At 34.0% G+C, this 72,089-nt stretch overlaps 5 protein-coding genes across 6 annotated transcripts; 3 read left to right on the forward strand and 2 right to left on the reverse strand.

Annotated features, from left to right (window-relative positions):
* Window positions 1–2,520: 2,520 nt before the first annotated feature.
* Window positions 2,521–7,380, forward strand: LOC111462294. Its single transcript, XM_023105845.1, has 6 exons — window positions 2,521–3,269; window positions 3,687–3,898; window positions 5,039–5,327; window positions 5,439–5,524; window positions 5,614–5,705; window positions 6,497–7,380. Exons 1-6 carry the CDS (start codon window positions 2,946–2,948, stop codon window positions 6,727–6,729), a joined length of 1,236 nt encoding a protein of 411 aa, XP_022961613.1. The 5' UTR covers window positions 2,521–2,945; the 3' UTR covers window positions 6,730–7,380.
* A 4,944-nt stretch (window positions 7,381–12,324) lies between these two features.
* On the forward strand, window positions 12,325–15,136 carry LOC111462278 (receptor protein kinase-like protein ZAR1). The gene is made up of 2 exons (XM_023105844.1): window positions 12,325–13,861; window positions 14,182–15,136. The coding sequence occupies exons 1-2, from the start codon at window positions 12,451–12,453 to the stop codon at window positions 14,856–14,858; spliced, it is 2,088 nt and encodes a 695-aa protein (XP_022961612.1). The 5' UTR covers window positions 12,325–12,450; the 3' UTR covers window positions 14,859–15,136.
* Window positions 15,137–16,318: 1,182 nt separating this feature from the next.
* On the reverse strand, window positions 16,319–23,571 carry LOC111429673. The gene is made up of 9 exons (XM_023065618.1): window positions 23,220–23,571; window positions 23,001–23,078; window positions 21,945–22,661; window positions 21,679–21,781; window positions 20,659–20,759; window positions 20,321–20,495; window positions 17,237–17,407; window positions 17,065–17,165; window positions 16,319–16,920 (listed from the first exon to the last, which is right to left on the reverse strand). The coding sequence occupies exons 1-9, from the start codon at window positions 23,487–23,489 to the stop codon at window positions 16,861–16,863; spliced, it is 1,776 nt and encodes a 591-aa protein (XP_022921386.1). The 5' UTR covers window positions 23,490–23,571; the 3' UTR covers window positions 16,319–16,860.
* A 3,888-nt stretch (window positions 23,572–27,459) lies between these two features.
* On the forward strand, window positions 27,460–27,864 carry LOC111460357. Its single transcript, XM_023103599.1, has one exon. It carries the CDS (start codon window positions 27,460–27,462, stop codon window positions 27,862–27,864), a length of 405 nt encoding a protein of 134 aa, XP_022959367.1.
* A 193-nt stretch (window positions 27,865–28,057) lies between these two features.
* LOC111456349 (two-component response regulator ORR26-like) lies at window positions 28,058–31,187 on the reverse strand. 2 transcript variants are annotated; one of them, XM_023098186.1, is made up of 5 exons: window positions 31,062–31,187; window positions 29,787–29,936; window positions 29,159–29,710; window positions 28,999–29,072; window positions 28,058–28,921 (listed from the first exon to the last, which is right to left on the reverse strand). In XM_023098186.1, the coding sequence occupies exons 2-5, from the start codon at window positions 29,899–29,901 to the stop codon at window positions 28,166–28,168; spliced, it is 1,497 nt and encodes a 498-aa protein (XP_022953954.1). In that variant the 5' UTR covers window positions 29,902–29,936; window positions 31,062–31,187; the 3' UTR covers window positions 28,058–28,165. The 2 variants fall into 2 exon arrangements, with proteins under 2 accessions (XP_022953954.1, XP_022953944.1); XM_023098176.1 differs by lacking the exon at window positions 31,062–31,187 and adding an exon at window positions 30,510–30,974.
* Between the last annotated feature and the right edge of the window lie 40,902 nt (window positions 31,188–72,089).

Here is a 72,089-nt window from a genome sequence, read left to right on the forward strand (position 1 = left end):
CGGCTTGGACCGCACGTGCTGAATGTTGAGCCGCGCGTCATGGTAACTAAGCCACACCTGGGTTTGCGCCACACATGCATTGGGCAAGTTTGGCGTGTGTGTGCTGAGGCTTCAACGTGGGCTGTGTTGACTCCTTGGGGCGACAGTTGGTGGGTTGAGTTGGGCTGTGTTGACTCCTTGGACCCATGTCTTTAAGGGAACAGATATAATTTTGATTAAATATATAATAAATTAAAGTTTTTATATAATAATAAAAAAGAAGTTGCAATATGAATTAATATTTAAATATGTGGTCAAATGTGAAAAGGTATAATTAGAAATGTAATTGGTAAAATCAATGTAAATGGGTTGTCCGAAAATGTAATTCCAAATATGGATAAAAAAAATGAGTTAAGAGACAAAAACATTAAAAGCTAAAATGCCACATCATTCTTAATTATACATTTGTACAAACAACTCAACAACTTCATCACCAACTTATTACTCTCCATTTTTAGAATGATAAATCATACATAATTGTATTTCTTTAATACAAAATTAATTTATAACATAATATATATATATATATATATATATATATATTTTGAGAAATGATCGTTTAACCGGCAAGGTAAGGGCTACTACATGGGGATTTGTCTCGATCTAAAAGGGAATTTCCCGTTCAGACGAAAAATTGGTAAGAGAGTTGAGAGAAATTTCTTCTAGTAAATGGAGCTAGAGACCGAGACTATATTATATATATATCTTTTTTTTTCTTAAAAAAAAAATCTAAATTCTATTTATGCATATAAATAAAAATATACTTTTAAAGAGACTGCAACGACCCTAATTTCCAAAAGGAACTAGAGTCGCTACTATATACATGATATAATCTTTTTATACAGAAACATTCATTTAAAATAATTTCACAAAATGATGTCATGAACTAATACAATTAAGATAGGGTTTTAAAGTAAAACAAAGGAAATATTTGAAGTAAATTAAAATAAAACAAATGAGAATATTGGAAGAGCACTGACCTATACTAACATAAAGTCTACGAAAAATGAATGCAACTATCCTATATAGGTTCTATGGTCTTTGATGTGATGTTGCTGTCAACCGTACAGTGGTGTCTTATGTTTACTTGAAATATAAAAGTAGCATGTGACTTGAGTATTTTTAGAAATACATAGTGAGTGACTCCGCTGTTGAAGTTAGAAATGCAAACATATGCAACATGAATGAAACCTATCATTTAAAGCGTATTCTCTTAAGTGGCCTTCCAGTTCGGGTAATCGGACGTGTATTTACTACTCTACACATGACCCATATATGCAAATATGGACCCAATAGGCTGTTCGCACACTCCATGGGCCTCGTACTAGTTGGGCTAGCATCTCTGATGCTGTTGTTAGACTCCCAAAAGGAATAACGATTGTCGTAGCATCATGTTAAACATGATGATCATTTTCCTTTTCATAACGTACACGTCTCTACTCGTCATAAGAAAAAATATCCCAATGCATGTGAACGTACATTATGCATGAGGTCCCAACATTTTTCATAGTAAATAAATCATGTAAGGCAACTTCTCTTTATTCATTTCATTTATAACATAGCCTTCAAAACATGTCTCGAGAGCTGTACGTCATAAATCGTCTTTAATTGTCGGTTCTAGTATCGAGCGAAAGGTGTAACCTATGGATTAAGTCAACCCTACTCCACTAGTAAAAATATTCACTAGTAAAAATAGGTAGCAGAGGGGAAGAAGCACTACACCTAGGAATCAACAACACGAAAACTTTGTTATAAATTATCCCTTTTCCTTATCGGGATCGGAACTTAGAAAAATGGTTGGGACAACAAACATCCATCTCGTTTGTATTTTGGATACCTGTATAACCATCGAAGACTGTTGAAGTGACTAATTCCTTAATCTCAAAATATTTCGTCGCATGTCATACATGTTACAGCATATCATGACACTTCGTAGCTTATCATAGTTCGTCAAAACATAATGTGACATTCATTTATATTATAATGTTACCGAGCATACGTAGGTATATCATGTAACAATCCATATCATATCATTACAACATGTCATATTGTACTATACACCATGTCGTACCACATATCATGTCATGCAACATATCATATCACAAACACAAAACACATATCAAACACATGACACATGTGGGGCATGTGTCATCATGCATAACAAAAATCTTCTAATCATATCGATAGTAAGATCGCTTGCTTGTTTGGCCTTAGCCGACATTCTATCTTATTTTCGAAACTGGCTTGACTAGTCCCTCAAAATTGGTAAGGACCCACGCGAACATGTTGCATATAAAACTCCTACGGCTCCTAATCATAATTTTAATAGGACGCCCATTTTGACTGCTTGAAGACGGTTGGGGGTAGGCCATAATATTATCCATTAAATATAAATATATTAAACGTATGTATTTTTCAAATAAATAAAATAAATAACAAAAAATAAAATGATATTAAAATCAATTTAGTGGTTATTTTCTTCCTTGGAAAAACCAGCGTACTGCTTCGCCTCCATCTCTTTCCTTTTTTCTTCCATTGCTCTCTTTTCTTCTCTCTGTTTCGACGACGCCATTGAAACCCTCGTTCTGTGTTTTAGATCCATTGCGTCTCAATCTGTTTAAGGTTTTTGCATTCGAACTTATCTTCTTCGATTCGATTTGCCTGGATTTTTTGGCGAACCACAGGAGGGCTCTGTTTTCGTCTCTCTCACATTTTGGAACCCGATTGCCTGTTTGATTCTATCTCGCAATCAATCGTTACTCTTCTGTGCTTCGGGATTTTGGTTCCAATCTGATTGGTTTTTAGCGAGATTGTTACTTTGTGCATTTCCTTGACTTTTATTGTGGATTTTAGGACTGCGGATTGCGATTTTCCGGAGCTGTTTTTCGTTTGGTTTTCGAAATATAATGTTAGGTGCTGGATTGCAGTTTGGTCGTGGTTGTGGTGATGATAGGTTTTACAATTCGACGAAAGCTCGTAGGGTGAATCAGGGACGTCAAAATGATCAGCTCCGTAGAGCTCAGAGCGACGTTTCTGCAGGTCAATCTCCTGTGGTTAAACCGACCACGGTGTCCTCGGTGACTAGAGAAACCGAGAGCGGAGATGCGTGTGAAGAGCTCCCCAAATCTATTTCGATGTCGGCCTTTGAGCCAGTGGTATCGTCGCTGAGTAATCTGCAGCGGTTTTTGCAGTCTATCGCGCCATCTGTACCTGCACAGTACCTCTCAAAGGTTTGAATCGATTGGAAGTTTCTCTTCCATTGGCTAATATTTTGTTTTCTTTAGTGTGAAAAAGTCGATTCTCAAATGTTTTAAGTCTTTACCTTTTGTGGCTCTCGGTATGGCCCTCCTAATTCTGATAAGCGGATTGATGTTTGAGTTTTTGGTTCAATTCTGAACCGTATAACAAATAAGGGATTATGCGAAGAAGAAAGCTAGTTTGGTTGTGGGAATTGCTTCGAGGGATAATATACAGATTGCAGTTGAAATTTTAATGTCTTTCCTTTTTCTATCGCCTCAAGTTTATCAAGGATCAGCGAATGAGGGTTTATTTTTTTTTCATAGCTAGTATCAACTTTAAAGTCTCAATTAATGATCCCAATAGTTTACTGTTCCTCTGATATTGTCTTCATTTGTTTTTCATTGCAGACAACGGTAAAGGGTTGGAGAACCTGTGACGGAGAATTTCAACCATACTTTGTCCTAGGTGATTTGTGGGAGTCTTTTAAGGAATGGAGTGCTTATGGTGCAGGTGTGCCTCTTGTACTAAACGACAGTGACAGTGTTATCCAGTATTATGTACCATATTTATCCGGTATACAGATATATGGTGAATCCTTGAAGTCCTCTGCAAAGTTAAGGTATTCTCGTTAACTGGAAATAAATTTTGTCTATACAATTCTTTGCATTTTTTTTTCTAAATTATTTCTGATAAGCTGTTTGTATGAATTTATTGGTGAAATATAGCCAAATGTTCAAGTGAGGGTCAATTTCTGTGGATGTCTTTTTTGTTTTTTCATATCATGCATACTTATATTCTTGATTCAATCATTAGAAAGATTATCGAACTGTTCAAGAATTTTTCTTGGGCAAAAGAACTGTAGGAGTTGATAGCTAATATTTGGTTCGACGATGTTATAAATTGTAATAAGTTCGTCAATATGTGTTATGTAACACTTGAGAATTCAATCTAAAAGTCTTGTTGAAGAATAAGACCTTTAGTTATAAATTATCCAAGAATCTCAAAAACGATAAGGAATCGAGCCAAGGGAAAATTTTGGAACGGATTACTTTGATGGTCAAGATCAAGAGTACAAAAAAACTCGTTTCTAAACTCATGATTCAAATCACTCCACAAAATAGCTTAATCAAGGCTACTTGAATGACTCTGGCATGCAAATCAAAACATAAGAAATTTCAAGTAACAAACTTATGACCTAAAATGCATAATAGGTTACTTTCATTTTAATATCCAAAATCTTCATATTAAAGCAACAAGATGAATGACTATTTATAACCTTGAAAGTAAACCTCAGAGTAACTTAGGGTCAATTGAAAGGTTGTAACTCTCATGTTCATCAATGATCACTAGCTAATGGTAACTTATAACCTTAAAAATAATTCTCTAATAATAATAATAATAATAATAAATCTTCTTAAATCCGAGAATTAATATTTTTATAAGCTAACCGAAAGTTTGTAACCTATCTAAGAATAATTGAAAGGTCACTTGATGCAGTTTGAAGTAGATTGCCTTATTCCGTATCATGCAACCTGGTGAAGGGGTAAAGACCAAGCATTATTTTATTGACAGATTATGATAAATTCTCTCTGGTTTGATGTAAAAATTAACCAAATAAAGCCTTGCGTAAGTTCAATGAACCAATTTGAAGGATAACGTATTTTAATTCACTAAATAAGTGTTTAAAGTTTAACATTGAGTTGGTACTCAGTATACTGAATACTTGGTATTTTAGCATGGACTTTTCTATGTGATGTAGGCAACCAGGTGAGGACAGTGATAGTGATTTCAGAGATTCTAGTAGTGATGGTAGTAGTGATTCAGAAGCTGAACGAGCTCTAAAATACATGGAGAAACAACTCAATCATCACAACTTATCTTCTGAGATTTCTCGTAGAATGGATAGGATATCTTTGCGGGACCAGCTAATTGGACTTCAAGAAGACTGTTCTAGTGACGAGGCTGAATCTCCTAATCCTCAAGGCCAGCTACTATTTGAGCATCTTGAACGGGATTTGCCTTATAGTCGTGAACCTTTAGCAGATAAGGCATGTAAATGCTTAAACAGAACCCCTCCCCTATTGAAATCAGAAGAAAATAAAATACATAAATCCTTGCCTTTTATCCCTCATAACCTTACTGTAGTATATTTTCTCCAGATATCAGATCTTGCCTTCCAGTTCCCTGAGCTCAGGACATTACGAAGTTGTGATCTATTGCCTTCCAGCTGGTTTTCTGTGGCATGGTACTGTCAAGCCTTGAAGCTAATTGGATTAATTGGACACTTTTTTACTTGCATGAATCACTTATTGTGTTTTGGTGGTTCATTCTTAGGTATCCAATTTACAGGATTCCAACTGGACCAACATTAAAGGATCTGGATGCCTGCTTCCTCACCTTTCATTATTTGTCTACGCCAATGGGAGGTAGTCTATTTCTGTCTCTGCTTCTTAAATGTCTAATTTTTTTGTGTGGAGGTGTAGTTCATTTAATTTCCTTGTTTTCTTTTGCGCTTCATAATGTTTTTACCTGTCTTTATGTATATAGAAGACTTTTTCTGTCTCCCTGCTCTTCTGTCTTAACTGAGGTTGATGGCAGCTTCAAACAGTACTTTGACAATGCTTGGAATTAGGGATTCTTTGTGTAGCAACGCTCTATTATGTTTCACAACTTCATTTTCATATTTTTCTTCACTGAAACCATCTTAAGGAATACAACTTCCACTGCTAAGTTTATTGTCTGTATTTGTTATTTACTCAAACTTTATTGGAGATTGGTCGACGATTTTGTGTTAAAATGGTTTTCATTCATAAATTTGTGCTCTTCATGCAAGTATTCATGGATGACTTGGTATCTTAAGAACAAAATACCAATGGTTTATATTTTACCAAGTTATATATAGAAGATTTAGCCCGCACATTGCAACTGTTTTGATACAGACCAGCGTACACTAATCCAATAAGTTCTGACTTTTGTCTATGGCTTCGCTGTTATTTTGTTGCGTATGCATTTGAAATAAGCTGGTAATAAACTGGTAATTGTCTCCTCATGGTTGTAACTTTAAAACAAGTTCTAGTGCTCCATGCCACTCTGCGAATTTACAAATATAATTGCATCTGGGCAAGTTGTATCCAGATTGTTGATAATATGATGGGCCTCTTCACATCTTACATCTTAAATTTTTTTGGTACCGATTCTTCATTTATTTTAATTTCAGGGGGACGCAGTGTACAAGGTCCTGTACTAACGTATCCCAGTGAGATAGATGGTATCCCTAAGATGTCACTGCCAGTTTTTGGTCTAGCTTCATACAAGTTTAGAGGGTCTTTATGGACTCCAAATGGCAGATTCGAGTGGCAATTGGCAAAGTCACTTTTGCAGGATGCTGAGGATTGGTTGAGACAACGCCAAGTAAACCACCCCGACTTCCTCTTCTTCAGGCGACGGTGAAGTTCTGGTAACTTCTACGAGATCTAAAGGTGGAAATCAAGATATCATAGTATTCAGTACCATGTCGTGATTTGTGGGCACTGTTCTAATTTTGGAAAATGGGAAGGAAAAAGGAAAAGGAAAAAAAAAAAAGAAAAAGGAAAAAGGAAAAAGGAAAAAGGAAAAGACCAATTTGGGATGGAATTGGAAGTGGGGGAGGATGGTGGATGTTGAATTAAACAAGGCTCAATCGAAGGTCAAAATTGGAAGAAGCAATAAAGGAAAAGCAAAAATACTGTTGGATGAAGTTGTTGCAAACCATCGCTCAGAGTCGGACGGACGAACTTGGTGCTTTTGCTGCATAGTAGCAGGTTTTATCCTTTCTTTTTACTCTTTAAGTTACTGAAAGTTTCATCTTAATAAGTTATTAACCGTAGGTGAAATGCAAGAAAAAAGAAACAGGCCTTTTTTACTGTCCTGAGGATGTTTAGAATGTAAAGTATGGAGAGGGGATTTTTGATAGGAAGGTTATGTTAGGAGTAAGCTATGGATCCCCCTCCCAATGTATTTGGATGCTTGTTATGTGCCTTAGTTACAATCGAAAATTGTATAATTTGTTACGAAGAGCTTCGTTATCAATGAACCATTAATTCAAGCTCCATCGTTTTATTCCTTCGTTATCAATGAATGTTTATGCAGGTTTGATGCATTGTTTTGGTGTTTCAAACTTGTTGTATCGAATGGCTGAATGGATCAGTAGCAGTAATATCTGGTATCATATATTTGCTTGCTGTCCATGCTCTTTGCGTTTTGGATTCTTTTTCATCAAGTTTGAAACTAGTGTTGGGTTGTGTGTTTGTTTCATGAGCTTCAACTTTTCAACTTTTCAACTTTATTTCTTGATTAAGAAGATATGATGTTATATAAAATTGTTCTGGTGAGCCACAGTTATTCTAGAAGGGAAAAATGTTTCATGAATGCACTATTGATATTGAAATGCTTTTAACTTCGGTCTACAAAATTACTTGGTTGTATTATATTTTTGGATTTTTGATGTAAAGCTGCCCAAGGGACAAGGGAAAAGGTCCTTTGCGGGTGAGTATAAGAATTTATTCAAATTTATTCAAACTGAATTTGAATGAACGATTTGGGGAATCATGTTTTGTTTTTTAGAAATTGATTGTTTCAGGTAGGAAAGTGTTGTTATTTTTACAATTCACTCAAATCAAAAGTTGGTAAGTTCATAGAATCAGTGTTTAGAAGTAGAGTAACTCAACATCCAAGACATATATGATATGAAACCACTTCATAGACCAGCCAATGCCAGGCATCAATTCAAAAACAACTAAAATGAAAGAAAAGAGAGTATGCACTAAAATCCTTTTGTGGAAAAATTCAATGTGGCAACCAATCGGGATGAAGATTCTTCTCTAAATTATGAGAAGCAAATCTTTGTAGAACTAAAAAAGGATTTTGGCTTTAGGAGGGATAGCTTAGAGTTGAGTTTTGGTTATATATATAATATCCACACTTGGAAGAATAAAAGGTAAGATTTATGAGATTTTGGCTTCAATTTTTCCTCAGATTAGTAAGATTTTGATGGACTAAGGTTTTGAGTTTTTAATAGGTTAATCTAGGAATGTTTTGTCACGTTTTGTAAGTAAGGAAATTTGAGGAAGAATTAGGCTAGAAGTAGGAGTTTCGACTGTGGTTTCTATCAAGTGCCACTGTGTTGAATTCTTCCTAGGTTGATTATTAATTATGAGAAAATTTGTTTGATTATTAATTATGAGAAAATTTATTTTAAAAAGATGGATTAAAACTCTATAATTATGGTTAAAACTCTATGGTGTAAGAACAAGTTAAATTAAGATTTGTAGGAAAAGTTGTGCGAATGAGGGTGAGCCCGATCAGTTGTTAGGAAGAATTGAAAAAAACTAATGGAAAATCTAAAAATATCGACCTTTAAAAAATACTCAAACTTTCAAATGTAATAATTTAAAAAGTATCCATAGACATTTTTATCACAATCAGAAAAATTTTAATTTTTTTTAATAAAAAATAAAGATGTTAATGCTATTTTTAAAATATTATAGTTATTTTTTAATATATTTAAATTTTTTTTAAAAAAGTTAAAGGTATCAATAATTTTTTTTAGTTGGGAAGGGTCAAAATACTCACCATTTTTTTACTCAAAATTAAAGGTAAATTTTTTTTTTAGATTTAAATATATATATATCTATACCATACATTAGTAACTAGAACAAATAGAAGACTAAACATTAGAAGAGAATAAAGAGAAGGAAAAACAATATATTTTTCCATCAGCGTTAAAAACTCGAGAATTTATTTAATTTAGATTACTCAACTTAAATTATAAAAATTAGATTAAATTACAATCAACTACGGAAGAAGATCACGATGATAGTGAGAACTTCAAATCGAGTAAATTCTTAAATAAAAAAAAGACAAATCAGAGGCCAAAACGATATACTTATAGCTTGATCTTTAGAGCTACTAACGAAATGGGACATGATTGTCGAGCAATTAGAAAAAACAAGGATAAACATCAGTAATATCTACGAAAACAATATGGTGATCGTAAACAAAAAGACATAATATTACAAAGATATAACATATTTTGTCTTCGTGATATCAAGTTGTCAATTCGAGCATAATTTAGTAGACAATACATTAATTATTATATCAAGTATTGAAGATTGAACTTTTCCATTTATAGTTATTGAGCTGAAAAAACAACAGTCATGTCTAATTACATAAAATTATCTCGAACACAATACACAACACACCCCTGTAACTTTGTTTTAACTATTTTAGCATAAATTATATAACATAACTATTGATTTAAGCAATGAAAATGGGGAGTCTGGTGGAGGTGGAGGTTAATTTGGTAATTTGTAGTATTTTTTTTAATAGAAAACTAAAATATCACGCCGACCATCAAATACCGACCTTCTCAAAGATTTAATGGAATGGCCCCCTTACCACCGGGGATTCATTCCACTATTCCGATGGGGGTTCTTTTCACCCTTCCCTCACGGTACTACTTCACTATCGGTCACCCAGGAGTATTTAGCCTTGCAAGGTGGTCCTTGCTGATTCACACGGGATTCCACGTGCCCCATGCTACTCGGGTCAGAGCGTAAGCTAGTGATTTAAGGGGGCTTTTCGAGAACGTATTAGAAAGAGTGTATTTATAGTTTGGGAGAGTAACGGGGTTTGTGGCGAATGCTTCTATCCCTATTAGGTATCATTTTGTTGAGGGTACTTTTAGTTGTTACACACATTAGACTTATTCTATTTTAGACGTATTTTCAAATGTTCTAATTTAGTTCTGTTATCTTTTATAAATGTTAAAAAATAGGTCTACGTGAAAACGTAAATTATTATTACTATTTAATTAATTTTTAATAAAAGTTTACTTCAAATAACTAATTTAAAAATTTATTGAACATTTGAAAATAAATAAACGAAAATAAAATAAAATTGAGAGTATAATTAAAATGATATTTTATTGTAAATAGAAAAATAGTTGAGAGGGCGTTTTGGGAATATGATTGGAATTGAAAAAGCCTCCGATTATTTGTCCCTCAGCTACTACTATCCTAACTAATTTTTATTTATTTTTATTTTTATTTTTATTTTGCAGATAAGTCCTTCAAAAGTTCTAAATTTGCTGATTTGCCCCTCCCCGCCCTCCAGTATTTGTCCAATGATTAACGGCTACTATCTTCACGTGCCAATTTATCGTACTTTACCGCCCATTTCATTATATCACGAGATTAGGGAGAAAACCTCGTTATTTGTTTATTTTTATTTAAAAATTAAATTGACCTAAAAATTTGTTCCTAATTTGCGAAATTTTCAAAAATTATATGAAGCTAAATAGAAATAAATATAAGATATATAAATTATAGTACTTAATATTTTTTTTAAAAAAAAATTAGCCTCTATTATTAAACATTTTTAATTTATTTTTAAAAATATTACATTATATCACATGTGGATGTGAGAGTGAGTATTGAAGCAAGTCCTCTTAGAAAAAAATAGAATTCTCCCCTATAGATTTTACATTAATTAAAAAATAATTGAAATAGTTTAATTCAGTTAAAATAATCAGGATGTACACCAATTGGACCATCTAGACATTTCAAGTTGGCTGGGTTGGAGACGAGAGCAACTCCGATAAAATTCATAATCCATCCCTCTATTTTCAAGTTGAATGGTTGTCAAGTTGTTCTTTTTTTTTTTTTTTTTTTAATTATTTTAAACAATCATACTTATTCACAAATATAAGTTATATTAATAACTAAAATCTCATAAAACTCAAATATAAAATATTTACACGTCATAACACATCATTAACATCGGTTCTAAACATCCAATATTCTTAATCTTCACAATAATCTTAAAAAAATTATTGGATTGGTTGAGTTGACCTGATCAGAAAAATGTCAACCTACGAACCGACCCGAAAACAATGATATTGAAATATTGTTAGAGAATGTTGAAAATTGTTAAAAGAATAGGGAGTATATTGAAATATTGAATAGGGGAGTAAAGGGAAAATGATTAAGATATTAGGGTTATGATAATGAATGTAAAGTGTGTGGTTGGTTGTAGGGGGAAGGGAGTTAGGTTTAGATTGGAAGAGTTGATGTATGTATGTTGGTGGCACTCATCATTAATTATGATTAATTACCATTTAATTATTTTATTACTTTATAATTTGATTATTTAATATTGCATTGCTTTTCTCACTTATCCATTTTGGGACCATCTTCTTTTTTTTTTTTTTCTATACTTATGATAATCTTTGTAAACGTATTTAATAAAAATATTATGTCACGATCATCTTATAACAACTTTTTAGACATGGGTATACATTTATTAATGGATACTAATTTCATATTATTATTAATTTTTTACAATAAAAATTATATTATTAATATCTTAAAATAAAAAATAAAGTCAAGGATTTATATATTTTATCATTAAAGAGATAAAATCAAATAAATATTTTAAAATTTTAGATACCAAAATAAAATAAATTAAAATATTTAAGAAAATGAGATCAAACAACTAATATTTTATTTGAAAGTAAGGAAAATTTCGATTATTATTATTATTTTTTATATTGTTCTATTATATCTCTGTATTTTCAATTATTTAAATTCAGTAAATGTATTTTTTAATAAAAATTATTATTATTAATGTATCATGATTGGGTGATGTTAAAAAAAATGATGTGAATAGAAAAGTATTGGATGAATTCTTATTTTTTTTTGTTGGATGAAAGTCCTACTTCTTATATTTAAAGTCGATAATATCATATTATTGTAGAAAAGTATTGAGTTGTGTTCATCTAACATGATATCTGAGCTATACCCCAAACTTAGCCACATGCTCTGAGCTTAGCCATATCGAATGAAGGAGACTCCAGAAGAAAAAGAAGTCAAGACTTCTCGAAAGTATAGCAAAAAAAATGACTAATACTCCAAAAGAAAAAGGAAGCGAATCTCGTTTAATGGGAGGCGTACTTTCGAGGGGAGGGGTCGGATGAAATCTGCATTGGTATCTAATACTAAGCAATATGTGGCCATAAAACAATGGAAGTGGAGGTTGCATGCTTCCAATTCCATTTTCTGTTGTTCATTTCTTTTCCTCTCCACCTTTTGCAGCCTCAGTTTGTTAGACTGTAAGTTGTGTTGTTGCTTGGAAATGCTCTGTTTCTCCTTCCAAAATGTGGCTCTGTTTCTCCTTCTTCTATGCTCCTCCTCTCATTGTCTTCTTGTAACTTCTTTGAATCATGAAGGGTTTATGCTTTTGTCATTTAAGCGCTCCATTTTCGAAGACCCACATGGGGCTTTGACCGATTGGGATTCCTCTGATGAAACCCCTTGTTCTTGGAATGGCGTTGGCTGTATACACCAAATTGTTGTTTCCCTTACGTTTCCTAAGAACAATCTATATGGGTTTCTTCCTTCTTCTCTCGGGGCTCTTTCTGGCCTCCGCCATGTCAATTTCAGGAACAATAGGCTGTTTGGGAGCTTGCCTTCACCGCTCTTTTCCGCTCAACGCCTACAAAGCTTGGTTCTCTATGGGAATTCCTTTTCTGGGTCTGTTCCAAATGGGATTGGTAAGCTTAAATTCCTTCAAACTCTGGATTTATCTCAAAATTTCTTTAATGGCTCCTTACCCACTTCGATTCTTCAATGCAAGAGGCTTAAAACCCTTGATCTTAGTCAGAATAACTTCACTGGTTCACTGCCTCATGGGTTTGGAACTAGCTTGAGTTCTTTGGAGAAACTTGATCTTTCATTCAACAGCTTTGATGGTTCTGTTCCTAATGATTTGGGGAATTTGGGTAGCTTACAAGGAACTCTTGACTTGTCTCATAATCATTTTTCTGGTTCAATCCCTTCTAGCCTTGGGAACTTACCTGAAAAGGTGTACATTGATCTCAGCCACAACAATTTGAATGGTCCAATACCCCAAAATGGTGCTCTTATGAACAGAGGACCCACTGCTTTTATTGGGAATCCTGGGCTCTGTGGCTCCCCATTGAAGAACACATGTTCTTCACCATCATTGCTGCCATTTCTCCCAAGGACTTATGGTGAAAACGCTAAGAAGGCTAGTGGATTAAGTAAGAGTGCTGTGATTGCTATAGTACTTGGTGATATGATTGGCATATGTTTAGTTGGGTTATTGATCTCATATTGTTATTCTAAACTGTTCAATCCAAGAAACAGCAGAGAATGTTTATGTTTCAGGAAGGATGAATCCGAGACGGTTTCACAGAATGTCGAGCAGCTCGATCTCGTGGCATTGGATGAACAAGTTGAGTTTGATCTTGATGAACTTCTGAAAGCATCAGCATTCATTCTTAGCAAAAGTGGGATTGGGATAATGTATAAAGTGGTGCTCGACAATGGCGTTACGTTGGCCGTGCGTCGATTAGGCGAAGGCGGTTCTCAAAGGCTCAAAGAGTTTCAAACAGAAGTAGAAGCCATAGCAAAGCTAAGACATCCTAATCTTGTCACTCTTAGAGCCTATTACTGGTCTGTTGATGAGAAGCTGCTCATTTATGAGTTCATACCAAATCAAAACCTGGCCACTGCCATTCATGGTAAAATTTCACAACTTTTGTGCACAAAAGATTATAAATGAATGATCGTAGTGAAGCTATATATCTCGTAAAACTATATATGGTAGACAGTTATATATAGTATAAAGTTATATACGGTAAACCATTTAGACAGTGTTTTGAAAATGTACTTTCTACATTCTCTGTATTCTCTATTATTGTGTATACTTGATTTAGCTAATATTCTTCGTTGCATTTTCTCTCTTTTATTCTTTGTGTTCATCTAGATCGAGTGTGTGCATTGTTGTACGATCCCAACACTTATATGCTTGTATGTTCCATATTATTTAAAATATCGACAGGAAAGCGAGAAATGGAAGCTTTCACGCCGTTATCTTGGTCTGTAAGGCTAAAGATCATGAAAGGAATTGCTAAAGGAATGGTTTATCTCCATGAATTCAGCCCCAAGAAGTATGTTCATGGAGATTTGAAGCCCAACAACATACTTCTCAGTGAGAACATGGAAGCCAAAGTTTCAGACTTTGGCTTAGCTCGACTTGCCAACATAGCTGGAGTAACCCCGACCGTACAATCGAATCGAATGGCATCGAATAAACCATTAGATCCAAAGCCATTGAAAACCGTAACGTCCGAGATCATTTGCAGTTCATCTTCCAACACTAGAACCTATTATCAAGCTCCTGAATCACTCAAAGTCTTGAAACCATCTCAAAAATGGGATGTTTACTCATATGGTATGATCTTACTTGAAATGATCACTGGAAGATTCCCATTAATCCAAGTGAGTTCTTCCTCTGAAATGGATCTTGTTCATTGGATCCAACTCTGCATTGAAGAACAAAAGCCAATTTCAGAAGTCATTGATCCATATCTAGTTCGAGATGCAGATAACGAAGAAGAGATCGTCTCGGTACTAAAACTTGCAATGGCTTGTGTTCATGGAATCCCTGAAAGGAGACCTTCCATGAGACACATCTCCGATGTGCTCGAAAGGGTATCGTTTGAACCGAGGAATTAAAAATCCGAGCCGTTCCGATAGAGATGGAAGTTTGTGTATTGGTTAAGACGACAGGATAAAGATGGTAATAACTTTATTTTGATGTTTTTAAGATTGTTGTGTTGTGTTAGCTGTGTGGTCTGCCCTAAGAGCATGCTTTTTTTTTTTTTTTTATAGGTTTCATTAAAAAAATGTTTAGATTATGGTGGGAAGTTGTCTTCTTCTTCTTGCTCTTTTTGCAGACCTTTGGCATCCTCATGTTCTAATTCAATAAACACATTTCTCTATTATTTGCTCCATCTTACTTTATTGTTATGCTAAATATTCTTTTATTATAATAAGTAATGGAAGTAATGATACAATGTTACATTTAATATTTTAAGCTAATCATACCAATATGGGCTTTTCCATAAATAACTCGAATGAATATAAAGTATTGATGCATCAATCTAATAAGTTGTAGACAACCGTTGCTGCTTCTTTAGAAAATCTCTAAACCAAAATGACATGATTAAAGTTTACTGTTCCAGCTTCATCGGCTACACAGAAATCAAAACATCATCTTTAGAACTCTAGACACTAATGGAGATAGAACTAGTAAAGATAATTCGACCAAAAATTGAAGACGAAAACTTAACTTACTTTTAATTTAACAACAATATGTAAGGTAGAGATTCAGACCTTTAATTCTTTGGTCATAATTTTTGTCTCAATCAATTGAACTATGTTCAAGTTTAACAAAATTTAACCTAGCAACAACGAGACAACTTAAGACTTGAAAACTCGAACTAAAGATGATTATTTTAAATTAATTATGAACCGTCTGTTGATAGTTGAAATTATTCGAGGAGATCATCACAATGAGGCTGCTAGTTTTTTCACTATTAGAAATAGGAGAGAAATTGTAAAAGTATCTTTCTTTTACATAGGACCGTTGTTAAGGGTACGTAAATATGTGCATACAAAGCGCATTTCAAATCAACGATTCATCATTGGTGAGTGACCGGAAATGACAAAATGAATTTCAAAAAAGAAAAAAACAAAAATGGGAATAGTGAATTATAGGCATCATGATTGAAGACAATGAGAAAAGGAGAAGAAGAGCAAATATTTATGTGAGAGTTTTTGTATTATGTTTTGGACATTATGGGATAATGTCTGAAACGACACATCTTTTTCTTTAAAGATGCCAAACCAAACAACACACCTCAACTTTGTCCATTTTTGTGTCCTCTTCTGCCTCCTCCTCTCACCTTTATTCTCTCCATTTCTTAAAAAAATACTTTCTTGTGTGTTCTCAGAGGAAGAAATGTATTATATTAAAAAAAAGAATAGGGAATATCTGTTAGAATGTAGACAGAAAATCAACTTCATATAATTGAAAGAATAGTAATACTAATTAAAAAAAAAATAAAAAAAGTCAAGAAGATACGGGCTTTTTAAGCACAAGAAAACAGTCCTGATACGAAGAATGAGAAAAAGAGAAAAAAGAAAAAAGAAAAAAAAACTAGTCTATTTCATAATAGTCTAAATCGGCCCATCAAACTCCACTTGGTTCTGAGCTAATTACCTCAAAGATACTTGAATTTGCAACGTATTCCTTTGACTACTGAACCAACTCAGGGTCCTTCAAAGAAAATCATAGTAATTTACAAATTCTAATATTGTGTAAACGCTGAAAAGAGTACAAGTTCTTCAAGCATTTATATATATATATATATAATGTTATTTTGTGTGATCCGGAACTCGTACATATTGATTATCTTGACCTTTTCCAGGATAATTTTCGTTGAAACCAGAACAAGGAGATCTTGATTCAGCGTTGGTTAATGAAGCTTGCACGAAAAAGGAGTCCTCAAGTCTCCATAACCCTCTCTGCATATGGATCTCAATCCACCAAAATTTACACGTTCTGCAAGGAAATTTAGATCCCCAGGCATGTATGAACGGTAACCAACATCGACTAGGATGCGTTACATTTGAATGAATCATGGAAAGAGAAAATTTATTGAGATTTGGATAATCAAACTGCATCATGCTTGCTAATAAAATCGATAATACATGGATACACCTGCTCCGCTGCCTGCATATTTTGGAGGAATTCAATCATGGCAACATCAAATAGATTTGGAAAACAAAATAAAAAATTTTCCCATTAAATATAACTCGAATCTGCTATGAAAAGTCCATGATAGTGAATAGACGGCGGAAGGGAAGAAAATAATACCAGGCGTCCTCCAACTAAATCATAATGTGCATAATGTGGACCTCCCGGTTCTCCAAAACATTTATAGGAAACAAGGTGCTCGGGAATAAGCTTTGCTGTTTCTGCTTCAATTAAATCAATATAAGCAAGATGGAAAAGGTAGTTATATTCCACATAAACACAATGAATGTACCTTCTACAGCTACAGGTGGACAGATTAGATCTTGGTCTCCAGCAAGCGCTAAGACTGGGACATGGCATTTATGTAAATGGTCCTTGTAATAAAACGTATTACTTCTGTCTCGCAAACCACCCTCTCGAAAAGCGGTTGTAAGTTGTAAGATAAGTTTAGCGGGAATGGTGCCTACACTCATAGTTGAATTTGTGCTATGTGAGATAGTAATTATATTATGAGCATGAGAAAATAATAATATAACAATAAATAGGAAGATGGAGTTATTGGCTGGACATGGTTTCATTGGTTGGTTCTCAAGAGCATTAAATTTGCGATAACTGACAGTAGAGATCAGACATACAACTCAAGACATTTTTTTTTTTTAACATTACTTGAACTTGCAGTGAAAATCTAGAAACTTCTTGGCATCAAACAGATCTACAAACTACATTGAAAAGGCCAAGGAGGTGTCGTGGTTTTTCACAAAAGTATATCCTTGGATAATTGACTTCGGATACCTTAATGCACGTTCGAACCTCTGATGTAAGTTGAGCAAGACTTTTCAATAAGTGATCCAAAAATTTTATCAGCACCATTACCTTCAGTCCTTTTCTACATCCAAATTCTATTTCGTAAATGCTTCCCTAGTGTGTTCTGTTCTCCTCAAAGTGTTTGCTGTGTCCGTGAACAAGATTAGGAGTGTTCAGGCTTGCTGGGATGAGATCTTGGGATTTGGAGCATGTATAATATGAGGAGAAATCTAACCGATAGAGAGGACGAACAGTGGTAGGCCATTTCGGTTAAGCCAGGAACCTTCACTCCAAATCTCTAAAGACTTTGGACAGTGGATGGCCATTTACCAGGCACCATACAATTCCGGAACCTTTTCTTTTAAATATCATTTAAAGAAAACCATAACCGCCAGAAAAGCTATCGCTCCCCCATTTTCTAGAAGTGTTGATATACCTTTGTGAGTATTTAGGCTAGCTTGCGTGCACCACAACAATGCTTACATGACAACCACATGATCCTACTCCATTTAGAATATTAAATCTTAGGTACGTGACCACAATAGTTTAAACCTGTTTCCTCTAACTTGCTATTACCAATAGGCCATTTGAAAAAGGGTCTTATAAGGGGATTAAGGTCTTTGAAAGGACTTTAGTTCTTGGAGGCATCAAGTATCAAAGGGGAGATGATCTTAGGATAGTATATTAACAATGCAAGATGGTATTAAAGAATACTTTTTCTTTTAAAACAAGACCGCACTACACGCATGTCATGACTACTACAGTTCGCTTTAAACGTTGCCATGAACTTAAATATTCATAAATTCATTTCAAATATATTAGTAGCATCATAGAAAATAGTATAATTGAAAACAGGGAAAACATCCTCTCCTATCAAAATTTTAAAATGAAAGCAATTGCCCTACCTAACCTAAGGCTACAACATATGAATAAATTTAACTGTCCTGACTTTATTTCCATGACCTCCTTAGCTGGTATCGTCATCCGTATATTGGAGTCTTATTTTTCCCTAGAAAAATAATAATGTGGTTTGAGTATTTAAAAATAAGTAACCCCACTCTTGGAGTCGGGAAATGCAATCGTAGTTTATGGTAGGACCTTATCTTTCGTGACTATTCCTCGGGCTCCACTTTGGAATCACCTTTTGCAATGTTTCAGTTGGTACACCTCCACCTAAACAGATCCAGAAGCAAGAAGCCTAATCTCTGCACCTTGAACCCCATCCGTTTTCAAAGAAGGAAATTCTCCAGCTTAACTTATCTTGGTAGGGTTGCAGCTGAGTGTCTACGGCTTGAGAAATGATAGTCTTCAACAAGAAGTCCAAATCCTTTTGGAAGTTCTTCAATCACCTTATTAGTCTCTCTTGGAGTAAATTTTAAGCTCCTTTCAGTACTTACAGCCTATCTTCTCCATGTGCAAACTGACCTTGCACGCGATTTTTGGGTTATCCTCCGCCTTTTTGTTATTTCATTCTATAATGAAATCCTCATTAAAAATTAAAAAACAAATACTCCCTATTTGAACAAGTAACTCAAAGGTAATTTTTTTTGGGACAAATTACACTTTTGGTCAATGAGTTTTGGTCTGGTTTCTATTTAATCCTAGAGGTTTTAAAACTAACAGTTTAGTCCCTAAAATTCAAAAATTAGTACTAGAAAGTCCAATTTTACTGATAGTTGACTGTTAGACCTCCAATCACGATTCTAAGAAAAGGTAACAGGGGAATTTAGTTCCGAACTTAGATTAGAAGGTTTAGTTGTAGTTGGTAATTTGAGTTGAATGTTTGAAAAGGAAGTTGAGAGAAGTTACGTGTGTTTCTTTCTTTTGTGTTGCTTTCTGTACTGTTTTCTGGATATTACATTGTTTTGTGTTAAATCAGTTTGTAAAGGTGTCGTGAGAAAGTTGACCCTCATGAATTCGTCACAAGTTGATAGGCTGTAATTCCTAATAGTGTTGTAGATAAAGAATATGACCAAATGAAAAAAAAATCATATGACGGTTAAGTTGTTGATTGAATTATGTTAACATATCATTTCTTTTTTTGTTGATTGAATTGTTGAGCTCGTTATCCCAACTCATTGCAGCAAGCTGAGCATGACATAATCTAATTAGCCAACTTAACTGCCCCAGAATCTTTCCAATAGGTTAAATAGTGATTAAGTAGTACAAGAACTATTTAAAATTATTCTCCAAATTTTGGGACTAAATAAAAACCAAACTCGAAACTTAGATATCAAAAGTATAAGTACCCTTCTTCTTTTTTTTTTTGTGCAAATGACACACCGTTTCAATTCAATATATTGAGGTGGTCTCTTTTTACTAGGGTGTTCTCTTTTTCTTTTCTTTTTTAAAGTAAAGATAACTCAAACAACTCCTTCCCCTTTGATAGACTAGTTGACTTGAAACAGACGGTTCTAAGTTGTAAGCTATATCATATAACATTACAACATTCTTGCTACAAGACAACAAACAAACAAAATTCATGCATGTGAAATCTTAGACATGGTTGACTCTCTTAACTTAATGCTAATAGCATCTCACCACGGAGAAAAGCTCAAGAAGGATCACTTACAGAAGTTGTTCAAGACGAGCTTTTTTAACATTTCAGGATCCATCATATCTTCTGCAGAAATAAGACTATTTAGCCATGATAAGACATAAGGAGAACGAGATGAAAGAGGATATGAAGCTGATAGTAAAGCTCCTAATGGAACAACTGGAACATTAAGAGCCTGTGCAGGATCTGCCTGTAAGCCAAATACAGTAATATTACTGCATAATCAAGATATTTATGACGAGTGAAGTGTTGAACTAACAAAAGGAAAAACAAAATCAAAGGTATTTGCCAACAATAGACGTTCGCTAATTACTCAGTTGAAAACATTTGCATAAAAACTTGCTTTCACTCACAAGGGGCAATAGCATTTTCAAGGCTGATTTTGAAGAAGTATAGTCAAGAGATGATGCCAAAGTAACAATAGCAGCCAATCTGGGGTCTCTTCCTTCAAAACCTTATAAGAGAGCAGACAAATGCATACAAAATTATTCCCAGCTAACAGAAAGAAAAAGAGACGTAAGGTAGTAATGCATCGTAAAGGATTTCTTTCTCCCATATGTAAATTTACGTATTAAAGATTATTACAGGATAGGAATATCCTAGCAAATGCTAACATTATAAAATAACGATGATAAAGAAATCATACATCTTACAACAACTAAAATATAAAAACTCTTCAGTGGCAGCTTAAACGTTGTTATGCAGCTGTAATGTTCAAGAACTTCACAAATATTGTATCAACTTCAATAATTTATAAATAGGCATAACAGAAGCAGTCATCCTGAGCTCATTCCTCATTATATGCAAGAAAAATCAACAAACATGTAGTACAAACAGCACTAGTAAGAGAAAATTGTTGAGAAAGAATTGATAAAAAAAACAAAACTCTAAAACTTAATAGATGTTCAATGGATCAACCTTCCTTCATCACAACAGGGGATATAATACTTTCATAAAAACCTTTCCTTCTCATTTCTTTGTTTTCTTTGAGAAGGTCCCGTTTTACTTTTCTTCTGTAATCATGAAAATGCTACAAACAGTACTACCAATTTGTTCCCAATAGTTCTTCTGTCACTTGATTAATGGCATTTCCATTGTCAACTTCAAAGGACTTCTAGTCTATATTACATATGCTAGCATCTTAGGTATGATAGAGATAATGTAGAAAGCACAGAAAACCACCTAAAAAGGGTCGAATACCAAAGAGAGTTTAGTGTGAGCAGTGTGTGTGCTAGAGAGAGAGGGAGAGAGGAAAAGCTGCAATAATTCAAAAAACAAAGCACAATACCATTTAGACACAGAAACTAAAGGATACACAAATATAACATTTAGTCACAGAAACATGAAATGCATGAGAAAGTACACAAACTTACCACAACGAGAAAGTCTTGCATAAAGCAAGATACCACCCATGGAGTGCCCAATAGCAAGCAATTTGCCATCCTTTGGCTTGCTTATAGCCATGATATAATCCATCTGCAGTCGAAGTTGACAGATTTTTTCTCTTAGTGAGTATAAAAAATTCAAATTTAAAATTAATCAAAATCTAAGATGAAAAAAGTTGAAGTTAAGTTCAGAAACTAGCCACACTTAGTGATTGTAGATATGGTCATTTCAACAAGATAAAATGTCACCTTACCGCAGCAGGAACGTCCTCCAACAGGTAATGATCAAAGTCCCAGTCATATTTTACTATTAAATCAAGTTGTTTCTGAAAATCATCAATCGTTGAAGAAAATCGATCTTGCAGATTGAATAAAGGAGGTGAAACAGATCGTTGACCTTCTTCAATAATTTCTACAAGTCTTTGACTCAAATCCCTAATCTGGCCAGCAATGACTGAGGTCTGTCCTGTTTCCAACAAATATGAAAGCTTTTCCCTTACCTCATTAAAACGTTCAGATAATTGGGAATCAACTAAAAGTTTTGAAATTTGATCAAACAGTTTGGCGGACATAATCCTTGATTGGCCTTCACTCAAAAAGCCAGATAGCCGTTCTGACAAACGCATAAAAGTTTCTGTTAACTCTGAAACTACACTTGACTCATCCCAAATTGTTGCTATTCCTATGAAGTCTTCTTCCTCAACCATAGAAAAGTCAGATTCTTTCCCATTGATGCCATTGATGCAAGTATCTGATTTTGAGAGGTCATCAAGAATTTTTGTTGACTCTTTTTCCACATGTACAGTTCCATTAATTTTGCTCTCAGAGATTGCTTCCATTTTTTCTGATTTAACTTTAGCTGAATGCTCAATTTCTTTCAAATTTGGTTCCTGCAAGCTCAGTCCTGCACCTCGAACTTCAAGAATCCATGTATCATACCCCTGACCAGACATATGCCGCGCAAAAGAACACTGCAAACGTGGAATAGCATATAAAAGAAAGGAATATATGGGTTGTTCAATCCAATGAAGCTTAGAAGATTAGTTCTTAGTGAATGATGTCATCTTTGAATACGATAGAACAGATTGCTCTCAGTGAATAGCAAACGTGGACCAGAGAGAACATGATTATACAGTAATCTCTATCAAATGTTCCTCAAAATCAAATAATAAGAATAAGAAAAATAAGTAATCAACATTAATGTCATAGCAACCTAGAGCATTTACAAATCATAAAAGACCATAAAAATCAAAACCACTTCTTAATAAACTTCAAAGTACAGCTACAATCCTAAGCGGAAGAAAATTTACCCCAGGGGCAAGATCATAACCAATAGCATTAGTTCCAACTCCGGATAATAGCAAAAGCGGATGATTCCTCGGAGGCGCCTGTAAAGGACAGAAAAGCAATTCAAAACTAAGCGGCGTACTTATTCACATCGCAAATCCACAAATTTAAAAAAAAAAAAAAAAAATTGTTCTCATCTCGAATCTCGAAGAGTACATAATCAAAACGGAATTAAAGATCACCTGAGGGGAGGGACGATAGCGCCAGAGAGCAAGCCTCCAGTCAGAATTCGGTACAGAGGCATAATGAAGCTCGTCGGCCGTACAAATCGACGGCTTCTCGGGAACTCTCACGGCAGCACATGTGGAGAAGGCTCTCAATTTGAAGGAGGGGAAGAGCAGTTTACATGGAACGGCAGCGGTTCGGCGGGGCCTAAAAGTAGGGGAGAGGGAGCGGAAGGTGGAGGAGGCGATGTGATAAGCACAGCGAATGTCGGATTGCACTGTCGCCATCGCCGGAGGCGATTGCGCAAGAGCTGGAGCGTCGTCACCGACCTACGTAATCCTTTTCTTTTCTTTTTTATTTTCTTTTTTCAATTAGTAAAATAAGGGACCGTTACTTTTTTACCCAACCAACCTATTGAATGCCTATCTTAAAATGAGTAGAAAATTCTTTTTATAATATATATATATATATATATATATATATATATATATAATATTATTAATATTGAAATAAGTTTTAAAATTTTTATGAAAATGGAAGTAAATTAAGAAGTGAAAATGGAATAGACACCCACTGGACCAGACATGTTGTAACTCGGATAAAAACACACTATTCTCACACAAAAACTCGAAATTTGAAATTTTTAATCGATGCACAATTTTTCAACACAGCCACAAAAATGAATATAGAAACGTCATTTACATTCAATTTTGATATGGACACATAATAGTTTAAGGACTTCACGGGATGAAATCAACTCCTGTGTGGACGACAAGTGTCACGGTCCTACTTTTGCAAACGTACGGCATCGTGATTTTGACAAGAAGCACAATGTTATGAGTTTCACTTTTATTGTCCCGGTACAAAGCTTAACAATTTCCTACTTCCACACAAAATGACCATCTTTCCTCACACTACAACAAAAGTTCATCATTTTAGACCTCCAAAGCTCACCTTCAATAAACCTCGGAAAACTTTTTAAATTAGTTTCATTTGTGTATGTTCGAGATATGAACAAGTTGTTTGATTATGTCCCCCTGTCAAAAAAGATAGTTGATGTGATCCCACTTCCGTAATACTTGATATCTTCGTTCATCTTAAATAATTGTTCCTAAATAGCTTAACTCCTCAATTCCATGACCGTGTCATTTGACCTAAAATAACTCCTTAGCTAGTTAATTTTTTATAGGAGACGTAGCCATCCATTGTCACTCTTTTAAGGCTTCACATGTCACAATTTGATTGATCTCTGATGTCTGTCGGTTAACCAAAACTTCATAACATCAAAATACCAGTAATTAAAAGCAGGTGTGTATCATCAAAATATTAATTAATTTGAGATCAATGATAAAAAAAAAAAAAAAAATTAACAACTTTATCTTCAAGGCTCTCAAACCTCAACCTCAATTCTTGGATGGGTATCTTGTCTAGGCGGCTAGCCGCCACAGTCTTGTCGGTTTTGGTGACAATTCTATGTAAGAGATATTTCAAAAATCAAAAATTGTCATGGACTTCTTGCAAATAAAGCATATGTTTTTCGATCTCGACCAATCTATCAACGTTGGACTTATCAAATTGCTTAGTCGTGCACATGCTTAATGATTCCACTTCTAGGAACCGACTCAACTCTAATATCAACCTCACAATTGCACTATTTTGACACTTAATAAGTCAGCCAACTAAACCATGAGTTGTTAGTAGCACAAACAATCTATACTTTACCTTCCACGGAATAAAGATAGCATTGACATAAGGAGACCAATGGATGAGTCAGTAAGTTGTTTAAAAAGTTGAAAAGAAATTTAAAAGGTAAATAAAATAAAAACATTTTTAATCAAAATAAATAAAGCTCGTTGAGGTATCCTTTTTTAAAATTAAAATTAAAAATCCAAAACATGTAAGGTACAATTTTATTATCCAATGTAAAGTTTTCATGGCATGATTATGACCGTATTTCATATTAAGATGTTTCTCCATAACTCACTTTCAAAGCTTGCTCCTCTTCTTATCAGTCGTTCATAGTCTCTCCTGCCTTCAATGATCCAATACTTGAAAAGATAATTCTTCGATTTCATGGTATTGAACCTCTACTCATCAAGTTGACGTTACTGTGTCTCTATCAGTGTCGTTTAAAAATGGTGTAACTGGGTTTCATATTTCTATCAAACTCCAATATTCCTTTGAAAATAGAAAATTCTCCATGAACATTGTTTAATGATTGTAATGACCGTTGAACTTAGGAATTAAAAGTAGCACAAATGTATTTTATATTTCGCTTACTATGTGAATTTTCGCTAGCAGCACCTAAGTTTTATTAGGCCTATGATAGCCTCTAATGAAACAGAAAACAAGTTCAAACATATGTGGTAGAACTGAATTGCTTGATTTCACAGCCCTGATACTACAATGTTGAACAGAAAATAGCTTCAAATATATATAGTGAGAACTAAATTGCTTGATTTGATAGTTCATCCTCCACGACACCGCTCGATAGTAATCACTCATGTGCATCATGGTGTTCTTTGGCTTGTTAGTCGTCTCTTCCATGACGTTATCTACACTATACGGCGCAATGAGTCTCGACGAGGTGGTTGTTGGCGTCGTGCTCGTCATGAGGTAACTCGATAGTTTTTTCTAGTTCTCCCTCGTTTTTCCTCTGTATCATGTTATTTTTCCTTTGCATGTGGATTCTGTGAGGTGCAGTTGAAAGTCATCGGCGTATTCTTGACATCATTCTTGACATAAGGGGAAAATGTTTAGAGTGAGAGTGCGAGAATTCTGACCATTTTTTTCAGCGACCTTTTTTTTAATCCTTGCCGTATCAATTTACCAAACACCTGCCTCTTAATGGTTAAAGGTAAGACTTACCGAACACTAATTTACTTTGTACTATAAGTAGTTTATTTCAGGAGCTTAAATTTTTTACCAAATAGTTATTAAAAAAAAAATTAAAATTAAAATTTTTTTGTGCTGGTTCCTTTATTGAATAATTCTTATTAAGCATTTGACAACCTTAAATTTTAATATATATTTATTTCGATAAAAATAAGATGAGAGCGGGTCAAAGCCTACTAATTTAATTTATTTACTTGACATATTAATATTTAATAATTTCGGACTCTTTGGAATTCCAAATAATATATGATTGGATCATAACCTTTAAAAGAATTATGTGAATTTAGCTAATAATTTTAATTTTATTTGCTGTCCCTATCTCTCTCTTTTTTTAATACCTTAACTTGTTCTAAACACTTTAATTTAATTATGTAAATTAATTCTTTTTTTTTCTCTCCAACGTATTCAAATAATTTGACCAAATCAATTCGAGTATTTATACGATTTGATAATTCGACCAATTCAAATTGAGTTTCCGTTATGGATTGACATTTTTTTGTCAGGTCAACCAGACAAACTCGAAAATATGGATAAAAAAAAGAACCATCCATTTATAAATGTAACATGCATTGTGAATAAATATAATTTTTTGATAACCCAACTCAGGTTACTCGGGTCACTAATCCAACTACGGGATGGTTTAAAAGATTTCTCAAACACGACTCACTAATCCAACTACGGGATGGTTTAAAAGATTTCTCAAACACAACCCACTAATCCAACTTCGGGATGGTTTAAAAGATTTCTCAAACACGACCTAACTCACTCAGCTATTTACAATTAATTGACCAAGTCTCCGAACACATCCTCTTCAAACTTTCCCTTGGAATTTTGCAAGCAACCATTTTAAAATTTGTTTTAGAAATGTTTCTATTTCTTATTTTTGTCTCATTCTTTTTTCCTCTTTTCCATATATATATATATGTTTTATAATTCCCTTTTTTTTCTTTTAAAATTTAAATTTAAACTATTGTTTATATTTGTTTTAAAATATTTATTGTGCATGTCTTTATATAAAAAATGGAATGGTCAATAATAAGAAACAAACAAAAAAGAAAAAAACAAGTTTTGAATATTCCAAAAATTACAACTTTTTAAAAACAAGAAACAAGTTACAACTACCAAATAATTATAAGAAAAGAATAGAGGAAAATAATTTTTGAAATAAAAAATTAATTAGAAGAGACCCCACAATATACATGATCCAATAATTATATATATAATTATCAAATAATTATTTTACCCAAAACTCATCCAATTTTTTTTATAAAAAGCTTTTAATCTCAAAGAACAAGTCTTTATTCAAACCCCCCATAGGTTTTGCCAATAATAACCTCTATATAAACTCCCTCTTTCCCCCAAATGGATATCATTGCAACCCCATCAGCTCAAGGCATGAGGAGGCTATGGAGAAGAAGAGGATACCAAAAGCTAGGAAGTGATACTCGCCCTACAAGATCAAGGAGCTTCAGGCTTCGGCGACTATGGCATATGAGACGACAAGCTTCAAAGGTGCAGCTGAAAATAGCGTCGCCTTTGAAACTTTTGGCGAAGTTTCACGACACGTATGTCGAGATGATGATGAAGGTAGCGAATAGTGTGGGGAATATATATGCCATTGGAGCTTTTGGCAATGGGAAGAGGATACCAAAACCTCGTAATCAAGTTTCTCTTGCTACTTGTGATGGTGAACATGTTGATGCCAAGTTCGTCTTGGAAATCTATAACAAACTTGCTCCTTCTAAGAACTTGGCTAATGGTTTTTGAAATCGATGTGATTCAAACTTATGATGTATTATTTTTTATTGTCTTTCTAACATCGAATCGAGTTTAAAAAATTAAAGCTTGTTGACTAGAACGCAGAGTAAACCTTTTGCCCTCATCAACCTAGTTTGAGCAAAATGGTATCCATTCAACCACCATCTCATAGCTAAATACCATGCAAAAGAGGAGATGCATAAGTTACAACATAATTAACATTGCTAAATATGTAGAGTTGATAAGCTAGTTTTCAGTCATGTACATTTTTAAACACCTCTAGAACATTAGAGAAGTAAAACATACCTATTTATGGGTTGTTTCCCATTGGAAAGTTTTCTGTATTGTCACCGAGAAAGCTGTCTGGACCGCTTCTATTTTCAAGAACAGTGTTCTTTAGCCACTCGCTGTATTTATCTACGTCGCTCAGATTTAAGTCGCTGTCAAAGTCGTGTGGATCGTCTTCTAAAAAATTTAAGAGATAATCATATTCGGCTGATTGTTGTTGGCTTCCTTCATTTCCAAAATTTGCAGCAATATTGTCCAAGTTGGTTGAATAAGGAAAAGCCATGTTGTTTGACATCAACTGAATCCCTTCTGATGTGCCATTACATTCCATTGCTTCTTGGTTTCCAATCTTGAAAGCAGTCAAATCTTGCTGTACTACATCAAGAGGATTATCTGAGAACTGAGTTCCATCAAATACACAAGAAGAAGTTACCTCTGGAGTTGTTTGATTGATGATATATGGAACTGAATAGTAGTTTGAATCAACATGCCGAAAATTTTGGTCAAGCATTATGAGACCATGGTTTGCAAAGTTGGCGCTAACAGGCAGTGTAGGATTAGGCACAGGTCTAGGAGCAATAAGTCGGAATCTTTCCCCTCCTATAAAAGAGGTTGAACCTCCCTTTGTAGAGCTGTTTGCCTCATCGTGAGGCTGCTTTGGCACCAACGGAGGAGGAAGTTGAGTCCTGACTGAGAAATTGAATTTGGATGTTTCCCTCCTTGGAGCTAATTTATTTTCTCTCCCCTTTTTCATGGACTCTACTTGTGCTTTGTATTTCTGATAGGATAATGCATTGTTAGAACAAATCTAATACGAAAATTCTATTTTATGCGAAGAAGAAGAATGAAACATACCTGCAGGTGGTTCGCTACCTGGCGTAGGGTCAAGCATGGTTCATTCATCAATTTCAGTATAAGTTTTGGACGACCTTCAAAACAAGAAGAAAACATCAGTATTAGATTTGTTCAAATACTAAAAAAATAAAAATAATGCTGGAGAGAGAGGTGAAATTACATTTATCACCAAGCTTGTTGAGGGCGTCGGAGAATTTGCGACGTCGTTCCACATTCCAAACGACACGTGATTTGTTATCACTAGAAATATAATATTCCTTCATTCTTCTATTATCCTCATCAATTCTTGTATCTCCAAAATTGGTAGGCGTTGAGTAATATGTAACTCTATTCTCCTTACTTGTTCCTTCTATGTCATCCGTTAATCTCTTTCCTTCGAAGTATGAAGCATTAGTTGGCTGATTCTGCACTTCTTCGTTATAGCTCATAAGTTGATAGTTAATACTACAATTATTATTAATACTAACTTCATCGGTGGACTGAGATAAAACAATAGTATCGTCGTTTTGGATACCGACAGATTCTTTTCCAGATTTGGCTTTTTCTACGCAATTTGCTTCATGGGTTAGCTTGGATATGTTTCTGTTTCTTCGATACACGTGTTGCCATACATATTTGAGATCATCCTTGGAAATAGGTTTCTGAAGAAAATAACACGCTCCTTCTGCCAATGCTCTCGTGGCCACATCCAAGTTCATCACTGATGACATAACTGCCAAACAACAAAGTAGCTTAAGAATAATGAAGACATTTAATTGAATGAGATAGTAAAGCAAAATTGAGCTTACAAATGACAACAATATTCATCTCAAGGAGCACATGCAAGAACGAAAAGCTGTCCATATCCGGCATGCTAACGTTAGCCATGACAAGGTCGAACTGGTCACCTCTTTCTTTAATCATTGACAGAGCAATAGATCCTAGTCCAGTGGCCGTAACTAAAGATAAAAAAAAATCATGTCATACACAAAAAGGTTCATAGAAAAGGAAAAACAAAAACTTAAAGTTGAAGGATACACCGATAACTAGTTCCACAAATGAAGAACCGAAAAACCAATTATACATTGAGAGATCAGACACACACAGAATTGATCTTGTAGAAACTTAAATAAGGAAGACATTCATATCTTATACTTTTATGGTCTGAAATTACCAGAAAAAGAAGAAATTGAACATCTCACCAAATATCTTTATATGGAAATGTAGTATTAAATAAAAACAATCCCTCATGAACTTTCCTTCAACAAACCATGCGCTAAGATAAAAACGTTTATGAATCAAAAACTAATAAAATAATTAAGAAATCAAGTTAACATTTCCGTGTTTGAGAAGTTGTAGATCGATCTATAACAATTTTAAAAACTCAAACCCCATTATTAATCTGTCACTAAAATGGATTGAGTTTCTTTCAAGATTACACTTAACGTAGCTTTAGATTATTACTGACAAAATTAAAATTAGGAGGGTGATTAAAATTAGGATGGTGAAAGAGATTTTGTGATGCCATGTACCATTGTAAGACTGCTCTCTAAGCAAGGAACTCAAGTGCTTGAGAGACAAGGTTTCATGATCCACCACCAAGATATGAAGATTTTTGGCAAAGCTAGGAAGAGAATCAGGGACCCAATGACCCATTTCCTGACTCATTTCCTGCATTTTCCAGAGAGTCTGAAAGAAGGGAGATTAAATTCCGAGAGAGTCTCAAAAGAGGGAGATTGAGAGAAAGCGAAGAGAGATGAACAACCCCAAAAGCCCAAAAGGAGAAGAGACAGCTAAATTCTCAACATGCAAGAGACATAGATGAAGAAGCTGAAGAAGATGAAGAGGATGAAGAAGAGAGAGAGAGTCAATGACGGTGCTGTTAACAAGGCTTCGAAGGCAAAAGCAAGAGAAGAAGCTGGCAAATGATGAATGGATGAGAGTAGCCCACAGCTAAAGAATCTTAGTTGGAATTGAAATTTATATACATAATTTTACAAAATTGAGTGTTTTAAAAAAAAACAAGAGGGAATGAAAAAACAAGAAAGAAATGGAAAGGCATTAAAAGAAAAGTAAGATTTTACCTTTGATAGCTTCCAAAAGGGATTGAAACGGGGAGGAGGCAAAAAGATGGGTTTGAATGTGCAACACCTTGCACTATCTGAGCAAAAACATGGAGGGGGACATTCATCAAACACGTAGAGGGCAGTGACAAAAACAAACTTGGGTGAGTTTGAGAGGATATATGGTGGGTATCCTAATCTGACAGTGACAGTGAGGTGACAGTGAAGCAGCATATATTATGCTGACTTTTTGTGATACTTTTTGAGATGATCGCCATAACTGTGAGGACAAGAGGACAAAGGACAAAGGGGCAAAGGAAGGGGGAGAGTACCCTATGCTCCGGTCCTCGTTTTCATCTCCTTTCTTTTTCTAATCTTCCCATTTTCGGTTTCTTTTTTAACCACGGTTACATGCAGGGATGAACTACTCTACACTGCATCTACACTGCATCTTTGACTTTCCCTCCATCTCTTTTCCTCAATCTCGCTTTTCCTTACATCTGGCCCTATTCCCCAATCTCTCTCCATTTCTCTCTCATCCCACCTATTCAAATATTGAACTAATTTTGTATAAAGAAATTAGTTGAGATTTGAACGTAACCTTTTATGTCCTTATAATATTCCACGCAAACTTTGTATTTTGTTTGACATTACTCTTTGATTTTTTAAGAAAATCTCAAAAAATACTCTTAAATTTAAAAAAAAAATGTTAGTTTTTGGATGAAAATCAATTTTTATTTTCAAAGATACCCTTAAACTTTCTAAAAAAAATATTAAACTTTCAAAGATTTTCAAAAATACCTTTGAATTTTTAAAAAATTTGGAGATAATTTATGAAATGTACGATGAACATAAATAAAAAAAAATTAAATTTTCTTATAAAAATAAAGAGCGTTAATGGTACTTATAAAATTTAATGATTATTTTTAAACTATAGTACTAATTGTAAAAGAATATTAATGAATGATATTTTTGAACCACTATTAAACGTTCAAGGTTATTTTTGAAATAAAGTACCAGACATATTCTTATTAACTTAGCCTTTATATTGTTCTTAAATTTATCATAAAAATAGATTTAATTTTGAATTTGATTAAAGATAAATAATAAGATTAATTAATAAATAAAATGAAATTAGGGTCTGACTAATTCGATCCAACCCCTTTTCCCTCTATAAATAATATCCAATGAGAACGCAAGTTAGAAAATGATTAAAATTAAAAATGGAATTAAGTTTGCCTGTTATTATAATCCTTCTCCACATTTTCTTTTCTTTTTTAGGATAAGTTTTTATTTTATTTGTTTTTATTATGTTATTAAATTTTCATATTTTGATTTTAATTTTATTTTTACTATCAATATATATATATTTTTTTGAAAATAATGAGAGAAAAAGTCATATATCTGTTTAGTTCTTACTCACGTATATATTTGATTTGAAGGTTAGACTATTTTTCTAGCTTCCTATGACTTTTCAGTCTATATCTAAGGATAAATCTTTAACTTTTAGTTCATCAACTTAGTCGATAAAAAAAAAAAAAAAAACTTTAAATGTCTTCGAAGAATCTTCAATCTCGGGAGTGTTAAAAAAAAAACCATTTAGAAGAACACCATTCTACTTCAGAGTATAAGATGTCGTGGTCTTGCCTTTATCTAGAAAAGTGTTATAAAAAAATGAATATTTAAAAATAATCAATAAGTGGTTCACTGCTAGAGTTAGCAAAATACTTCATTACACATGGTCTGCACACATACACATGGACCTACTGAGCGAGTTCGTTAGCATATTCCTTAAACTTGTCTATAGACTAGCGCACGCTCGCGCATTTGAAACCGATATAAAAAAAAGGAATTTAAATAATATATCGTGAATATACACATTTGTACAATACATAACTAAAGAAGTAATTCATGACTCTATGATGGAACCCAAGTTGAAACAATTGAACTGAGATGATGGAAAGTTAGATGACTATAACGAACCACACACGCCCTACATGAGCCACACGAAAAGTCGACGACACTGGATAGTTGTGATGAGTGGAAGGTGTGGCTGGGCTTGGGCAACTATTTGGGTAGTTGATGGACTGGAGTTTGGGCGTGAGGTGTCCGATAGGCTGGGCTTATTGGATCATGGGCTTTGGTTTAGGATCATTGTAAGGCTATACACCTGGGTTGCTCTTTATTTGTAGTTTTGGTTTGATGTGACCAGTTGGAATTTATGTTCGAAAGACTTTTAATTAATTATTTAATTTTTTTATAATTTTTTATAATTTTATTTCTAATTATACTTTGAGAAAAGAATAGATAGTAGACCTCGTCATTAGTATCTTTTATGCTCTCAATTTATTTTTAATTTTCGAAAAAAGAAGAAATTGAGCAAAAATGCATCTGAGTTATCATTCAAGTCTATATATATATATATATTTTTGGGAGAAGTTGCAGATGGACTGCAACAACCATTAGGGGTGTACATGGTCCGGATTGAGTTGAGAGATTTTTTTGACCCAAGCTATAAAAGTTCGGGTTGGTTGAATTGGTAACTGACCCAACCTAAAACTTTTCACAACCCAACCCAACCCTCTATTTTCGGGTTGGGTTGTCAATTTTTTTTAAGTTTTATTTATCCACATTTTATAATTATTCAATATAATCTTAGATAAAATATATTAAAAATTTACAAACAAACACAAATCAATCTATAATTATTCACAAAAAAGAAAAAAAAAAATTAACATAGTTCAACGTTGTCATAAAACTAAAGACAACTAAATACCGATATTTGTTGAGAATTGGTTGAAGTAACACAAATATAAGCATAGATCATGAAATTAAATAAACAATAAAAATGATTAGTTTGAAAGTATAGTATATAACAAAAATTAAAAATATATAAAAATATTTTAATTGAAATATGTTTACTCATGCGTGATCTTATAGAGTCCTAAAAATATATATATATATATAAAAATTTGAATATAATGATGTTGCAACAAATAGATAATAAATACATTAAAATTTAGAATATGTTTGATGTCAAACTTGGGCATGAGTCTCTTTAAACCCGTCAAAGTATCACTTTAACAAACTCATTAATATATAAGAATTCTTAATATATTTTATATATTTTTATTTGGTTCGGGTCAACTCGAAGATTTTGTCCTAGAAACTGAACCGATTCAGTTCGGGTTCAGAAAAATGAACCATCCATAACAATTTCATAGTTTGGGTTGGGTTGGTCCGGGTTGAATGTACACCCCTAACAACCATCCATAAAAATTTCATAAAACCAAACCCCATCATAAATCTGCCACTAAAATGCATTGAGTTTCTTTCAAGATTACACTCACAGATTTCAACATGTTACTAGATATAAAAGGAAGCATAACATTAGCTTTAAATCATTGCTTAAAAAATTAAAATTAGGATGGTGAAAGAGATTAATGGAATGCTCTCGAGCTCAAGCAACGAAGTCAAGTGCTTGAGAGATGAGGATTCATGATCCACTAGTAAGATATGGAGATTTTAGGCCAAGCTAGGGAGAGAATCAGGGACCCAATGACCAATTTCCTCCATATCCCATAGAGAGTCTGAAAGAAGGGATTAAACTTCTAGATTTGAGAGAAAATTGGGGGAGAAAGATGAACAACCCAAAAAAAGAAAAGAGACAAAGCTAGAAGCTCAACCTGCACACAGATGATGAAGAAGAGAGAGAGAGTCAGTAGACACAGATGATGAAGGAGAGAGAGAGAGTCAGTAGACACAATGACGAAGGAGAGAAAGAGAGTCAGTAGACAGAGATGATGAAGGGGAGAGAGAGTCAGTAGACACAATGAAGAAGGAGAGAAAGAGAGTCCGTAGACAGAGATGATGAAGGGGAGAGAGAGTCGGTAGACACAGATGCTGAAGGGGAGGGAGAGTCAGACAATGAAGGAGAGTGAGAGTCAAACACAGATGATGAGAGCGAGACTCAAACACAAATGATGAAGGAGGGAGAGAGAGAGTCAGGTAATGAAAGAGGGAGAGAGAGAGAGTTAGACACAGGAGGGAAAGAGAGAGTCAAGCACAAATGATGAAGGAGGGAGAGAGAGAGTCAGACACACATGATGATGAAGGAGAAGGAGAGAGAGTCAGTACTTAGTGACACTGAAGGACAGAGAGTTAGTGCTTAGTGAAACGGAAGGAGCGAGAGAGAGAGTCAGACACACATGATGATGAAGGAGAGGGAGAGAGAGTCAGTACTTAGTGAAACTGAAGGACAGAGAGTTAGTGCTTAGTGAAACGGAAGGAGCGAGAGAGAGAGTCAGTGCTGAGTGAAACGGAGGGAGAGAGAGAGAGTCGGACATAGATGATGAATGAGAGAGAGTCAGACACAGAAGATGAAGGAGAGAGAGTCAGACACAAATGATGAAGGAGAGAGAGAATCAAACACAGGTGACGAAGGAGAGCGAGAGTTGAACACATGACGAAGGAGAGCGAGAGTTGAACACATGATGAAGGAGAGTGAAAGTCAGACACAAATGATGAAGGAGTGAAGGAGAGCGAGAGTCAGATACAGATGATGAAGGAGAGCGAGAGTTAGACACACGATGATAAAGGAGAGAGAGAGTCAGACACATGATGATGAAGGAGAGAGAAAGTCAGATACAGATGATGAAGGAGAGCGAGAGTCAAACACAAATGATGAATGAGAGCGAGAGTCAAACACAGGATGATGAAGGAGAGCAAGAGTTAAACATAGATGATGAAGGAGAGCGAGAGTTAAACACAGATGATGGAGGAGAGCGAGAGTCAAACACAGATGATGAAGGAGAGCGAGAGAGTCAGACACAGGATGATGAAGGAGAGCGAGAGTTAGACAGTGAAACGGAGGGAGAGAGAGAGAGTCGGACATAGATGATGAATGAGAGAGAGTCAGACACATGATGGGAGAGAGAGAGTCAGTCAATAGATGATGAAGGAGAGAGAGTCAGACACAGAAGATGAAGGAGAGAGAGAATCAAACACAGATGATGAAGGAGAGCAAGAGTCAAACACAGGTAACGAAGGAGAGCAAGAGTCAAACATAGGTGACGAAGGAGAGCTAGAGTTGAACACATGATGAAGGAGAGTGAGAGTCAGACACAAATGATAAAGGAGTGAAGGAGAGCGAGAGTTAGACACACGATGATGAAGGAGAGAGAGAGTCAGACACAGGATGATGAAGGAGAGGAGAGTTAGACACAGATGATGAAGGAGAGCAAGAGTCAAACACATGATGAATGAGAGCGAGAGTCAGACACAGGATGATGAAGGAGAGCAAGAGTTAAACACAGATGATGAAGGAGAGCGAGAGTCAAACACAGATGATGAAGGAGAGAGAGAGAGTCAGACACAGGATGATGAAGGAGAGCGAGAGTTAGACACAAATGATGAAGAAGAGCGAGAGTCAAACACAGATGATGAAGGTGAGAGAGAGCCAGACACAGATGATGAAGGAGGGAGAGAGAGAGACAGACACACGATGATGAAGGAGAGGGAGAGAGAGTGTGCTTAGTGAAACGGAAGGAGAGAGAGAGTCAGTGCTTAATGAAACAGAAAGAGAGAGACACAGATGATGAATGAGTGAAGGAAATCAAACACAAATGATGGAGAGTGAGAGTCAGTGCTTAATGAAACAGAAGGAGAGAGACACAGATGATGAATGAGTAAAGGAGATCAAACACCGTTGATGCAGGAGAGTGAGAGTCAGACACAGATAATGAAGAAGGTGAGAGAGAGTCAGACATAGATGATGAAGGAGGGAGGGAGAGAGTCAAGATGATGGAGGGAGGGAGATAGACATAGGATGATGAAGGAGAGGGAGAGAGAGAGTCAGGATGATGAAGGAGAGAGAGAGACAGACACACGATGATGAAGGAGAGGAAAGAGAGTCACTGCTTAGTGAAACGGAAGGAGAGCGAGAGTCAAACACACGATGATGAAGGAGAGAGAGAGAGAGTTAGACATAAGATGATGAAGGAGAGCAAGAGTTAGACACAGATGATGAAGGAGAGCGAGAGTCAGACACAAATGGTGAATGAGAGCGAGAGAGAGAGTCAGACACACGATGATGAAGGAGAGAGAGAGAGTCAAACAGAACAGGAGGGAGAGAGAGAGTAAGGATGATGAAGGAGGAGAAGAGAGATAGAGACCGACACAGGATGATGAAGGAGAGAGAGAGAGAGTTAGTGCTTAGTGAAACGGAGGGAGAGTGAAAGTTAAACACAGATGATGAAGGTGAGCAAGAGTCAAACACAAATGATGAAGGAGAGCGAGAGTCCGACACAGATGATGAAGGAGAGAGTCAGACATAAATAATGAAGGAGAGAGAGTACGGAAGGAGAGAGAGAGTTCGACACAGATGATGAAAGGGAGAGAGAGTCCGACACAGATGATGAAGGAGGGAGAGAGTCAGACATAGATGATGAAGGAGGTAGAGATGAAGAAGAGAGAGAGTCAGACACAGATGATGGAGGTAGAGATGATGAAGGAGAGAGAGTCAGATACAGATGATGAAGGAGAGAGAGTCAGATACAGACGATGAAGGTGTGAGAGAGTCAAACACTATGATGAAGGTGAAAGAGAGTTGGTGCTTAGCAAAACCAGGTGACGAAGGAGAGAGAGAGAGATAGTGCTTAGCAAAACCAGGTGACTAAGGAGAGAGAGAGAGACAGTGCTTAGCAAAACCAGGTGACGAAGGAGAGAGAGAGAGACAGTGCTTAGCGAAACCGATGACGAAGGAGAGAGAGAGTCAGACACAGATGATGGAGGTAGAGATGGAGAAGAGAGAGAGTCAAATACAGATGATGAAGTTGAGAGAGAGTCAGATACAGACGATGAAGGTGTGAGAGAGTCAAACACTATGATGAAGGTGAGAGAGAGTTGGAAACTAGGTGACTAAGGAGAGAGAGAGACCGTGCTTAGGTGACTAAGGAGAGAGAGAGAGACAGTGGGCTTAAACCAGGTGACTAAGGAGAGAGAGAGACACTGCTTAGCGAAACCGATGACAAAGGAAAGAGAGAGACAGTGCTTAGCGAAACCGATGACAAAGGAGAGAGAGAGACAGTGCTTAGCGAAACCGATGACAAAGGAGAGAGAGAGACAGTGCTTAGCGAAACCGATGACGAAGGAGAGAGAGACAGTGCTTAGCGAAATCGATGACGAAGGAGAGAGAGAGACAGTGCTTAGCGAAATGAGGCGACCAAGGAGAGAGAGAGAGTGAGGTGACGAAGGAGAGAGAGAGAGGTGACGAAGGAGAGAGAGAGAGTCAATGCTCAGTGAAACGGGGTTTCTTCCGGTCAAAAGTAATAGGAGGATCTGACAATTGCAGTGACAATTGCTGATGAAGGAGAGAGAGAGTGCGGGGTTTCTTCCGATCAAAAGCAATAGGAGAAGCTAACAATTGCTGATGAAGGAGAGAGAGATAGTGCTCGGGTTTCTTCATGTCAAAATCAATAGGAGAAGTTGATAAGTGCGATGGAAGTAGCGGTAGGATAAAAGAGTCTTAGTTGGAATTGAAATTTATATGAAGTTGGAATTGAAATTTATATGAAGTAATTTCACAAAATTAGGTAATTTCGATCCTTTAAAAGAAATACGGAATGAAAAAGAAGAAATATGACAATGAAAGACATTAAATTAAAAGAAAAGGGAGTAAGATCTAACACGTGAGAATTTACCATAAAAGGGAAAAGGTGGGGTTGAATATTAAAAGAAAAGGGAGTAAAATCTAACACGTGAGAATTTACCATAAAAGGGAAAAGGTGGGGTTGAATAGGTAACCGTTTGCACTAGCAAGAGTAAAAACATGGAGGTACATTCATCAACCACAAGGTAAATGACAAAATAGGAAGTTCCGGATGAATTTGAATTTCAAAAGAGAATACTCTGTAGGAATGACAATGAGGCAGCATATATTATGCCAATCTTTTAATGGATAAAGATGAACAAAATCGACTCTATGTGATGATCGCATAAGGACAGAGGTAAAGGAAATTTTCAATTTCATCTCTTTACTCTTACTAATCTCACCATTTTTTGTGTCTTTTGGCTTTCTTTCTCTCTTTGATACTTGGTGTTACATCTAATCTGCACTTCACATTTGACTTTTACCTCAATCTCCTTGTAGATACTTCTAACCTTTCTTCTTCGTTACTCTTTCTAATCTCATCATTCTCTTTCTCTTTGTGGCTTTCTTTCTCTATTTGATAGATTTGACTTTTAGGATACTTCAAACCCCTCTTCCCAATTTTCTCTTCCTTACTCTTTCTAATCTCACCATTTTTCGCCCCGTTGCGGCTTCCTTTCTCTGTTTGATTTACATTGACTTTTACCTCAATCTCGATACTTCTAACCCCTTTTCCCAATTTTCACTCCCTTATTCTTTTTAATCTCACCATTTTCTGTCTTTTGTGGCTTTCTAAGACTCTCTTTCTCTATTTAATACTGGGGTGTTATATCTAATCTGCACTCCACATTTGACTTTTACCTCAATCTCTCTTGTGGATACTTCTAACCCCTCTTTCCAATTTTCTCTCTCATCCCTCCCACAACTTTCAAATCTTGAACTAATTTTGTATAAAAAGATTAGTTGAACTAATTTTGTATAAAGAAATTAGTTAACATTCAAACTTCTTTCAATATGCTCCACTCATCTAAAATTAATAAAAATATTTTTTCAACTTAAATTAAACAAAATCTCAAAAATAATTTTAAAAAAATAACAACTTAAATAATTAATTTTTTTTTTTCAAACATAACTACTTTTATTAGACTCTTTAATACTAGGTCAGTAATCAGGATCTCCACTGGTATAATATTGTCCAATTTAAGTATAAGTTATCATGACTTTGCTTTGGCTTCTAAGGACTTTATACCAGTAGAGATGTATTTCACACTTATAAAAACCCTGATCATTCTCTAAGTTAGGGACCGTGGGAGCCTCTCAATGCCTAGGGAGATTTTTGGCAAAGCTAGGGAGAGAATAGGAATCCAATGACCCATTTCTTACATTTCCCACATAGAGTTGGATAGAAAGGAGATTAAACTTCTAGATTGGAGTTGGATAGAAAGGAGATTAAACTTCTAGATTGGAGTTGGATAGAAAGGAGATTAAACTTCTAGATTGGAGAGAAACCAGAGAGCAAATTTTGGGAGAGAGAGATGAGAGAGATGAAAGAGACAAGCCTAAAAGCTCAACATGCAAGAAGAGGGAGATAGAGGTGGGAGAAAGTAAACCAGAGAGAAAATTTTGGGAGAGAGAGATGAGAGAGATAGAAGAGACAAACCTAAAAGCTCAACATGCAAGAAGAGGGAGATAGAGGAGGGAGAAAGTCTAACTGTGCTTAGTGGCCTTCATCAAGGCAAAAATAAGAGGAGAAGTTGACAATTGGATGAGAGTAGCTCATAGTTGAAGGAGTCTCAATACAAAATTGAGTGCTTCATAAAAAAGAAGAAATCCAACATGTCAAGACATTAAAAAAAAAAAGGAAGGAGGGGACATTTATCAAACGTGTAGAGAGTAATGACGAAATAGGAAATTGTCAGGTGAGTTTGAATTTCAAGAAGAATAAGGTACAGAATCTGAATAAAAATGAAAGACAGTATATATTATGTCAATTTTTGAATGGATAAAGATAAACAAGGCCTGACATTATGTAAGATAAAAAATGTGTGAGAGGACAAAAGTAGAGGAAGGGAGTGTGTACCCTCACCTCTGAGTCCTCAATTTCAGCTCCTCTCTTGTCCTAATCTCATTGTGTTTCTCTGTCACTTTAAAATTTCATCTCCTCTCTCGTTCTAATCTCACTTTGGGGCTTTCTCTCTCACTTTAAAACTGGTTTGTGATGAAGTACCCTTATTTTTTTGCCCCTCTTCCCACATTTCTCTCTTATCCCACACAATTCAAAATTTCTCTCTTGTCTCTCTCATCGGATTTCTTTCTCATCCCACCTAATTTCTCTTTGGGTCCCTCTTCCCAAGTCTCACCCATCCCACCTAATTTTTTTTTAAATGTTTAAAAAATATCACTAAACTTTTGAAAATGTTACAAAAGTATCCTTGAGTTTTTCAAAATTCAGAGATAATCTATGAGATGTCGATAGATCAGAGATAATTTATGAAATGTCGATAGATCACAAGTAATGGTAAGAGTATTTTTGAACTTTTTTTTAGTTTAAAGTTGTCATTTAAACTTTTGGAAGTCTGAGTATTTTTTTATAGATAAATACTGGCATATTTTTATTAATTTAATATTTATTTTATTTTTAAATTTATTTAATTTTAATATTTTAATTTTTATTAATAAAACTCGATTGATTTTGAATTTGATTAGGTATAAATAGAAAGATTAAATTAGGAGTGTACATCGGCTAGGTTAAAAAAGGATTAAAACTAAAAATAGAATTAAGTGTAGTTAATATTGGGGAAAACTAAAAATAGAATTAAGTGTAGTTGTTAATATTACGGGTTTACATTGTTTAGGTTGGGTTGAGGAATTTTTTTTTTACCCAATCCAAAAGTTTAGATTGATAACTCAACCCAGTCGGAAAATTTTCACTAACCCAACCTCTATAACCCTCCATTTTCAGATGGGGTCCAGTTGAGTTGTCGGATTGTTAAATAAATTGTTTTTTTTTTAAATTGATTTATCCACACTTTATAATTATCTAGATACCATCTTAAATTAAATAAAAGATATTAAAAGTTTATAAACAACCACAAATTAATCTATAATTATTCACAAAAAAAAAAAAAGACAAAATTGTAACAATCAATATTCTCATAAAACTAAAGACAACTAAATATCACACTTCTTGAAAAATGGTTTTGTTTAAAGTAACAAAAAAAAACATAAAGGATAGATCATGAAATTAAAAAAACAATAAAAACGGTTATTTTAAAGATATTATATATATATATATAACAAAATTAAAAATATATATATAAATTATGATATAATAATGTTATTACAAATAGATAATAAATATAGTAACAGTTTCATAAACCCAATCCCCATTGAGTTTCTTTCAAGACTATACATACATATTACAACATGTTACCCTATAAAAAAACAATACATTAGCTTTAGATCCTTGCCTAAAAAATTAAAATAAAGATGACAGAAGAGATTAATGAAAATATTGTGATGCTCTCCACCATGGTAAGAGTGTTGCTCAAGCAATGAAGTCAAGTGCTCGAGAGACAAGGGTTCATGATCCATCGTCAAGATATGAAGAATTTTGGCAAAGCTAGGGAGAAAATCAGGGACACAATTATCCATTTCTTGCATTTCTCATTTCTCATCTCTAAGAGAGAATCTGAAAGGAAGGAGATTAAACTCCTAGATTTGAGATCATTTCTCAATTCTCACGAAGAATTTAAAAGGAGAGAGATTAAACTTCTAGATTGAGATCATTTCTCAAGGAGAATCGGTAAGAAGGGAGATTAAACTTCTATATTGGAGAGAAATCGAGAGAGCAAATTTTGGGGAGACAGATGAACAACCCAAAAAGAGAAAAGACAAACTTAAAAGCTCAACATACAAGAAGGGGGAGAGAGAGTTAGGGTGCTTAGTGAAACAGAGCTTCATCGAGGCAAAAGCAAAAGGAGAAGGTGGCAATTGGATGAGAGTAGCCCATAGTTGAAGGAGTCTTAGAAGGAATTAAAATTTATATCCACAATTTTACAAAATTTGGTGCTTCAAAAGAAAGAAAGAGTGGATGAAAAAGAAGAAATACGACATGAAAGACATTAAAAGATAAGGAATCAAACACATATAGGAAATTGTGGGGTGAGTTTGAGTTTCAACTAAGAATACTTGATAGGTGCATGAATCTGAATTGAAATGAAAGACGTCATATATTATGCCAATGAACAAGGCCCATTTTTTGTGATGAGTGCCACATCTATAATAGGACTAGATAGAGAAGGACAGAGAATTGAAGATATAGATGGAGGAAGGAGATGGTCTCCACTAGATGTGTATCAACCAAGGCCGAGGAAGGGTGGGGTACCCTCCCCTCCTCGAGAATTGAAGACAGATGGAGGAAGGGGATGGTACCCCACTAGGTGTGTATCAACCAAGGCAGAGGAAGGGGGAGGGTACCCTCCCCTCCTCGCAGGCGCATCTCTTTTTTCTTTTTCTGTTTTTCTTCTGTTCTTTACGTGGTTTTCTCTTTTTTCTTTTTCTGTTTTTCCTCTGTTCTTTACGTGGTTTTCTCTCTTAAATGTAGTTATGAACTGCTCTACATTACACTATACCTTAACTTTCACCTCAATGTCTCTTGACGTTACATGTGGTCCCTTTTCTATGCATCTTTGACTTTCACCTCAATCTCTCTTAGGAGGTTACTTCTAGCCCCTTTCCCATATTTCTCTATTACGTGTTTCCGCTTCCCATCTTCCCATATTTCTCTCGTGTTTCCGCTTTCCATATTTCTCTCGTATTTCCGCTTTCCATATTTCTCTCTCACGTGTTTCCGGCCCCTTTCCCATATTTCTCTCTCATGTGTCTCACGTGTTTCAGTTTCCGTTTCAGTTTTCTATATTTCTCTCTCACGTGTCTCATGTGTTTCAGTTTCCATTTCAGTTTTTCATATTTATCTCTCACGTGTTTCCGACCCCTTTCCCATATTTCTCTCTCATGTGTCTCACGTGTTTTAGTTTCCGTTTCAGTTTTCCATATTTCTCTCTCACGTGTTTCCAGCCCTTTTCTCATATTTCTCTCTCACGTGTCTCACGTGTTTTAGTTTCCGTTTCAGTTTCCATATTTCGCTCTCACGTGTTTCCGGCCGTTCCGTTTCAGTTTTCCATATTTCTCTCTCATGTGTTTCCGGCCATTCAGTTTCAGTTTTTCATATTTCTTTCTCACGTGTTTCCGGTCGTTCCGTTTCAGTTTTTCATATTTCTCTCTAACGTGTTTCAGGCCGTTCCGTTTCAGTTTTTCATATTTCTCTCTCATGTGTTTCCGGCCGTTCCGTTTCAGCTTTCCATATTTCTCTCTCACGTGTTTCCGGCCGTTCCGTTTCAATTTTTCATATTTCTCTCTCATGTGTTTCCGGCCGTTCCGTTTCAGCTTTCCATATTTCTCTCTCACGTGTTTCCGACTGTTCCGTTTCAATTTTCCATATTTTTCTCTCACGTGTTTTCGGCTGTTCCGTTTCAGTTTTTCATATTTCTCTCTCACGTGTTTCTGGCCGTTCCGTTTCAATTTTCCATATTTCTCTCTCACGTGTTTACTAACGTTCCGTTTCAGTTTTCCATATTTCTCTCTCACGTGTTTCCTGACGTTTCGTTTCAATTTTCCATATTCCATATTTCTCTCTCACGTGTTTCCTGTCGTTTCCTTTCAATTTTCTATATTTCTCTTTCATGTGTTTCCCGCAGTTACTTTTAGTTTTCCATATTTTTCTTCGGCCCCTTTCCCAATTTCTTCACGTGGGTTACATGCAGTGATGAACTGAATCAACCTAAACCTCCCTCCATTGTCGATACTTCCACTCCTTTCCCAGATTCCTCTCTAATCTCACACAATTTCTCTCTTACTTTGAAACTTGGGGAGTTAAACCTTTGATTTTCCCTCAATTTAGCTTGTGGTTACTTTTGGCTCCTATTCCCAAATTTCTCTAGATTTCTCTCTCATCCTAAAGCCATTCAAATCTTCAATTAATAAAATAACTAGTTTGAGATTCAAACTTCTTTTAACTTTTTAATGTTCTTATGCTCCACTTATTCAAAATTAATAAAATTACTCTTTTATTTTGTTTAAAAAAATTGAGTTTTGAGGTTATCCTTCAATTTTTGAAGAAAATCTCACAAATACTTTAAATTAAAAAAAAAAAAGAGAAAAAAGAATAGGGTTGCTGGTATTGGATGAAAATCATTAATTTCTTTATAAAAAATATCCTTAAACTTTCAAAAAAGTTTCAAAAATATCATTAAACTTCAAAAAATATTTGAAAAGTACCTTTTGAGTTTCTAAAAATTTATAGCTAATATATGAGATGTCCATAAATAGTAAAAGAAAATCAAATGGTGAAGGGTAATTTTGAACATAACTATTTTTTTAAACATAGCACTCATGTTAAGTGTAATTTTGAATATTTTTTTTTAAGTTGAAGTGTATTAATGAATGGTATTTTTGAAACACCATTCAGACTGTTCAAAGATATTTTTTGAATTGAACTATATTTTTTAACTCTTTTTTTAATTTAAAATTGTTATTTAAATTTTTGAAAGTCTAGAGTATTTTTTATATAAAGTAGTATTTTTATTAATTTAGTCTTTATTTTATTCTCAAATTTATTTAGAAATAAGAGTACAGACGTATTGAAAATCTAGAATACTTTCTAGACAAATCTGAATAGAAATAACCGTGCAACGTAATGTCAATTTTTAGATAAATAAAGATAATAAGATCTAACTTTTTGTCATGGCAAAAGACAAAGGTTGAGGAAGGGAGAGGGTACACACTAGGTGTGAACAAAGGTAGAGGAAGGGGGTGTACCCCCACTCGTCTGTACCATCCCCAAGATGCCTCGTTTCATCTCTTTTCTCTTTCTAATCTCACTATTTCTATAGTTTTGTGATTTTCTCTCTCTTGGAAATTGGGTCTTACATGGTAACCCTCTGGACCCACATTTAACTTCCATTTAAATTTTGTTGATACTTACTTAGGGTCTCTTCTTAAATTTCTCTCTCATCACGCGTAATTCAAATCTTGAACTAATTTTAAATTAAAGAAATTAGTTGAGATTTAAACTCCTCTTTCATTTAAAAGTAATAAAAATACTCTTTCAACTCTATATTATGTTTAAATAAAAACTTTAAAAATACCTGTAATTTTTTAAAAGTAATTATTGATGCTATATGGAACTGAATTGTAGTTTGAAGCAACATGCTGAAAATTGTGGTCAAGCATTCTAAGACCATGATTTACAAAGTTGGCGCTAACAAGCATAGGCACAGACTTAGGAGCGATAAGTCAGAATCTTTTCCCTCCTAAAAGAGAGGTTAAACCTCCCGGTGTAAATTTATTTGCCTCATGATTGTGCTGCTTGTGCACCAACGGAGGAAGTTGAGTCTGGACTAAGAAATTGAATTTGGATGCTTCCATCCTTAGACCTAATTTATTTTTTCTCACGCTTTTCGTGGACTCTACTTGTGCTTTGTATTTCTAATAGGATTAGGAGTAATAATTACTCATTTATTCATAAACAACTAAAAGTACATCATGGGAAAATAGTAAGCAAACTTGATAGAAGAATACCGATAGGTGGTTAGCTACCTGGTGCAGGGTCAAGCATGGTTCATTCATCAACTTAAGTATAAGTTTTGGGCGACCTTCAAAACCAAAAGAAAACATAATAACAACAATTAGAAATGCATCATCGAATTCAAATCCTAAAAAAATAAAAATAACTCGTGAGGGAGGTAAAATTACATATATCACCTAGCTTGTTGAGGGCGTCAGAGAACTTGCGACATCGTTCCATATTCCAAACAAGACGTGATATGGTATTACTGGAAATATAATATTGATTCCCTCTTCCATTATCCTCATCTGTTCTTGTATGTCCAAAATTGGTAGGTTTTGAGTAATATGTAACTCTCTTCACCTTGTTTGTTCCTTCTATGTCATCAGTTGATCTCTTTCCTCCCAAGTATGAAGCAACTAGGGTATCATGGGAATTAGTTGGCGTATTTTACCATTATTATTATAACTAACCGCATTATTATTATAACTAACCGAATTATTATTATAACTAACCGCATCAGTGGACGGAGACAAAACAATAGTGTTGTGGTTTTGGATATTGGCATATTCTTTTCCCGATTTGACTTTTTCTACGCAATTTGCTTTATGGGCTAGGATACACGTGTTTCCATACATATGGATATTGGCATATTCTTTTCCCGGTTTGACTTTTTCTACGCAATTTGCTTTATGGGCTACGATACACGTGTTTCCATACATATTTGAGATAATCCTTAGAAATAGGTTTTTGAAGAAAATAACACCCCTTCTGCCATATTTGAGATAATCCTTAGAAATAGGTTTTTGAAGAAAATAACACGCCCCTTCTGCCATTGCTTTGATAGCAACCTTCAAGTTCATCGCTGAAGACATAACTGACAACTAAATAGCTTGAGAATAATAAAGACATTTAATTGAATGAGATAGTAAAGCAAAATTGAACTTACAAATGACAACAATATTCATCTTAAGGAGCACGTGCAAGAACGAAAAACTGTCCATATCAGGCATGCTAACGTTAGCCATGACAAGGTCGAACTCGTCACTTTTTTCTTGAATCATTGATAGAGCAATACATCTTAGTCCAGTGGTCGTAATTGAGATTAAAAAAATGAAAAAAAATGAAAAAATTAAACAAAATAAAATCATGTCATGCACACTAAGTTCATAGAAAAGGAAAATGGCACACTAAGTTCATAGAAAAGGAAAAACAAAACCTTAAAGCTGAATGATATTACTGTAACTAGTCCCACAAATGAACTATGAAACATAGTATTAAATGAAAACTATCACAATAACTCTAGGAAACTAATAAAATAGTTAAGAAATCAAAATAAAATAGTCACAGTTTTTTTTTCTTTCTTTTCTTTTTGAGAAGACCCTCCATAACAATTTCATAAGCTCAAACTCCATCATACATCTACTACTAAAATGCATTGAGACATGTAACTAGATACAAAAAAAAAAAAAAAAAACATAACATTAACTTTAGACGGTTGCTTAAAAATTTAAAATTAGGATGATGAAAGAGAGTAATGGAAATATTCGATGCTATGTACCATTGTAAGACTGCTGCCTAAGTAATGAACTCAAATGCTTGAGAGATAAGGTTTCATGATCCACCACCAAGATATGAAGATTTTTGGCAAAACTATGGAGAGAAGGACCCAATGACCCATTTCCTGCAACATTTCCTTTGGAGAGTTTGAGAGAAAGGAGATTAAACTTGAGAGAAACTAAGAGAGTAAATTTTGGAGGAGAGAGATAAACAACCTAAAAAGAGCAGAGACAAACTTCTAGTTTTTGAGAGGAGCTGAGGACAAATAAACAATCTCAAAAAGAGCAGAGACAAAGTTAAAAGCTTAACATGCAAGACACAGACACAGAAGGTGATACAAACGCATAAGGAGACACACAGAGAGTGAGCAACGATGCTTGGTGCTTAGTGAAACGGGACTTCATCAAGGCAAAATCAAGAGGAGAGGGTGACAATTGCTAAATAGATGAGAACAAAGAGTGAATGAAAAAGAAGAAATCTGAAATGGAAAGGCATTAAAAGAGAAGGAAGTCAGACCTTAAATTTGAAAGCTTCCAAAAGTTGGTAGAGGCAAAAGATGGGGTTGAATGGGCAACACCCTACATTACCACTAGCCAAAACAACATGGGAGATGGGACATTCATCAAACACGTAGAGGGCAATAACAAAGTAGGAAGTTGTGGAGGTGAGTTTGAGTCCAAAGGAGAATACTTAGTGGCTACATGAATCTAAGTAGAAATGAGAGTGAGACCACACATACTATGCCAATTTTTAGATGGATAATGATGAACAAGGCCCAATTTTTAGATACCCCCACTCTTGTGTACCCTCCCCCAGTCCTTAGTTTCATCTACCTTCTTTTCTAATCTCACAGTTTTCTATCTATTTGTTGCTTTCTCTCTCACTTTGAAATGAGACGTTTACATGTAGAGATGAACTGTTTAGACTACACCTCACTTTGAAATGAGGCGTCACAGTTTTCTATCTATTTGTTGCTTTCTCTCTCACTTTGAAATGAGACGTTTACATGTAGAGATGAACTGCTTGGACTACACCTCACTTTGAAATGAGGCGTTTACATGCAGAGATGAACTGCGTGGACTATACCTCACTTTGAAATGAGGTGGACTATACCTCACTTTGAAATGAGGCGTTACATGCAGAGATGAACTGCTTGGACTACACCTTTGACTTTCACCTCAATAGCCTTTGTGGTAGCCTCTATTCCCATATCTGTCTCTTGATTTTTCTCTCATCTCACACGGTTGAAAAAAATTAGTTGAGATTCAAACCTCTTTTAATTTTTTAATTTTTTTTAAATTTTTTTCCTCAATTCATTTAAAAATTAATAAAATTTCTCTTTCAAATTTTTATTTTTATTTTGTTTAAACTAAGAAGTTTGGGAGCAAATTTTGGGGGAGAGAAATGAACAACCAAAAAAGGAGAGGAGGAGGAGAGACAAAGCTAAATGCTCAATATGCAAAGACACAGGCATAGATGATGAAAAAGAAGAAGAGAGAGTGAGTGAAGGTCACTAAGTGAAACAAATGGGACTTCTTCAAGGAAAAAGCAAGAGAAGGAAAAAGAAACAAAATTTACATCCGGAAGTGAAATTTACATCCGGATGAGAGTAGCCCATTGCTAGTAGGAAGTGAAATTTACATCAAAATTTGGTGTTTCAAAAGAAACAAAAAGTGAAGGAAAAAGAAGAAATCAGACATGAAAAGACATTAAAAGAAAAGGATGTAAGATTTTACATTTGAGAGCTTCCAAAAGGATTGAAACAAGGAGGAGGCAAAATGTGGGGTTGAATCGGCAACACCTTACAATATGAGGAGCGAAAATATGGAGAGGGACATTCATCGAACACGTAGAGTGCAATGACAAAATAGGAAGTTGTGGGGTGAGTTTGAGTTTCAACTGAGAATACTTGTAGAAATGAGTATAGATTATGATAAGTTTTAAATGGATAAAGATGAACAAGGTTCTACTTTTTGTGATGATACTCTAAGAGAACGGAAAAGTTGCAAAGGACAAAGGTAAGAGTAAAGAAGGGGAGTCCTCCTTTTTCTTTTTTTATTTTTAATTTCACCATTTTCTGTTTTTTGGTGGCTCTCTCTTACTTTGAAACTTGTGCAATACATGCAGTGTTGAAGAACTATTCTAAACCTCTTTTAACTTTTTATGTCTGATCCACTCATTTAAAGTTAACAAAAATATTCATTCAAGTTTGTATTTTGTTTGAATAAATAAGTTTTGATCTTATTTTTTATTTTCTAAGAAAATCTCAAAAATACTTTTAAATTAAAAAAAAACTCTTAAATTTGGGATGAAAATAGTTAATTTCTTTTTAAAAAAATACCCTTGAATTTTCAAAAAAGTTTCAAAAATATCATTAAACTTTCAAATATGTTTAAAAAATACCTTTGAATTTTTTAAATTTCGAGACAATTTATGAGATGTTGATGGACCGACGGTAAATAAAAAGTTAAAATTTTCTTATAAAGGTAAAAAGTGTTAATACTACTTTTAAAATTTAATGATTATTTTTAAATACAAATTCATTCGTTCGGCGTCACTTTAAGTTCAACCCTAATGAAATCCAATTTTACCTTGCAACCATTAAAGATATGAGAAATTGATTATAGAACATATTTAACAAATCATGCTACAACCACCTAATTTCTCTAAAATAAGCTTTAAGCAGTGAGAAAAGCTATTAACAAAATCATAGGAAGAAATAACTTAAAAGGTTCGGGATCAAAACTTATTTTGATCTAAAATAACCTAATATTATATGAAACAATTGAAAATGACCATGTCCATGCACGATTTAAAAAATAGATTTGAATCGGACATAGAAAACTTAAATTGACTGAACTAAAATTGAAATAATTGAACCAAGTCGATCGAAAGTTAGATGACTACAACGAGCCAAACAAGCAAGCTTAAATTGATTGAACCCAAACTGAAATAATTGGACTGAGATGATTGAAAGTTAGATGACTGCAACATATCTAACTTACAACGAGCCACACAAGCAGATGCAAACCATACATGAGCCACACGAAAATGGGACGACACTGGATAGTTGTGATGAGAGGAAGGTGTGCATGGGTTTGGGCCACTATTTGGGAAGTTGATGGACTCGAGTTTGGGCGTGAGGTGTCCAATAGGCTAGGCTTATTGGATCATGGGCTTTGGATTAGGATCATTATAAGGCTTTACGCGTGGGTTGCTATTTATTTGTGGTTTTGGTTTGATGTGATCCGACAGTCATGTTGTAATTAATTATTTAATTTTTTTTTAAAAAAAGGATAGATAATTGGTCCAGTAGAAAGTTAAACAAAGAAGGGATTCAGATATACTCACAATTTATTTCTAATTCTCAGAAGAAAAAAAAAAAATTGAGTAAAAGTGACTTACCTCTATTTAATAATTCCCTTCCTTTTTTTAATTAGAAACTTTTTCCTGTTTGAGAAGTTAGATGATCCATCACCAGGCATAACAATTTCATAAACTCAAATCCCAACTTACAACTGCCACTAAAATGCATTGAGTACACTTGTAGATTGCACATGTTATAAGATACAAAAAGAAGTATAAGATTAGCTTTAGACCATTGTTTTAAAAATTAAAATTAAGATGGTGAAAGAGATTAATGGAAATATTGTGATGCTATGTACCATTGCAAGACGGTTGCTTAAACAATGAAGTCAAGTGCTTGAGAGACAAGGGTTCATGATCCATCACCAAGATATGAAGATTTTTTTGTAAAACTAGGGAGAGAATTAGGGACCCAATGACCCATCTCCTGCATTTTCCACATAGTCTACAGGAGGAAGATTAAATTTCTAAATTTGAGAGAAGCTGGGGTGGGAGAGAAAATTTTGGGGGAGAGAAATGAAAACCCAAAAAGAGCAAAAACAAAGTTAAAATTTCACATGCAGCAAAAGCAGACATACAAGAAGAAGAGAGAGGAGAAGGTGACAATTGCTTAATAGATATGAGAAGCCCAAAGCTCAAATAGTCTTAGTTGGAATTGAAATGTATATTCACCATTTAAAGTAATTTTACAAAAATGAGTGTTTCAAAAGAAACAAAGAGTGAAGGAAAAAAAAGAAATCCGACATAGAAAGACATTAAAAAAAATATAGCTAGATCTTACGCTTGAGAACTCCCAAAAGGGATTGAACCAAAGAGGAGGCAAGTAGGAAGTTGTGAGGGTGATGACAAAGTAGGAAGTTGTAGGGAGTTTGAATTTCAACTAAGTATATTTGGTGGATGATAGGAAGACAATATAGATTATACCAATTTTTAGATGGATAAAGATGAACGAGACTCCATTTTTTGTGATGATATCTATAACAGTAAGAGGACAAAAGACAGAGAATAGAGGTAGAAGAAGGGGAGGGTACACACAAGACAGAGAATAGAGGTAGAAGAAGGGGGAGGGTACACACCCTTCCCATCTGAGTCTTCGGTTTTATCTCCTTATTCTTTCTAATCTCACTATTTTCAATCTCTTTGTGTCTTTTTTTATCTCATCATTTTCTTCTCTTTGTGGCTTTCTTTATCTCATCATCTTCTTCTCTTTGTGGCTTTCTTTATCTCATCATCTCAATCATTTTCTGTCTCTTTGTGGCTTTCTTTATCTCATCATTTTCTATTTGTGGCTTTCTTTATCTCATCATTTTCTGTCTCTTTGTGCTTATTCTTTCTAATCTCACTATTTTCAGTCTCTTTGTGGCTTTCTTTATCTCATCATTTTCTGTCTTTATCTCATCATTTACTGTCTATTTGTGACTTTCTTTATCTCATCATTTTCTGTCTGACTTTCTTTCTCACTTTTGAAACTTTTGAAACTAGTGTCTTGCATGCAGTGATGAACTAATCTGCTCTCTACACATTTGACTTTCACCTCAACCTTTTTTTGTGGTCACTTCCAACCCTCTTTCCAATTTTCTCTCTCATCCCACACCGTTCAAATCTTGAACTAATTTTGTATAAAAAATTAGTTAAAGATTCAAACTTCTTTTAACGTTTTAAGTCTATTCTCCACTCATCTAAGATTAATAAAAATACTCTTTGTATTTTGTTAAAAAAAAAGTTTTAATAACACTTTTTAAACTTTTAACAAAATCTCATAAATACTTTAAAATATTAAAAAAAAATTCAAAAATATCCTTATCATTATTTTTAAAATATATATATATTTAATAACCTAGCTTTCAAAATGTTTAAAAAAAAAAACCATTTAACTTTAAAAGAGTGTTTCAAAATCTAGAAATACTCTATAAGATGTTGGTAAAAAATTTTTTTTTTTATAATTGTAAGAAGTGTTAATGCTATTTTTTAAATTTAATTAGTGTTTTTTAAATTTCTTATGTTTGACATATTTTATTTAACTAAATTTTTTAATAAAATATAATTATAAATATTGTGATGCTTCTCACTACTATGGCTCAAGCAATGAAGTTAAGCAGTTGAGAGGCGACGGTTCATGATCCACCAACAAGATATCAAGATTTTTGACAAAACTAGGAAGAGAATCAGGGACTCAATGATTAATTTCTACATTTTTCATAGAGAGGGAGATTAAACTTCTAGATTTGAGAAAACTGATAAAGTAAATTTTGAGGAGAGATGAACAACCCAAAAAAGAGAAGAGATAAAACACTAAATGCTAAATGTTCAACGTGCACAGACACAAACACAATGGAAGAAGAGAGAGAGAGGGTCGGTGATGGTGATTAGTGAAAGGTGACTTTATCATCAAGGCAAAAATAGTAGGAGAAGCTGTCAATTGCTGAATAGATGAGAGTAGCACAAAACTGAAATAGTTTGAGTTGAAAATGAAATTTATATCCACAATTTGAAATAATTTTTCAAAATTAGATTTATATATACCGTTTAGAGTAATTTTATAAAATTGAGTATTTCAAAAGAATTTGATGAGAGGACACAAATTAAATTAATCCTTCTCTTGTAAGCTTATAGGTAAAGAACAAATCAAATGCTTCCCTAACCGCAACCACCTTCCACGGTCTTCACTGGGCCCCACTCCCAAATTTTTTCCCCTTTTTCACCTAATAATGAAAATTCCATTTTGTAGTAATTAAAAAAAACACAAATAAATATTTTATGATTATGCTAAATTTTAAAAACAAAAATTGAGATAAAAATTTTAAAACTATTTTATGCTTTCGCTTAGATTTTGAAAACAAAGAAATACTAAGGGGAGAATAATCCTTTTAAATTTTATGTTTGAAAATATAAAATATATGATTTTTTTTGTTTAAATTTAAATTTAAACCTTAAATTTGAGTTTGGTTTACTCAATTTTAAACCTTTCTAATAAATTAATGATTTGAACGTGAATCAAAAATTTTAAAAATTGTTCCAATATAATTCTATAATTAATAAAATCTTAAATTTTTTATTTTGTATTTAATAATTTAATAAATCTTTTATATTTTTATGTGGATTGAAAATTTTCAAATGTTCGGTACATTGTAAGACTATTGCTCAAGCAATGAAATCAAGTGTTTCAGATATAAGGGTTCATGATCCACCCACAAGATAGGCAAAGCTAGGGAGAGAACGAGGACCCAATGACCCATCTCCTACCTTTCTCATAGAAATCTCTAAAGTAAGATTAAACTTCTAGATTTGAGAGAATTCGAGAGAGCTTCTTGGAGAGAGATGAACTACCCAAAGAGAGAAGAGACAGATGAAGAAGAAGAGAGGGTCAGTGACTCTACCTAGTGAAATAGGGCTTCATCAAGTTAAAAGCAAGAGGAGAAGCTGACAATTGTTGAATGGATGAGAGTGGCCCATTCTGAAACCGTCTTAGTTGGAATTGAATTCTATATCCATGATTTTAAGTAATTTTACAAAATTGGGTACTTTAAAAGAAACACAGAGTGAATCAAAAAGAAGAAATCAACATGAAAAGACATTAAAAAAAGAAGTAAGATCTTACATTTGAGAGCTCTCAAAAGTGATTGAAACAAGGAGGAGGCAAAAGGTGGGGCTGAATGGACAACACCTTGCAATATGAGGAGCAAAAACATGGAGGGGGACATTCATCGAACACGTAGAGGGCAATGACAAAGTTGGAAGTTGTGAAGTGAGTTTGAGTTTCAACATAGAATACTTGGTGGGTACACGAATCTGAGTAGAAATGATAACTATGGAAGTTTTTGGACGGATAAAGATGAACAAGGCCCGACTTTTTGTGAGGATCGCCATAACTGTAAGAGGACAAATAAATGTGTAAAAGGACAGACAAACAAATGTGTAAAAAGATAGAGAACTTCATAGAAATGTGTAAAAGGACAAAGAACTTGAGGACAAAGGTAGATGAATGGGGTGTGTTCCCTCTCCTTCGAGTCCTCGCTTTCATCTCCTCTCTTGTTCTAATCTCACTTTGAAAACTCGACTTTGCATGCAATGATGAACTCTCCTTACTTTTGGCCCCTCTTTCTTGATATCTCTCTTATCCCATACAATGCAAATCTTGAACTAATTTCTCTCGACTCCTCCCCGGATTCCTCTCTTTATCTTTGAACTAATTTATTTGACTTTCACCTAAATCTTACTTCTAGCTCCTCTTCCCCTCTCTATTTCAAATCTCACTTGTTGGCTTTCTCTCTCACTCTGGAGGGAGGTGGGCCTTACATGCAGGAATGATATTTGTTTCTTATTTGGTGTCTCTTACTAGATTTCTCTCTCATCCCATATAATTACTTTATAGTTATTTGGTCTCCCTTCCCAAATTTCTCTCTCATCCATCCTACATAATTCGTTACTTCTGCCCCTCTTCCCAATTTTCTCTCTCATCCCACATAATTTCACTTTGGGTCTCTCCTACTAGATTTTTCTCTCATCCCATATAATTCCTACTAATTACCATATTCTCTCTCATTCCACTTAATTCCTATTATATAGTTACTTTTGTCCCTCTTCCCAGATTTCTCTCTCATCCCACATAATTTCTGCTCTAATTTTTCTCTCATCCCATATCATTCTACTCTAATCCCAGTTTCCATATCCTCTCTCATTCCATGTAATTCCTACTTCTGGTGTTTCTCTCATCCTAATTCCTACTGTATAACTACTTTTGTCACTCGATCTCTCTCTCTCATCCCACATAATTCCTATTCTACCGTTACTTCTTGTCTTTCTCTCATCTCATATAATTCCTACTCTAATCCTTGTTTCCATATTCTCTCTCATTCCAAAGCATTCCTACTATATAGTTACTTCCACATAATTCCTATTCTATAGTTATTTCTGGTCACTATTACTTATGATCCCTCTCCCCAGATTTCTCTCTATTACAACCTAATTCCTATTTACTTCTTTCCTCTTTACAGATTTCTCTCTCATCCAACACTATTTGAATTAATTTCTCTCTCATTCCACACAATTCAAATCTTTAACTAATTTCTTTCGCTTTCACCTCTGGATTGTAGTTACTTTTAGCCCATTTTCCTTTCTTTTTCTAATCTCACTTTTCACTTCCACCTAGCATATGTCCCTATTCCCAAATTTCTCTACCTTTCACTTTTACTACCTTTCACTTTTACTTATGGTCCCTCAACCCCAAATTCTCTCTCATCCCACACAATTTAAATCTTTGAATTAATTTCTTTCACCCACTTCTACCCTTTTTCAGCTCTCTCTTTCTAATCTCAAGGTAGCTTTCCCTCTCCCTTTGAAACTGGGCAATGAACCTGCTGCACCTTTGACTTTCACCTCAATCTTACTTGTCTCTACTTCTAGCCCCTCCTCCCATATTTCTCTCTCATTCCACACAATTCAAATGTTTGAACTAATTTTGTATACGGTAGTTAGTTGAGATTCAAACCACTTTTAACTTTCACTCCACTCATTCAAAATTAATAAAAAAATAAATACTCTTTTATTTTGTTTAAAATATTAAGTTGGTATGTTACTCTTCCATTTTTTTTAAGAGAATTTAAAAAATACTCTTAAATTTAAAAAAAAAAGTACCGTGGCTACTTTTGGATGAAAAGCATTAATTGTTTTATTTTTCAAAAACATCCTTAAACTTTCAAAAAAAAAAAATTTAAAAATATCATTAAACTTCCAAAAATGTCTCAAAAGTATCCCTAAATTTTTAAAAATTTATGAGATGTGGATGATCATAAAAAAAAATTAAAAGTTTCTTAAGAAGGTGAAGGATGTTAATGCTACTTTTAAGTCTCAGGAGTACTTTTTAAACATAATAATAATGGTAAAAATATTTTTGAACTTTTTTTAAAACGTGAAAAGTATTAACAATTGATATTTTTTTATTTTAAACATAATTCTAGTAAGAATATTTTTGAATATTTTTTAAGAGTTGAAACGATATTTTTGTAACACTTCAAAAGAATTTTTTAACCTTTTTTTTAGTTTAAAGTTGTTATTTAAACTTTGGGAAGTCTGAGAATTTTTTTTAGATGAAGTACTAGGCATATTTTTTTAATTTTAATATTTCAATTTTCGATTGATTTTAAATTTGATTAGGCATAAATAACTAGATTAAATTAGGGTCTACATCACCTAGGTTAAAAAATGATTAAAATTAAAAATAACATTAAGTATAGTTGTTAATATTAGAGGTGTAGATTCTTTGGGTTGAGTTGAAAGATTTTTTTTTTTTTTTTGACTCAACCCAAAATTGGTTTGATTGGTAACCCCAACCTAATTCGAAAATTTTCATCAACCCAACCTCTATAACCCTCTAGTTTCAGGTTGGGTTATGATTAGGTTATCGTGTTGTTAAAAAACTCATTTTTAAAAAAAATTTGAATATGACACTTTTTTGAAAATTGGTTAGAGTAAAAAAAATACAAGGATAGATCATCAAATTAAGTTTAAAGATATTATATATATTAAAATTAAAAAAATATATAAATTGTGATATAATAATGTTACAACAAATAGATAATAAATACTATCACAATCCATAACAATTTCATAAACTAAAACCCTATTGAGTTTCTTTCAAGACTACACTTTGCCACATGTTATCATATATCAAAAGAAGCATAACATTAGTTTTAGACCATTACCTAAAAAATTAAAATTAGGATGGCGAAAGAGATTAATGAAAATATTGTGATGCTCTTCATCATTGTAAGAGTGTTGCTCAAGCAATGAAGTCAAGTGCTCAAGTGTTGCTCAAGCAATGAAGTCAAGTGCTCAAGAGACAAGGTGTAACGCCCCTAATTTTCTAAACCTAATTAGTGACGTCACCCATGCATACATAATTCATTACGCGGAAGCTCATCATAAATAACCTCGGAAAAACACAACGGAGTCTTTCGCAAGAATTCATAAATCCAAAACAAACATATCTCCAAAAATAAAACCTTTAGTAACTAAATTCCAAATAAATCTAAATAACAATAATCAATGCCTTAACTTAAAACAGTCAAATAAACTTAAATTCCTAACAATATCTCCTCTCCAATTTCCATGGTGTCCTCAGTTCCGCCGTCAACCGTACATTGGCGCCTTGGCTTTACCTGAAAAATGTAGGTAGCGCGTGGCTTGAGTATTTTATGAAATAATCAGTAAGTCACCCAACTGTTGGGGTTAGGAATGCAAACACATGCAACATATGAGCGGGACCTAACTTTCATAAACTTTACATCGTCTTGGGCGATTTTCTATTCCGGGTAGAGTTGAATGTGTGGTACTCCTTCACACATGGCCCATGTACATGTACATGGACCCACCAGGCGGGCTCATATATGTACCCTGGGCCTGGCTTGGTCGGGCACAACGTATTACACGTTGCCGGACACCACAGAACGGAAAAGGACCCGCATGATATCATGGCGAACATAAATGTCGTATTTCATTCTTTCGTAACATAAAGGGGAAGAATCCCGATGCACGTGACATACATATATGCATGAGGTCCCTTAACATATCTAACATGACATTACATAAGCAGTGCTAATATCGCATATACGTTTCTTACATTACATGGCATCTCACATGACTTACATTACATGACATATTACATAACATGAAAGTACATTCCAGTTGCATAAATATCTCATGACATGACTCGATAATACTACGTGTATCCATGACATCGATCAACATTTTCATGGCATATATTACTAACATCTTATTCATAACTTCACATAACATAAACAGTCAACAGTCAACATAACCCACTACGTTTCATAGCATAAACAATCACATAATTCATACATCATAAAGTCATATCATATAATAAAACATGGTGCATGCAGGGGCCACAGGGCACGCACCATCATACAACACGTAGTAAACTAACTCTAACAGTAAGGTCACTTACCTCGATGGCCTTGGTTGAAGTCACTCACAACGAGCTAATCCCAACGATTAAATACGTCCTATAATAACCACATAAAAACTTAGGGACCTTTCATAGCATACCCTAGCTAAATTTCATGCTATTTATCAAAATAAACTCCCGACCCAATCTGTCTTTGACGGTTAGGAACCATACTGACCTCAGATGGTAAAACTAAAGGTGGAAACGGCTTCGAAAGGGCCGAAAACCTTGGAATCGATATATTATAGTGATACTGACCCTCCAAGCCGAGCTGCCGAGCCGACCAACTAAGCCGCCAAGCCGAGCCACGGGATTTGACGGAGCCGAGCCGCCATACATGTCAAGTCGAGTCGAGAGCACGCGTGCGGAGGGCCCGCGTTCGTTCTGTGGGCTGGTCCAAAGGCCGAACGTGAAACCCGACCCATTTCCTTCGTCTTCCTTACCTGAAACCTCACGAAAACCTAATCGTTGCTGCGCCTCCGCCGATGATGTCACAACCCCGATTCCGATGGTGCGGCGACAACCCTCACTTATCCCGACAGACACGCAACGGTATTCAACACCGATAGCTTCAGTCGATTCTCCCTCCGGCCACTCACCAAAGAAAACCCAGTGAACCACCCCACACGTTTTCCCGGCTAGCACACTCGATTTTCCCCGTACTCTCAGACACCCTCGAAAACTCAAACAAGTTTGGAGAGCAAAAGTCGTTTCCAAGAAAGAAGGAGAGTTGAATATAGGAATATAAAAGATTTTTATGACTCTTCCATTAAGGTAGTAACTTACTTGTCAGGAATTCTGCACCTTTTACGGCTAGAATAAATGATAATATCTTTTCATTTTGACAGCAAAAAAAATCTCAGCATAAAATGTAAAATAAATAAAAAATCTGAATCCTTACACAACTGTTCATGATCCACCAGCAAGATTAAGAGTGTTAAGGAAGTCAAGTGCTTCAGAGACCACGGTTCATGATCCACTAGATAAGATTTTTGGCAAAGCTAGGAAGAGAATCAGCCACCAATGACTCATTTACTGCATTTCTCATTTATCACAAAGAATATGAAAGAAAGGAGATTAAACTTTTAGATTTGAGATTATTTCTCATTTTTCATAGAGAATCTGAAAGAGGGGAAATTAATCTTCTAGATTTCTCATTTCAAATAGAAATCTGAAAAATTAAATTTCTAAATTTGAGATCATTTCTCATTTCTCATCGATAATTCTCACGATAATCTAAAAGAAGTGAGATTAAACTTATAGATTTGAGATCATTTCTCAAAGAGAATCTGTGAGAAGGGAGACTAAACTTCTAGATTTGAGATCATTTCTCACAGAGAATATGTAAGAAGGGAGATTAAACTTCTAGATTTGAGAGGAACCTAAAGAGCAAATTTTGGGAGAGAGAGATAACTAAGTCAAAAAGAGAAGAGACAAAGCTAAAAGCTAAAAGCTAAAAGCTCAACATGCAAGAAGAGAGAGAGAGTAGTGAATGTGCTTAGTGAATTAAAGCTTCATCAAGGCAAAAGAAAAGGAGAAGGTGACATTGGATGACAGTAGTCCATAGTTGAAGGAGTCTTAGAAGGAATTAAAATTTATATCCACGGTTTGAAATTTTTTTACAAAATATGGTGCTTCAAAAGAAACATAGTGTGGATGAAAAAGAAGAAATCTGACATGGAAAGACATGAAAAAAAAAGGAGTGGGACATTCATCAAACACATAGAGGGCAATGACGAAGTAGGAAGCACAAAATTAGATATTCATCAAACACGAAGTAGGAAGCACCAAAGTAAAGTAGGAAGCAACAAAGAATACTGGGTGGGTACACCAATCTAAATTATTTTTTTCTGTTTTTCATCTCCTTCCTTTTTTTGTTTTTCACTAGTTTGTGTTCCTTAGGTGGCTTTCTCTCTCACTTTGACTTTCACCTCAATCTCTTTTGGCGTTACTTTTGGCTCCTTTTCGATATTTGTCTATTGCGTGTTTACGGCTCCTTTTCCATATTTGTCTCTCACGTGTTTACGACCCATTTCCCATATTTGTCTCTGACGTGTTTACGACCCATTTCCCATATTTCTCTCTCACGTGTTTCCCTTTCCCATATTTCTCTCTCACTTGTTTTCGGCCCCTTTTTCATATTTCTCTCCTACGTGTTTCTCGCACTTTTCCCATATTTCTCTTTCATGTGTTTCCCTTTCCCATATTTCTCTCACCTGTTTCCAATGTTTCCTGCCCTTTCCCCCATATTTCTTAATCAGGTTTCTGTTTCCCATATTTCTCTCTCACATGTTTTTGTTTCTCTCTCACGTGTTCTTATTTCTCTCACGTGTTTCCGTTTCCTCTCACGTGTTTCTGTTTCCTCTCCCATATTTCTCTCTCACATGTTTTCTTTTCCCATATTTCTCTCTCACATGTTTTCAATGTTTCGAGCCCGTTTTCCATATTTCTCTATCACGTTTCCGTTTCCCATATTTCTCTCTCACGTATTTCTGGCCCATTTTCCATATTTCTCTATCACGTTTCCGTTTTTCATATTTCTCTCTCACGTGTTTCTAGGCCCCTTCCTCATATATTTCTCTCACGTGTTCCCTTTCCCATATTTCTCTACCACTTTCAGTTTCCCATATTTCTCTCTGTTTCCGTTTCTCTCACTTGTTTTCTGACCCTTTCCCATATTTTTCTCTCACGTGTTTTACCTCCCTCCCATATAGATACTTATGCCCCTTCCCCAGATTTCTCTCTAATCTCACACAATTTCTCTTTCACTTTGAAACTTGTTACATGCAGTGATTAATTGCACATTTGACTTTCACCTCAATCTCTCTTGTGGTTACTTTTGGCCCATGTCCAGTGGTTACTTTTGGCCCTTGTCCCTAGATTTCTCTCAATTTCTCCCTCATCCTACACCATTTAAGATTAGACCTATCTTAACTCTTTAGGTCTATTTTGTTTAAAAAATTAAGTTTTGATATTATCCTTCCATTTTTTAAGAAAATCTCAAAAATACTTTAAATTAAAAAAAAAAACCGTTTAGTTTTGGATGAAAATAGTTAATTTCTTTTTTAAAAAAATACTCTTAAAAGTTTCAAAAAGATGATTAAACTTTCAAAAATGTTTCAAAAGTACTCTTGAGTTTTTAAAAATTTGGAGCTAATCTATGTGATGGAGATAGATCGTAAAAAAATTAAAATTTTCTTATAAAACATGAAGGGTGTTAATGTTAGTTTTAAAATTTGATGAGTATTTTTTATTAATAGTAAAAGTATTTTTGAACTTTTAAAGTTGAAATGTATTAATGAAGGGTATTTTTGAAACACCATTAAAACTATTTTTGAAATAAACTATATTTTTTAATTAAAATTATTATTCAGATATTTGAAAGTCTATAATATAGACCTATTATTAATTTAGTATTTATTTTATTTATTTAATTGTAATATTTTAAATTTTCAATTAATAAAAATAGATTTAGTTTTGAATTTGATTAGGTATAAATAATAAGATTAAATTAGGGTTGGACTAATGGATCCACTCTTTTTCTCTATAAATAATAATATCTAATGAGAGTGTTGGTTCAAAAATAATTAAAATTAAAAATAGAATTAAGCGTAGCTTCTCCACATTTTTTTTTTCTTTTTTTGAATAAGTTTCTCTTATTTTTTTACTAGTTTTTTATTATATTATTAAGTTCCGATTTTGATTTATTTTTAACAACTATTATTTTATGAAATTTCTAAGATAGGAAATAAATTGTGTTTACTTATTTCACTGATTTTTTAATAAAATATTTTGTCATATATCTTTTTATTAGATATTTTCTATATATATATATATATTATTTTTTTATGAAACTTTTAAAGAAGGTGGTCTTTGTTCTCAAGATTGAGTCTTCAATCTTCAGAAAGTTTTGCTTTAAGTTGGTTGAAGATATTGAGCTTGATTCTAATATTTTAATTCTTACTCTCTCGTATATATTTGATTTGAGGGTTAGAGTGTTTATCTGGCCTCTTAAGACTCTTCAACCTGCCGCTAAGAATAAATCTTGAACTTTTAGTTTATCGAAGATTTCTAAAGACATTGAGAACATTGAAGAAGTAAAACATACTTATTTATTGATTGATTTCAACTAGAAAGTTTTCGATATTGTCATTGATAAAGCTATCTGGACCGCTTCCATTTTCGAGAACAGTGTTCCTTAGCCACTCGCTCTATTTATCTACATCACTCAGATTAAAGTCGCTGTCAAAGTCGTGTGGATCGTCTTCTAAAACATTTAAGAGATAATCATATTCTGCTAATTGTTGTTGCCTTCATTTCCAAAATTTGAAACAACATTGTCCAAGTTGGTTGAATCAAGTAAAGCGATGTTCTTTGACATCAATTGAATCCCTTCTGATGTGCCAGTAAATTCCATTGTTTCTAGCTGCTGAGCTACATCAGCTTGATGTATATCTGGGAACTGAATTTCATCAAATACACGAAAAGAAGTTACCTCAGGAGTCATCTTATTGATGCTATATGGAATTGAATTGTAGTTTGAAGTAACATGCTGAAAATTGTGGTTAAGCACTCTGAGACCATGATTTACAAAGTTGGCGCTAACAAGCAGTCTAGGATTAGGTATAGGATTAGGAGAAACAAGTCGGAATCTTTTTCCTCCTAAAAGAGAGCTTGAACATCCTGTGTAGATTTATTTGCCTCATGAGTCTGTTGTGTAGATTTGTTTGCCTCATGAGTCTGCTGCTTTTGCACCAATCGAAGAAGTTGAGTCCTAACAGAGAAATTGAATTTGGATGATTCCATCCTTGGGTTAATTTATTTTTTCTCCCCCTTTTCATGGACTCTACTTGTGCTTTGTATTTTTAATAGGTTTAGGAGCAATAATTCCTCATTTATTCATAAACAACTAAAAGTACATAGTGGGAAAATAGTAAGCAAACTTGATAGAAGAATACCTGTAAGTGGCGCAGTGTCAAGCATGGTTCATTCATCAACTTAAGTATAAGTTTTGGGCGACCTTCAAAACCAAAAGAAAACATAATAACAACAATTAGAAATGCATCATCGAATTCAAATCCTAAAAAAATAAAAATAACTCGTGAGGGAGGTAAAATTACATATATCACCTAGCTTGTTGAAGGCGTCAGAGAACTTGCGACGTCGTTCCATATTCCAAACAAGACGTGATATGGTATTACTGGAAATATAATATTGATTCCCTCTTCCATTATCCTCATCTGTTCTTGTATGTCCAAAATTGGTAGGTTTTGAGTAATATGTAACTCTCTTCACCTTGTTTGTTCCTTCTATGTCATCCGTTGATCTCTTTCCTTCGAAGTACGAAGGAACTTGGGTATCATGGGAATTCATTGACTTATTTTGCACTTTTTCGTTATAGCTGATAAGTTGATAGTTAATAGTACAACTATTATTATAACTAGTTGTATTTGTGGACCGAGACAAAACAACAATGTTGTCGTTTTGGATACCGACGGATTCTTTTCCAGATTTGGCTTTTTCTACGCAATTTGCTATATGGGTTAGCTTGGCTATGTTTATGATACTCTGATACACGTGTTACCATACATATTTGAGATCATCCTTAGTAATAAGTTTCTGAAGAAAATAACATGCTGCTTCTGCCAATGCTTTCGTAGCTATCTTCAAATTCATCGCTGAAGACATAACTACCCGACAACTAAATAGCTTGAGAATAATGAAGACATTTAATTGAATGAGATAGTAAAGCAAAATTGAGCTTACAAATGACAGCAATATTCTCTTAAGGAGCATGTGCAAGAACGAAAAACTGTCCATATCAGGCATGCTAACGTTAGCCATGACAAGGTCGAACTAGTCACCTTTTTCTTGAATCATTGATAGAACAATACATTCTAGTCGAGTGGTCGAAGATTACAAAAACAAAAAAAAAATTATAAAATAAAATAAAATCATGTCATGCACACTAAATTCATAGAAAAGGAAAAACAAAAGCTTAAAACTGAAAGAGATTACTGTAACTAGTCCCACAAATGAATCAACAAACCAATTATACTTTGAGAAAATGGATAGATAAAAGATCACATGCACACCTAATTTGTCTTATTCAAACATAAACAAGAAGAAATTGAGCGGACTGTGCTTTATCATTAAGAAAATATCCTTATATAGAAACATAGTAATAAATAAAAACATCACAACAACGATAAAAAAAACTAATAAAGTAGTTAAGAAATCAAAATAAATCAAGTTAATCTCTCTCTCACACTCTCACTCTCACTCTCACTCTCACTCAAAGATCCATAACAATTTCATAAGCGCAAACCCCATCATACATCTACCACTAAAATGCATTGAGTTTTTTTTTAAGGTTGCAACATGTAACCAGATACAAAAAGGAGCTAGGTTGCATAAAAAATTAAAATTAGGATGGTAAAAGAGATTAATGAAAATATTGTGATGCTATGTACCATTGTAAGAGTGCCTAAGCAAGGAACTCAAGTGCTTGAGAGATAAGGTTTCATGATCCACCACCAAGATATGAAGTATTTTGGCAAAACTAGGGAGAGAATAGGAGACCCAATGACCTATATCATGCAACATTTCCTTTGGAGAGTTTGAGAGAAAGGAGATTAAACTTCTAGATTTGAGAGAAACTAAGAGTGGTAATTTTGGGGGAGAGAGATGAACAACCTCAAAACAACATACTCAAACTTCTAGTTTTGAGAGGAGCTAAGGGCAAATTTTGGGGGAGAGAGATAACAACCCAACAAGAGTAGAGGAGCTAAGGGCAAATTTTGGGGGGAGAGAGATAACAACCCAACAAGAGTAGAGACAAAGTTAAAAGCTTAACATGCAGAGACAAAGACACAGAAGGTGACACAGAAGGAGACACACAGAGAGTCAACAACAGTGCTTAGTGCTTAGTGCTTAATGAAACAGGGCTTCATCAAGACAAAAACAAGGGGAGAATGTGACAATTGCTAAATAGATGAGAACAAATAGTGAATGAAAAAGAAGAAATCTGAGATGGAAAGGCATTAAAAGAGAAGGAAGTCAAACCTTAAATTTGAGAGCTTCCAACAAGAAGTAGAGGCAAAAGATGGGGTTGAATGGACAACACCTTACCTTACCACCAGCAAAAACAACATGGGAGGTGAGACATTCATCAAACACATAGAGGGCAATGACAAAGTAGGAAGTTGCAGGGTGAATTTGAGTTTAAAGGAGAATACTTGATGGCTACCCGAATCTGAGTAAAAATGAGAGTGAGACGTCACATATTATGCCAAATTTTAGATGATAAAGATGAACAAAGCCCAACTTAGAAGGGAGAACATGGGGACAAAGGGAGAGGAAGGGGGAGGATGCCCCCACTCCCCTCAGTCCTTGGTTTCATCTACTTTCTTTTCCTAATCTCACCTCTTTTACTTTCTTTTTCTAATCTCACCTCTTTCTATCTCTTAGTTGCTTTCTCTCTCACTTTGAAATCACTTTGAAATAAGGGGTTACATGCACAGATGAAGACTACACCTTTAACTTTCACCTCAATCGTGTTTGTAGTTGCCCCTATTTCCAGATCTCTCTCTTAATTTCTCTCTCATCTCACACAATTCAATTAGTTGAGGTTCAAACTTCTTTTAATTTATTATTTATTTTATTTTGTTTTATTATTATTATTATGATTATTATTATTATTATTTTGTCCCTCCCATCCTTAAAAATTAAAAATTAAAAAATTTATTTTTCAACTTTTTATTTTTATTTTGTTTAAACTAATAAGTTTTAATAATATCCTTCATTTTTTTTCTGAGAAGATCTAAAAAATACTCCTAAATTAAATAAAAAAAAAAACTATCAGATGAAAATCATTACTTTGTATTTTAAAAATACCCTTAACTTCCAATAAAAAGTTTAAAAAATATAACTTTCAATAATGTTTCAAAAGTACCTTTCGATTAAAATTTTCTTATAAAAATTAAGGACGTTAATGCTAGGTTTAAAATTTCATGAGTATTTTTTTTATTATGGGACTAATCGAAAGAATATTTTTGAACTTTTTTAAAAAGTTAAAGAGTATTAATGATGAGTATTTAGCTTAAAGCTATTTTTCTATTTTTTTTAGTTTAAAGTTGTAATTTAAACTCTTAAAAGTCAAGGAGTAATTGTGAGATAAAGTATTCGACCTATTTTTATTAATATAACTTTTATTGTATTCTTAAATTTGTTTAATTTTAATATTTCTATTTGGTTATTAATAAAAATAGATTCAGTTTTGAATTTGAATAGTGATAAATAATAAGATGAATAAATAAATAAGATTAAATTAGGATTTGACTAATGGATCCTACCTCAATAATATCCAAAATGAGAGTGTGGGTTAAAAAAATGATTAAAATTAAAAATAGAATTAAAAAATGGTTAAAATTAAAAGTAGAATGGAGTGGAGATGTAATTATAATCCTTCTATTTCTTTTATAACTTTTTCTGTTATTTGTTTTACTCTAATGGTTTTTATATGTTATTAAGTTTTCATATTTTGATTTTTTTTTTCACCACTAATATTTTTTTTTTCACAACCAATATTTTATGAATTTATTTATATTAAATTTATGAAATTTTCTGAAAACTATTTATGGATATGAGCTAAATTGTGTTTACAAATTTTACCCAAAAATGAAAAGGGAAGAGGAGAGAAAGCTAAATGCTTAATATGTAGAGACATAGATGATGAAGAAGAAGAAGAGAGAGTAAGTGGCTGTGTTTAGTGAAACAAATCGGGCTTTATCAAGAAAAAAGTAAGAGAAGCTGGAAATTGCTTAATGGATGAGAGTAGCCCATTGCTAAAAGAGTTTTAGTTGGAATTGAAATTTCTATTTTACAAAATTGGGTGTTTCAAAAGAAACAAAAAGTGAATGAAAAGGAAGAAATTCGACATGAAAAGGCATTAAAAGAAAAGGAAGTAAGATCTTACCTTGGAGAGCTTCCAAAAGGGATTGAAACAAGGAGGCAAGAAGTGGGGTTGAATGGGCAACACCTTGCAATATGAGGAGTGAAAACATGGAGGGGGACATTCATCCGTCATGGAGGGGGACAATGACAAAATAGGAAGTTGAGGGGGTGAGTTTGAGTTTCAACGGAGAATACTTGGTGGATACACAAATCTGGGTAGAAATGACAATAAGAGAGTAATAGATTATGTCAATTTTTGAATGGATAAATATGAACAAGATCCTACTTTTTGTGATGATAGCCATAAATGTAAGAGGACAAAGATAATGGTAAGAGGACAAAGAACAGAGAACAGAGGACAATGGGGTAAAGGAAGGGGAAAGGGTGTCCTCCATTTCATCTCCATTCTTTTTTCTAATCTCATCATTTTTTGTTTTTGTGTGGCTTTCTTTCTTACTTTGAAACTTGTGCTATACATGCTTTGCACTTTTGACTTTCATCATCTAACTTGTGGTTACTTCTAGTCCTTATTTTAAGATTTCTCTCTCATCCCACATCATTCAAATCTTCACAATGAAGAGTGCTTAAGAGACTTCATGATTGGCCACAAAGATTTGAAGATTTTTTTGACAAAATTAGAGAGAGAACTAGGGAACCAATGATCCATCTAGTGCATTTTCCTCAGAGAGTCTGAGAGAGGAAGATTAAACTTTTAGATTTGAGAGAGATTGGTGGAGCAAATTTTGGAGGGGAGAAATGAACAACCCAAAAAAGAGTAGAGATGAAGCTAAAAGCTTAACATGCAGAGACACAGATAGAAAGAGACAGAAGGAAAGAGAGGAGGTGACAATTGCTCAATAGATTATGAGTAGCCCAAAGCTGTAAAAGTCTTAGTTGAAATTGAAATTTATATTCACGGTTTGAAGTAATTTTACAAAAATGGGTGCTTCAAAAGAAACAAGGAGTGAATGAAAAAACAGAAACCTGTAAAGGCATTAAAAAAAATAAAGTGAGATCTTACATTTGAGAGCTTCCAAAAGGAATTGAAACGAGGAGGATGCAAAAAATGGGGTTGAATGGACAAATCCTGTGCTACCAGGAGCAAAAACATAGAGGGGGACCTTCATCAAACACGTAGAGGGCAATGACAAAGTAGGAAGTTGTGGGGAATTTAAATTTCAACGAAGTATATTCCGTGGATACACGAATCTAAGTAGAAATGATAGGAAGGAAATATGGATTATACCAATTTTTGAGTTTGATAGGAAGGAAATATGGATTATATCAATTTTTGGGTGGATAAAGATGAACAAGGCTCCACTTTTTGTGATGATATCCTGAACCAGAGAACAAAGGATAGAGGTAGAAAAAGGGGAGGGTACACACCCCTCTCCTCGGAGTCTTCGGTTTCATCTCCTTATTCTTTCTAACCTCACATGTGGCTTTCTTCCTCACTTTGAAACTAGTGCCTTGCATGCATCTATGCACATTTGACTTCCACCTCAGCCCTTCTTGGGGTTACTTTTGACCCTCTTTCCAATTTTCTCTCTCATCCCACGCCGTTCAAATCTTAAACTAATTTTGTACAAGAAAATTAATTAAGAATCAAACTTCTTTTAACATTTTAAGTCTATGCTCCACTCATAAAAAATTAATAAAAATACTCCTTGTATTTTTTTTTTTTTAAAAAAGTTTTAATAAAACTCTAACAAAACCTCATAAATACTTTTAATTTTTTTAAGAATTCAAAAATACCCTTATAAAAAAAAAACCTAAATTTCAAAAAGTTTCAAAAAGTACGTATTATTTTTTAAAAATCTGGAGATAATCTATAAGATGTCAACTGTAAAAAAATAGTTTATCGACATTTTATATTTTTTATGAAGATAAAAGGTATTAATAATACTTTTCAAATTTAACTAGTATTTTTTAAGCATACATAAGTGTAAAAAGATAGAGAACTTGAGGACAAAGAATAAAGGTAGAGGAGGGGTGTGTACCATCCCCTCCGAGTTCTTGCTTTCATCTCCCCTTCTGTTTTAATCTCAACAGTGGATTTCTCACTCACTTTAAAACTAAGCCTTACATGGAGTGCTCTATACTTACTTTTAGCCCCTCTTCCCATATTTTTCTCTTATCCCACGTCATTCAAATCTGAATTAATTTCTTTGTCTCTTCCTAAATTTCTCTCTTATCTCACACAATTCCAATCTTAAACTAATTTATTTGATTTTCTCTCTCACTCTAGAGTGGGCAGTGATAATATCTGCCCTATCCTTATTTCTAGTCCCTCTAAATTTGTCTCTTATCTCACACCATTCAAATCTTAAACTAATTTCTTAGATTTTCTCTCTCACTCTAAAGTGGGTAGTGATGTTTTCTACCCTGTCCTTATTTTTGGTCCCTCTCCCCTTATTTCTCTCTCCTCTTATATAATTCCTAGTCCCTCTTCTCAAATTTCTCTCTCATCCCACCCAATTCAAATCTTGAACTAATTTTTCTCTCATTCCACACAATTTTGATGTTACTTTTGGTCTCACTTCCTAGATTTCTCTCTGATTCCACACCATTCAAATCTTGAACTAATTTCTTTGACTTTCACCTCAATCTAGCTTGCAGTTACTTCTGCCTCCTTTTCCATTCTTTTTCTAATCGTGGTTTTCTCTCTCCCTTTAAAATTGGGGCTTACATGTGATGAACTCTTCACCTTTGACTTTTACCTCCTTCACCATTGACTTTCACCTCAATCAAATTTTTCTCATACTACACAATTTAAATCTTTGAATTAATTGTGTATAAAGGAGTTAGTTGAGGTTCAAAACTCTTTTAACTTTTTTATGTCTTTACAATGCTCCACTCATTCAAAATTAATAAAAAATATTCTTTTATTTTGTTTAAAATATTAAGTTTTGATATTACACCATTTCAAAAATACTCTTAAATTAAAAAATATATATATACCTGTTACTTTTAGATGAAAAGCTTTAATTTTTTTTTCCAAATATCTTTTAAACTTTCAAAAAAATGTTTCAAAAATATTATTAAACTTTCGAAAATGTTTCAAAAGTATCCTTGAGTTTTTAAAAATTTGGAGATAATATATGAGATGTCAATAGATCAAAGATAATCTATGAGATGTCGCTAGATCATAAAAAAAATTAAAATTTTCTTATAAAGATGAAGGGGGTTAATGTTATAAGGTTTCATGAGTATTTTTTAAACATAATAGTAATACTAAGAGTATTTTTTAACTTTTTTTTTCTAAGTTGAAAAGTATTAATGAATTGTTTTTTTTTAACCTAATGTATTTTTGAGATAAACTACATTTTTGAATTTTTTTTTTATTAATTTCATCTTTATTTTATTCACAAATTTATTTAATTTTAATATTTTAATTTTCGATTAATAAAACTCGAATTGATTAGGTATAAATAACCCGATTAAATTAGGGTTCGACTAATAAATCCAACCTCTTTTCTCTTCATAAATAAAATGATTAAAATTAAAAATAGAATTAAGTGAGATTGTTAATATTAGGGGCTTAAATTGTCTCGGGTTGAGGGATTTTTTTTTTTACCCAATCCAAAAGTTTAGATTGGTTTGACTGGTAACCCTACCCAACCCGAAAATTTTCACCAACCCAACCCACTATAACCCTCTATTTTCGGGTTGGGCCAAACCCTCTATAACCCTCTATTTTCAGGTTGGGTTCCGGTTAGATTGTCGGGTTGTTAAAAAATTATTTTTTTTAAAAGGATACAATATTAGATAAAATATATTAAAACTTTACGAACAAACACAAATCAATCTATAATTTTTCACAAAAAAAAAAAAAAATCAATCAAAACAAGAAGCACAAATTGTAACGTTCAACATTGTCATAAAACTAAAGAAAAATTAAATACAATTTTTTTGGAAATTAGTTAAAGT

Source organism: Cucurbita moschata, unplaced genomic scaffold, assembly GCF_002738365.1.
Source record: "Cucurbita moschata cultivar Rifu unplaced genomic scaffold, Cmos_1.0 Cmo_Scf00002, whole genome shotgun sequence".
NCBI lineage: Eukaryota > Viridiplantae > Streptophyta > Magnoliopsida > Cucurbitales > Cucurbitaceae > Cucurbita > Cucurbita moschata.

Excerpts from the sequence above, each read along its gene's own strand:
- LOC111462294 (XM_023105845.1), top strand. The coding sequence starts at position 2,946 with ATGTTAGGTGCTGGATTGCAGTTTGGTCGTGGTTGTGGTGATGATAGG. Across the intron at positions 5,525-5,613 it reads AGCTGGTTTTCTGTGGCATG|GTATCCAATTTACAGGATTC; the intron begins GTACTGTCAAGC and ends GTTCATTCTTAG. Across the intron at positions 5,706-6,496 it reads TTTGTCTACGCCAATGGGAG|GGGGACGCAGTGTACAAGGT; the intron begins GTAGTCTATTTC and ends TTTTAATTTCAG.
- LOC111462278 (XM_023105844.1), top strand. The coding sequence starts at position 12,451 with ATGCTCTGTTTCTCCTTCCAAAATGTGGCTCTGTTTCTCCTTCTTCTA. Across the intron at positions 13,862-14,181 it reads CCTGGCCACTGCCATTCATG|GAAAGCGAGAAATGGAAGCT; the intron begins GTAAAATTTCAC and ends AAATATCGACAG.
- LOC111429673 (XM_023065618.1), bottom strand. The coding sequence starts at position 23,489 with ATGGCGACAGTGCAATCCGACATTCGCTGTGCTTATCACATCGCCTCC. Across the intron at positions 22,662-23,000 it reads GTTATGATCTTGCCCCTGGG|TGTTCTTTTGCGCGGCATAT; the intron begins GTAAATTTTCTT and ends CCACGTTTGCAG. Across the intron at positions 17,408-20,320 it reads GCTCGTCTTGAACAACTTCT|GCACCATTCCCGCTAAACTT; the intron begins GTAAGTGATCCT and ends CTATGAGTGTAG.
- LOC111460357 (XM_023103599.1), top strand. The coding sequence starts at position 27,460 with ATGGATATCATTGCAACCCCATCAGCTCAAGGCATGAGGAGGCTATGG.
- LOC111456349 (XM_023098176.1), bottom strand. The coding sequence starts at position 30,654 with ATGCAGGAAATGAGTCAGGAAATGGGTCATTGGGTCCCTGATTCTCTT. Across the intron at positions 29,937-30,509 it reads TAGAGAGCAGTCTTACAATG|TTACGGCCACTGGACTAGGA; the intron begins GTACATGGCATC and ends TTTTATCTTTAG. Across the intron at positions 28,922-28,998 it reads AGGTAGCGAACCACCTGCAG|AAATACAAAGCACAAGTAGA; the intron begins GTATGTTTCATT and ends TTATCCTATCAG.